At 46.6% G+C, this 64,866-nt stretch overlaps 1 protein-coding gene across 1 annotated transcript; it reads right to left on the bottom strand.

The window, feature by feature from the left end:
* Nucleotides 1-5,022: 5,022 nt before the first annotated feature.
* LOC124243992 (translation initiation factor IF-2-like) lies at nt 5,023-48,228 on the bottom strand. Its single transcript, XM_046670196.1, has 3 exons — nt 48,192-48,228; nt 8,402-9,248; nt 5,023-6,487 (listed from the first exon to the last, which is right to left on the bottom strand). The coding sequence occupies exons 1-3, from the start codon at nt 48,226-48,228 to the stop codon at nt 6,469-6,471; spliced, it is 903 nt and encodes a 300-aa protein (XP_046526152.1). The 3' UTR covers nt 5,023-6,468.
* Nucleotides 48,229-64,866: the final 16,638 nt, after the last annotated feature.

The following is a 64,866-nucleotide window of genomic DNA, read 5'->3' as shown; positions in this document are numbered from 1 at the left end:
AGAGAGAGAGAGAGAGAGAGAGAGAGAGAGAGAGAGAGAGAGAGAGATTGTATATCATACTGTACTTGGGTCAACTCAGAATCAGTAATCTTTGGACTGAACAAAGTGTCAATTACTTTGTTGAATTTACTTTGCAGAGATAAGAATTTTCATTTTTAGGGAAGGGACATTAATATGTATTAAGCACATACTCCAGGCCAGATGCTTTCGTATACATCATTTCCATCAATTCTCAACAGTTCTGTGAAATGAGCGTTATTTGTCCCGTTTTCTGATTAGAGAGAGTTGCTTAAATTCAAAGACAATATGTGATTGGAGTTTTTATGAAGAAAGCAGGGAAGTGGGGATTTGAGCTCATTTTGCTTTCATGACAAAACCCACACCGTTGTCATGCTTCCACATCAAATGATTTGGGTTCAAATTCTGACTGTGACCCTCATTAGCTATGTGACCCTGGCAAGTTAACTTCTCTGAAGCTCAATTACCTTATATTAAAATAGGGACAATAATGACACAAAATGAGGTTATTAAAAAAGAGTTAGAGTTTATACCTATTGGGGTTTTTTGGTCGCAAACAACAGAAATAGAATTGAGGGCAAACTTTGGGGAAGGATGGAGGAAATTTATTGGAAGAGTATGAATTAACTCGTAGGACCAGATGAAAAGCAAACAGCCAGGCCTTTGGAAGGATAAGCGAACAAGGGCAGCTAGGGGGATCCAGAGGACAGAGAGGCAACCACTCTCCTTCTTCAGGGTATTCATAACTGGACGAATCAGCTCTGGTTATTTTCAGCTCTTGTGTCTCTCTGCTTAAAACTCAAATTCCAGGAAGAGAAGTCAGCCTGGCCTTGGCTGGGCCATGTGCTGCCTACCCCACGGAAGGAAAACAGGCCTGCATGCAGTGGGGGGAAGACTGACATAGACCCACAAAGAAGATGTAGGTGTCTCACCCTGCAAGGGGACCTGCACACTGGGCAGGCAAAAGCCACAGGTGTCTACCACAGTGCTGAGGCAGTGAGCATGCCAGCCCAGGGCCTGGCACAAGCGGGCAGCTCCGTGAACACTTGCTGCTACTGGGTTTTCACATCACCTCCCGTGAGACAGCAGTTCCAGACCAGTAAGTTGCAGTGCAACAATACATCTTGATATCCTACCTCATGCTCTCCCCATGTGTGTCATGTTATGATACACATGGAGGATGATATGGAAGCAGCATCCTGAGGTGCACTGACAAGGTGCTGCTGCAGGAGGAGGCTAGCTGGGGGGGGGCTCTGGCTCTGATCACCCCTGGCCCCGCTGGGCAGCCCTGAGAACTGAGGGCTTCCACGTGTGGTACCCATTAGTGACACAGCTCAAGCTACTGTAATAAAACTTCAGACTGGCTGCCATTGCCCAGTCTTGGCTTGGCCTGTACCCCACTCTGCCTCCCATGTTTTAATGAGGCTTCCCAGCAGGTAGGCAAGGGAATGGAGCCCATAGTGGTGACTGTCAGATACCTTCTGTCCCCACTCCCTCCTTAGGGTTTTCATTGTCAGGAATGCAAGGTTTCAGGAAATAAAAGTAACTTCTGAATTAGATTAGGGACATCTGGCCCAAGGAGCCTAGACTATCTTCGAGGTTTTACGTCTCTGCCTACAGTCTTGTTAAAGCCAACGACGTTGCTGTAATATACTTTCTGAGGGGCAGCTCTGACAGCACAGTAGGCTCTTGTTGATGCGCATATGGTGGGTTTCCGAGCAGGGTGAGACTTTGACAACATTCAAGACCCGTGAACATGTGGGTACCCAGAGGACCCTAAAACCGCTAAATCTGGAAGACATATGGATGCTTATTCCCTTCTGTTTTCTTTTGGTGGGGGAAGCTGTTGTTTTAAAATTGTATTTATTTTTTTCTCATTACAAAATATGTTCCATAGTCCATTCTTTCCCCAAAGGAAAAAGCACAAATAAACAGAAAGCAGATAATCTGAAACCTTGCTCATGCCTCTCTTCACCTAGATAGTAACATGTTAGTATGTATCCTTTCAATTCTCTTTCTTTCTAACCCTGCCGCCAACGTCCCCAGGGCAGTGAGGAAAGCCCGGGTATGTGGAGAGGAACTCTGCTTGTTCTTTCCTGTGGGAACTGGGACAGGAAAGACGGAGGCTCAATTCTTAGAAAGCCTTTCTGTCTCTTTCTCTCTTTCGTGAGATCACTCAAATAACCCCTCCTCCGTGAAACTCTCTCTGATCTCTTAGATGGAAGCCTTCTTGGCCTTACAAGATAGCACTTTCCACTGGGCAAAGAAAGTCCTTTTCTATCCATGTCCTGCTTTCCCAGCTCTATTGTCATCTCCTTGGGGACAGACACGATGTCTAACTGATCTTGGAATGCTCTCAGCGCCCAGACAAGTGCCTTGCCCATCAGAGACACTCACGGTGGATGAATGACACAGGATCAGAGGCTTTACTCCAAAGGGGTTCTGTGCTCTCCAATGGGAGTACAGAGGATTTAGGACCCTGTCTATGCCCTTACCAGGCACTGGACAAAGGAAGATTTGACATGTTCTCCTTCCCTATAAAAGGCTGATCCACTTAGATGTGTTCTCTTAAATCTGAAAATGGTGATATGCATGCCAGCGTTTTCAAGTTTGTTAGTTCCATTCCAAGGCTTTATCAGGACGTTTTCTATCCTTATTCCACTTCCTAAACATGCAGTATCATATGCCCTCCTGCACTCCTCCCTTCCCTCAGTTCCTTTCTCTCGAAGCTTTTCTCTTTCACAATTGGAAATAGAGCTGTGTAGGCGCCAACCCAGTGGAGCAGTGGTTAAGTTTGCATGTTCTGCTTTGGCCCCCTGGGGTTCACTGGTTTGGATCCTGGGTGCAGACATGGCACCACTTGGCACGCCATGCTGTGGCAGGCGTCCCACACATAAAGTAGAGGAAGATGGGCATGGATGTTAGCTCAGGGCCAGTCTTCCTCAACAAAAAGAGGAGGATTGGCAGCAGATGTTAGCTTAGGGCTAATTTTCCTTAAAAAAGAAAAAAGAAAATAGAGCTGTGTAAAATGTCATATTCAAATATAACCCAATTTGGTTGACCTTAGCCTTTGCCTCATGCAATACTGAAGCTGATGTTTTTAGTTTTGAAAGCAATGTGTCTGAGCAGCAGAGGAAGGCAGGATCAAAGAGACAGCTTCTTTCCCTCCTCACTGCAACTGGAGCCAGTCACTCGGGTGCGTTTGTTCTAGTTCTGCAGATGGCAGCATTCCATCCTGTCTGATGGTGGGCACAAGTCCTAAGGTCTATGGTCAAAGAAGCTAAGTCCTGCCGAACAGACAAATAGAGATGTGTTTCTCTCTCTATTACAGCTGTATTTGTATCTATTTTATTTTTTGGTACATTTTTCTTAGGTGTAGATGTGTGTGAAGATATAAGTCCAGAAAAACTCTGTTGGGAAAACTTTTTGTGTTTCCTAGAGACTTACAAGAACTTGGTCTGAGTTGGCTTAGGGAAGAATCTTCTTGCAAGTAAAATCGAGACTCTAGGAAACTCTATTTTGATGATGATTACAATATGGTGACTCTAGATTTTACTTTGCAGTGACTTTGGTGACCGGAGGTTTCTTCCACAGACTCCTATCTTGGTTTTGCTTGCTTGTACTTACACAGAACTTCTGGCTACTACAGAGCATGCATGCCAATGAGTTAGGGGGAAGACGTCTCAATTTTTTGCCATCATATTATAAACAATTGATGCAGAAGTAGATTTGTATTTATTGTTGCACATAACTGGCTTCCCATGTGGCTTGATTCAGGGCTCTCACATGTGACCAGACCCACATTTCCCTCTCTCTGTTTTTCAACTCCACTAATTCAGGTTGGCTCCACTCCCAGGTAGGCTCTACCTCATGGCCCAAGATAGCTGCCAGCAGCTCCCAGAGCTACCTGCATCCCACTTTAAGCCCAGAGAGGAGTTGTGGTCAATCCCAACTAAACCACACTGGGAATGGGGTGGGGTAAATTCTTCAATGGGAAATTAGACTACTGATGGCTGGAGAGGAGGAGGTCCTGTGGCAGCAACCACAAAACCAAGATAAAGCCAAGGGACAAGAAAGTTAGGCAGGAATTGAGAGCAATATTGAGTGGATTAGCTGCTCAGTATGGAAGATGGACTGCCAGCTTGGCCCATCTTGGATTTGTCCCCATTCACAGAATCGGGTATTGTTGAAAAAATGCAAACTGATTTTAATATTAGACAGTACCAAATATAACTCGGAAGACTGATATCCTTTTATAGTTGAAAAAGTTTCTATGTATGGATTTGTTACCCACTTCAAAGTATAACTTATAGATAATGTGTTGTTTTGAGCCATCTGTTCTGCTCCCTTCTTTGTTGGTTCAGGTGAAACGAAACTGAGTTTGTCTGATCATGGATCATTTAAGCAGAGTCTACTTTAATTTCTGTATCCATTTTCAGGGATTTGGGAGAAGGGTGGTTGAATGGAAGAAAATGGAAACACTCATTTTGCTGTTGAAATCCAGGGCACTTGGAAAGAAAGATAGATATTTATCACTTTCATAGGTAAAAATACACTATAATAATTAAAACAATGAGATAATGTTTTTCATCTGTCAAATTGGTAAGATTACAAGAGAAATACCCAGGATTGGTGAGGGTTCAGAGAAATGTCTCCATCATACATTGCTGGTAGGAATGTAACTGGTGTAAACTGCCTGAAGGACAGTTTGGCAATAAATGAGACATTTTAAAAATGTGTTCCCTTTGACCAAGCAATTCTATTTCTAGAAATATTAGGAAATAATTATAAAAATATATAAACATTTACATACATGGATAATCCTTGAAGTTAAACATTATAATGAAAAATTGGAGATAATCTTAATGGCTAAAAATAGAATCTTGGTTAGATAACTTAAGGCATTGGCCTATGGTGCAGCCATTTAAAATCATGTTTTAGAATAATATATAGTGGCATGGGAAAATTCCTAGTCTATTGTTAAGGAGAAAAGTAGATTGCAAAGCAGTTTGATCAAATTTTATTTAAAAAGTACATACAAAAAAGAAGATACATACACACTTACACGGAAAAAATATACATCAAAATTGTAACACTGATATGCTAGAAAGGGTAATGGGTAATTTTTTGTTGTTCTTTTCTCTATTAAAAATTTTTAAATAATGAACATGTATTACTTCTGAAATCAGAAATTTTTTTTTCTTAAATAAGACAGAACACCACAATTCTCCCAATGGCCAAATTATGGATTGACATTGTTCTCCCTACTGTTTGGTACATATCCAGTTATTTCTGGTACCCTCCATCTCTCTGCCTTCCTCCCCAATACACATGCCCATCTCCCCCACCCCTGCCCTCTCCCCGAACTCAGTCCAGTGCTGCTTCTCCTACTCTAGCGGATGGGGCATTCCAACATGAGCTTGTACATTAACTGGGGATGGAATCCTGTCACACACCTTTTGAGGAACTCAGGCTGACCCACTCCTCACCAAGCAGGGCTGATGTTTATCCGCCTCCACCAATCAGCAAGTCCAGGCTTCCTGTGTGACCCATCAGGATAACCCCACACAGCCTGATAGTTCTCTGCTCATGGTAGGTGCCCAATAAATGTTTGCATGTGGAAATAAAGTACTCAGATAAGCAGAGACCTTTTAGAGCTCTCTGGGGATACGGCAGAGCTATGGGAGTGAAGACTAACTGGATTGACTAGGGCTGGGCCAGGCAAAGAGCAACTCAGAAGTGCTGGCTTCAGAATGACCATGCTCAGCCTTCTTAATTGATGTTAAGTTTACTGGCTCACACACCATTTTGCTAGCATGTCCACCCGTGAGGATTTCAAGAGTTCAAAATGAATGAAATCATTGGCCAAGCTTATATTTTCAGGACTATGTTACATCTGTCAGTCGAACAGGATATTTTGCTAAACAGCAAATTGGAAACTTCCTGGCACTGGTGGGCAGCAGCACTGCCCACAGAAGTCCTTTCCCTATGGGCGTGGGGCTCATTCCATGCCCAGGCCCTCCAGGCAGTGGAGGCAGTTTCTGTTGCCCTTTGCTATTGAATTTGCCAGACGTGTCAAAGACATAATCTCATTGACAGAATATAAACAACAAACCAGTAAAAGGAAATACACAGAGCAGAGCTGCTCGCTCCTCATCCAAGTCCTCCTGGACCTCGTGCCTGCTGTGAGCGCTGGGACGAGGCTCCCCCAGTCCCATGCTGTGGGTTTTGCTGTTTTGTATTTCTTCACCTGTTGTTTATACTTTGTTCTCTAGTTGTTACACGTGAAAAGGTTCTATTCACTCTGGGGCAGGGATTTCAGTGGAAAAAATGTAAAACTTGAAAAACTAGGCTCCATTGTTTACCAACCTTGTTACTGCAGCCAATTGGTCAGCCTCTCTGAGCTGTAGTTTTCTTCCTCATCCGTAAACAAGCTGCTCCTAGCCCTTCTCACAAGGTTGTTTTGAGGCTGAAATGATATTATAGGTATAGAAATAAATGTAAAACATGATATACGTGTATGACATTATGTTTTCTATGGAATGCAGTAGTTTCCTAAGAAATAGGAAATAGTATTGCATTGTGGGGTCTTATAGCCTCTACAGGTAGACAGGAGAATTAGACCTCCACTGTGTACACTTGGGCAAATCAGCTTCTCTAAGCCTCATCTTCTCTCCATAAAATGAGCACAAGAATAGCACTTCGTAGAGCTGATACGAGGGTAAAATGAAATAGTACATGCAAAGCGCTTCCAAACAGCACTGAGCACATAGTAAGCCTTTCTGTAAATGTAAGCTGCTGCTACTGCTCTTGTAAATGAATGAGAGAGGCAAATATGTCCAAAAAATTGCATATTGGGGCAGAAAATCAGGATTATGGGGAGGGGCACAGAGTAGAAATGGGAGCGCTATAAGCTAGCAGCTTCTGGTAGCCAATGTGGAAGCCTTCATGGAGGAACTGGACTTTCTAGAACTCTGAATAATAGTTGGAAGATGAGTTGTCTGGCCAGGGAGTGGAGCTATTAGAAAGGGTATCCCAAGTGCCTGATACAATTTGGAAGAAGGTTGAGTGGGTGTAGGGTGACCTGATAATGGGGGGTTGAAAAATGCTGAAAAACGAAGGTAGAGTTGGTCTGAAGTTTGTTAGCCAAATGTAGGCCTAGTTGACTGTATAAAGCTCTAAAATAGAGCAGACTAGGCCCCAAGGGGTGTTTTCAAAGTCTGGAATTTGACCTGTAGTGTGACTGACAGCATAATCGGCCATGCATTGTTGAATGGCATGCTGCAGACTTCAGATAGAGATGGGCAATTTAGCAACTCTGGGGAGGACTAACCAGTGGGGTTTGTTGCTGAAGGCAGGAATTCTGGACAGTTCAACAGGTGAATGAATTATTGAAGCTTTGTCTGATCATGTGGAGGAAGAGAGGAGGAAGAGGAAGGGGTGACTCTTGAAAGAGTAGAAATTATGCGATATTCCAGCTGGGGGGTCAGGTTCTCCACACATAGCAGAATGCTCTGCTTTATAAGAGGAGAGGCCCAAAAAGAATATTGAATTTGTCTTTACAAAAGGTGGGGTTGATGGGGGCCAGCCCTGTGACCTAGTGGTTAAGTTCAGCACACTCTGCTTCGGTGGCCCAGTTCTGTTCTGGGCACAGATCTACATTACTCCACAGTAGCCCTGCTGTGGCAGCAACCCACATACAAAATAGAGGAGGATTGGCACAGATGTTAGCTCAGGATGAATCTTCCTCAGGCAAAAAAAAAAAAAAAGGTGGGTTGATACTGTCTATATAAAGGATTTGATGTCAGAGAGTCTACCTATTTCAACCAAAGTTCTTTAAGTGGGAGGAGCATGCCCAAAATTGAAGAATGTATGCAAATATTGCTAATTCTGTGCAAAGGATCGTAGGATCACAAAATAGAAGGACCGTGAGAGATCAATTATAGTCCAATATCTTCATTGGATTAGATGAGGAAACTGAGGCAGAGTCATGGAGTAACCTACTCAATATTACACACATATCTGGTTCGATTGTCTCCATATTTCCTTCTAGCTCTGTAATCCAAAAATTTGAGGATTCCCTAATCTCTTTGTTTCCGTCTAGAGAGGATCAGCAAGAAAACGCTAGTTTTGTTTCACAGCAACTACTGAGCCCAACGCACACGTCCCCTTTAAACTCATCCTCTCTGCTCCCCTCGGACAGGCTTTGATATGCCCACCGTGCTTTCCCATTGGCCATTTTGTGTGGCTCCTCGCCCCCTTCCAAGACTCCCAACCAATCAGCTGCTCTCTTTCCCGCTCCGGCCCGCCGTGAGGAATGTACCATAGTGACAGTGCGGGGAGGTAGAGGGAGGAAGGGCGTGGCGACGGCTCGATTCTTTACCTTTCGCCTGCAACCATGAGACTCTGGCAGACTCTGAGCCCGCAGGTAGGACGGCGGCGCTGAGGACGGGCGCTGCGCGCCGGCTCTGGAGGCGCGCTTAGGTCTGTCGCCCCCGAGGCTGGGGTCCTGTGGTCGGTCTCCAGGGCCGCAGCTCCGCCCTCCCATGTGCCCGCCCAGCCTCCCGCGGCGACGCGGCTCCGGCAGCTGCCTGTGCTGTGTCCGCGCCGGACGCTGCGGGGCTGCGGGCCCGGAGCGGGACCCGGGGCGGCCCCGGGGACGCCGGCGCCGGGACACGCCAGCATGAGGCGGAGGTGAGGACAGGGCACGGGACCTGCCCGGCCCCAGCCGCCCGGCGGGCGCGCATCCCGCAGGCGTCGCGAGCGCGGGGTGGCCCGGAGCCCAGCTGGCCCCGGCGGCAGCTCTGAGCGGGTCACCGCCGCGACCCGACCTGTGGCTGAAGACCTCCCGGCGAGGACCCGCCGCGCGCGCCCGGCGCCTCCTCCTAGCGGCTCCTTCCAGCCCTTCCCCTCGCGGGGCCAGCGGGCAGCCCCTCCTGGCGCTGCCCGGGCCCGGGCCCCATCCTTGACCTCCAGGGTGGGCGTTCGGTCGGGGGCGGGCGCGCCCGAGTTCCCGCGAGGCTGCCCGCGTCTGCGGCGGCGAAGATCTCGCGCCTCATCCGGGGTTCGAGGCCGGAGGATGGGTGCGCCCGCCCGGCCCCCTCGGGCGGCGTCGGGCCCCTCCGTCGCCCCGTGCGCGCCCGTCCGGCCTCCGCGGGTAGATCCGGTCCTGAGTCCGTGGTCTGGAGTCTGGCGTGGCCGAGTTTGGGTTGCTGAGGTCGCTGTGGGCTCTCACGAGAGAACCCTGAAGTGCTTTTTCCTTTTATATCTATTGCTGCGATGGTGGTGGCCTGGGTGCGGTGACGTCAGTTATCTGCGAGCCGCCCCTTCCTAACTGCCTTACAAGGTGATCGCGCTGTTGGAGGTCTGCGCGGTCCGCTGGAAATTCCCGGTCTCCCACTCGTCTCGAGGGTCCCTGAACACGAGGAGGGTTGCCTGGGTTAGCAGAAGGCCAGACGTGGGGACAGCCCTGGCTCTGCAGGGGCGGCATGCGTGGTAAACGAGTCCTCACGGCGGTTTGTCGGGCCCCTCAGGCAAGGCCTCTGTACCTCATCTCGTTAAAGGACAGCGGTAGGCCGATATCTGGGCTGGTTTTTCTCCAGAGTCTTAATTCAGGGAGAGCGTCTGGAGGAATACAAACCACATTTATATTCTTTTAACGGTGCTGTTTAACGCAGACATTAATTATGGTTTACATGAAGTGGGTCAATGCAGAGGAATGGAGGTGAATTGTCAATAGTGTCTTTTTTTTAAGGCATATTACTTTTTTCTTTTTTAGTGGGATGTGGATGGAGAGAATGGCATTTAAACATCAGAACACCAGTATGTATTTGGACCCCTGTGACAGTTTGCTATGTAGACAGTCGTTTAGGATGACGGCTTATACCCCAGCGGTGGGAGAGAGATGGTTCTATGGTGAGAAAGACATCTTCTTTCGATTTGCTGCTGCCGGCGGGAAGGCCCTGTCCTCTGATTACCTGGCCACACAGAGGCCGGTTCATTGTTGTGGTTGCTTTTGCCTGTGAGCACATCTGTAAAGAGCTGTGAGGAGGATATTGTAAATTCCACATTTGATGGTCACATGCCCTCGGAGCAGCAATTTGGCTCAGGTTGTTTAGCCCTACAGTGAGTTGTTCTTACGCTCCAGGTTTAAAAAATTTTTAAACTTTTTTGATAGTAGCGTGAGGTAATTCCAGAATTATAGGAAAAACATAGGTTGGGTGTTCCTCTTGCAAAGAATCTTTAGGAACTTGGACCTGGTTCTTAGCCAGGACTCCTTTTTGTGTTCACACTGCTAACCTTTGACATGTCTAGAGCTTGACTACCAGATTGCGATCCCTCCCCCCCCCCACCATGGTTCCCATCCGCTGACGGCTTTTTCATGCTATTTCTGGGGGTGGGAGAGAAAATGGGCTTGGAGTGATGTCTATAAAGCAGTTAGTGCAGTGCTTGGCACATAGTGGATCTTTAATAAACATAGGTAAATTTCTTTTCTCTTTGGGTTTGGGAGACCTGTGGGTGATGAAATTGGATGCAGTTTTTTTTAAAAATTTTTCTTGAGGAAGATTTGCCCTGAGCTAACGTCTGCTGCCAGTCTTCTTTTTGCTGAGGAAGACTGGCCCTGAGCTAACATCCGTGCCCATCTTCCTCTACCTTATATGTGGGACGCCTACCACAGCATGACTTGCCAAGCGGTGCCATGTCCGCACCCGGGATCTGAACTGGCGAACCCCGGGCCGCCAAAGCGGAATGTGGGGACTTAACTGCTGCGCCACCGGGCCAGCCCTGGATGCAGTGTTGATTGCACGTCCCTTCTTGACTTGGGAAGATTACTGCTCCTCCATCCTCTTCCCACCTTAACCTGTAGCTCTCATCCTGAAGTTGTTATGATAGATTAAAAATGAAACTCAAGGGGCTGGCCCCATGGCCATTTGGTTAAGTTTGCACGCTCCGCTTTGGTGGCCCAGGGTTTGCTGGTTCGGATCCTGGGCACAGACTTACCACTCATCAAGTCACGCTTGGAGATGTCCCCCATGGAAGAGGCAGAATGACTTGCAACTGGGATATGCAACTATGTACTGGGGCTTTGGGGAGAGAAAAAAAAAGGAAGATTGGCAGCAGATGTGAGCTCAGGGCCAATCTTCCTCACCAAAAAGTGTTGGAAAAAAAAAAGGAAGAAACTCAAACCTCTAGACCTAGAAGTAAACATCCAACAAGGAAAAATTGAGCTCTGCCTGGTTCTTGTGTTGCATTTTTTCAGAAAGAATGGTGTGTACCTTAGAAGAAGTCTTACAGCAGTCAGTACAGAAGAGCAAATGATCAGAATCAACCCTTTCTTGAGCCTGTTGAGTAGTCCCGTGGGTGAGGATTTTGGTTGCTGTTGGTTAACTGTCCAAGTGGAACCAGGAAGCTCTCCTGATTGCTCGTGGCACTGGCATCTGAGAAACAGCCCAGGATGGTGAGGCCTGACCAGCAGGCAGGGGCAGACTCAGATTTGATGGGCTTTGCAGGTAAACTGAGCTTTGCAAGGAGCAGCCATTTCCCTCCTCCTACTTGTAGCAGGCTCCATGTGAACAGATTAAAAGGCTATCAAACCTAATGTTCTTGAAAGAGTAAGAAATGTCACTGGTTTTTTTATGTCCCTTAATATTGGGTGTGACATTTTAATAATAATCACGCTCTGGATTTACTTATTGCTTTTTCTTTGAAGAAGTGAAAGCTTTTTCATCGCCTATTATCTCATTGATTCTTACTTGTGTCTGAGGTCATCAAAGCTTAGTGCAGTGTATTATTTCCATTTTATAGATGGAGGTGATCATTGCTCTAAGTTGCAGGTGTGTTGCTGTCTGAGCTGGACTTGAAATGAGTTTTCCTTCTTATATTACATTTCATTGATACTTTTGTAGGAAAAAACCCCTCTTTTTGGGGAAGCTAAAGGACTTAAAGATACCAGACCATTGTGCTTTTCCATTACTAGATAGCTAATAGTAGCTGACGTTTATGGAGTGCTTATGTGTGGGGGCCTGTGCTGGGTGCTTTGTGTGCATTCCTTCATTGATTCCTCACAACAGTGTACCAGCTAGGACTCATTCTTATCCCTAGTTTTACCGATGACGAGCTAGTGTCTGGTGAGATCTCAGGTCAAGGGAGAGACAGAAAGCAGGGCTGGCACTCAAACCTAGGCTGGTTCCAAAGCATGTGCCCTTCACCCCATGCTTTAGTGGTGACTAAGGAGCAGACCTCGGAGCCCTGACACCTGTGGCTGCTGCTTCCCCGGTCGGAGGGCCTGTGCTTATCCTGGGGCTTTGCTTTTCATCGCAGAAGAGTTTTCACAACCTGGATAGTTCCTGTGCCAGAAGCATTCCTCTAGCCAGGTGGAGGATCATTCCTGTAGGGAAAATAATCAGAGCTGAAAAAACATCTCTATTTGGTGAGTGCAAAGTATTTAATAAGACCAGATGGGGAGGATAGGGACTAGAGAATCGAGATGGTTTGTGGACAGAGGAAATTTGTGATATTCTAACCCAGGGACACCCCAGTATGCAGGCTGTTTACCTTGAGCTGTGGGTTGAAATTGTAAACCTGGAGGCATGGCATTTGGGCTAAAATCTGTGCAGTAAATAAGGTCTCAGTTTCTACTCTAGATGGCAAAGTTGAAAATCTGCTTCCTTTTGGGTCTTCAGCTCCCACAAATAATGCAGCACATTGTGGGAATGGTAGGGTGGTGTTTGGAAACTTACCTAGATTCTTTTTTTTTGAGGAAGATTAGCCCTGACCTAACATCTGCTGTCAATCCTCCTTTTTTTGCTGAGGAAGACTGGCCCTGAGCTAACGTCGTGCCCATCTTCCTCTACTTTATATGTGGGACGCCTACCACAGCATGGCTTGCCAAGTGGTGCCATGTCCACACCCAGGATCCGAACCGGCGAACCCCGGGCTGCCGAAGCAGAGCATGCGAACTTAACCGCTGCGCCACCCGACTGGCCCCCTTACCTAGACTCTTAGTGGACTTCCCTTGCCTGCAGTCGCCCCTCCTGCATCTTTGGTTCTACCTTTCAAAACTCAGCTCTGACCCTGTGGAAGTGGGTGAAGCGGTCGATGGTGTCAGGCACCGAGGTGCTTGGGATACCCCAGTGGACAGAACAGCATCCCTGGCCCTCTGGGGCTCAGCTGTACGTGACTTGCTGTTTCTTGGAGTGGCTTTAGCTCTCTTTATAGATGAGCAGGCTTATAGTCGTCATTATCAAGAAACTGGGGGGTAAGACAGGGAAGCTATGGCCCCAAACCCTGCAGTTCGTTGATTTTTCTGTCGTTGACGAGTCAGTTTCACAGAGGAGAGAAAATTGTCACAACTTAAAAGAAAGTGGTGCTAATCAGATTAGAGGAGGAGAAGTAGGACTGTTGGTTTGTCCCTTGCTGACAGGTGGAACAGGAAGGGCGGGCGCTTCTGCTAGGTAGCAGTTCCTCCGTAGGAGCAGCTGTGTCCGTGCCTCCCTCCGCAGTGCCTGCGCCATGTCTGTCACATAGAAGGAAGGACCAGGCGTGTGTTGGTGTGTGATTGAAAGCCAGGGAAGGAGTCCTTCTGCCTTAGACAGGTCTGCAGAGATCTGTGTCTAGTGAAGGATCGGGTCTGGTTAATTCTGGAAGGAGAGGGACAGCATGGTTAAGTGGTTAACTAGTAGCTTTTATTGACTTTTCCTTAACTGCTTTAAAATAATAACTATGTAAAAGGCAAAATGCAACTTTGATTGGTCCCAGCCTTGTCCTCTTTCCTGCCCTGCCTCTTTTCTGTTGCTGATTGGAGTAGAGAGGAGGCTGAGTCGGGGAGGCCTTCCCTGTGTCAGTGTTGGAGCTCGGGAGGGCCAGAGCAGTCCGCAGGGAAGGCTGCGAGTAGGCAGGACCTACTCCTGGCGCCTGCAGTCCCTGGGTTACAACAACAAACCTTCAGTGCAGGCTGTCCCCAGCCTTTAAAGGTCCCAACCACACTCCTCCCTGCCTTCCCTCCATGTCTCTGCCTCCAAGCACAGCTGCCTTGTTGTGATTGAGATGTGTTGGCTTGTGAGTGGAAAGGAAAGGCAGTGGGGAAGGAGCATCATGATGATAATGACCTTAGCAGTGATGACAGCCACAGACACTTAGAGACAATTGGCTGTGTACTGGGCTCTGTTCTGAATGTCTGCATGTGTGCACTCGGTGCTCACAGCAGCCTGAGAGGGGGTGCTGTCATGATCCTCGCTTTATACACGAGGAGGCTGAGGCACAGAAAGCTCGTGACTTTCTGAGTGTCTCAGTTAGAAGGTGGTAGAGTCAGGGTTCAGACTAGTTGTGCTCTCACAGACCAGTTAGGGCAGCTGACTTGGGCAGACTTACTCCTATCAGGGTTATCTCCATCCTGGACATCACCCCTTCCTCTCTTCTAGCCTCCCCTCCACCGTTTCACATTTTCCCCTCTTCCCTTTTGAGTTATCTGTCTGAAATGCCACCAGAGAGATGCATTTAGGTTAACTGGCATATTCCCTGAGAGTTGGGGTGGAGTCAGGGGAGGTAAGCGTGAAGCATTTGGAGAACACAGGCCCCGGTGGGCTTCTCAGAGGGGCGCTCAGGACCATGCGAGGGTCTTAGTGACCCAGGGGCTGCGCCATGGACTCTGGAGAGAGTGTTGATTACAGCTGTGCTCCCAGAAAAGGTGTGGATCCCTTCACCTTCCCTCCTCTCCTCTTTCTTGGCATGGGGTTCTGATAGGACAGCCCTCATGACCCCAGCTCAGCTGCTCTGTGGATCCTTTTCATTGTATTTATTTAGTTAGTTTAGTTCTTTAAACAAGCTAGTTTAAGGTCCTGACCTCTGTTTGGAAGAGAACCTTTTACCCATTTTGGTCATGACTGGTTGGAGTCATTTATTTCCCTGTAAAAAAGGAAAAGGGAAGTATTTTAACTAGTGACATGGGCATGTGTCAGTTTGTTCCAAAATGGATAGCTTTTCTCAAAACCAGACTTGCAAAGGGAGGGAAAAAAGATCAACTTTTTGCCTTTGGCATTTTAAGCACCTTTAGACCAGTGGGTCCTGTGGACGGTTATATTATGATGGCTGTCACTTATTGAGTGTTCCCATGGGCTAGATGCATGCCAAGTGCTCTGTACGCACACATTTCTAGTCTTGGGGGAGTACCATCACTCCCGTTTACAGCAGAGAAACTGTTCCAGAGAGGCGAAGATTCATAAACCCAGTAAATTGCAGAGGCTGGATGACTCGAAATCCTGTGTGTTTACCTCGCTTTAAGGTGGAATGTTGAGGGAGCTACAGGAAGAAGAAACGGGAAAGAAAAGGACAGTATGGAGCAGGGGAAAGAAATTCCTGAGATGGCAACTTGAATCAGCCTCAGGATGCACTGCACACTGTGGGCCTGAGCCTCAGCCAGCCTCAGGGAGCCAGGAACAGGCAGGTTTTCTGAACCTATGAGCTTTAGGTTTTACTCTGAGACTTTCTTTCAGCACATTTTTGTTGAGCAGCTTATATGTAAGGCAAGTGCCAGATAATGAGATGGTGTCCACCTACAAGACCTACAAGAGGTCCCCGTATTTCTAGGGGAGGCAGACACAAATGCAGAAAACCACGTTGTCAGAAGTGACTTAACTGGCTAGCGAGCCCTGAACATGGAGTAGTAGGAAAATTTATATTAACTGGCAAAGTGTTTCTTTGTGATTCGGTTTGTTAATTTCACGCACATAAGATTGAGAATTTCTAGAATTTACCTACTTCCTGTGCTGTTGTTTCTGGAATATTTGAGTTTTTGCAAACAGAAGGTCACTGTGCAGCTGCTCTCTGAGGACCAGTCCTGCACCTTGGTTGCAGGAAAGGGTGGGGCCACTCCCGTTCGCCAGGCTCCCCTTAGGCTCATCACACTGGATCTGTCAGGCTTGGGCTTGGCGCCCTTGTTCTTGCACAGTCACTGCTTGCCTGGAGGTACAGGTGCTCCGGGGACCAGTGGCCCTTGCTAGAGGAGGTGCTGCCCAGGTGTGCCCTGTCTAGGTTTTCTAGCAGGGGTGAAAGTAGTCCCAGGCATGGAGCTGCTGAACTGACGCTTTGGGAATTACATTAGACCACATTACCTCTAAGGCTCTTTTCTAGCTCTAGGACCACAGTCTTGTGCCTACAGGGACCTTGGAACCTGGTGGTAGCCTCGTAGTGGTGTCTACCAGCCCTCCCACTCCTCCATCTCCCTGAAGTAGCTCTGTGTCATGCGCTGTATTTCAAGCTGATATATTGTAGGGAGATGCCCAGTGGGACTTCTTGCTCGAGATCCTTAGTGAGATGCAGTTTTTGCTAGTATTCTAGTCTCTTGTTTTATAAGACCTTTGGATCACTTTGATCAGGTCCATTCAGATAGAAATTACTTATGTCCCCTGAAAATGAGTTAAGCATCTTTTGACCTCTGCTCCCTGCTATATTAATTGAATTGACTCCATTTGGTGATAACATTTAGGACTCTTTCACATGCTGCAAGTGAAAAATTCTCTCTGTCCATGAACAGTGACCCCAGAGAAGGGTTCATCACCTTCAGTGTATCGCTCACTTTAACAAACTTGATGTGTGGAAATGTGCATTGACTTTCAGAACATAATAGTGTCTCTGTACTTCTTGGCTTTAAATTTAATTCTTCACAGTAAAGGGATTTTGCAAGAGAATTCCTTCTCTTGGAATTTAAAATTTTACTTTCCTACATACAACTTTTTCAGGCAGCCTGATTTTCCACCATTGTGGAATTGACTGCCTGTCACTTTCCCTGCCCTCTCTGTCCCCACCGTACGTGTAGCCTCTGAGCCACAGATATTGCTGGGCTCTGCCTGTCCAGGCTTCCAGGCCTGTCCTCGGGCTTGCTGCTTTGGCAGACAGGACCAGGTGCTGCTGCAGCTATGGGTCAGGGTGTGTCCTGGCCGCACCTGGCCGGCCAGCCTTTGTCATGCGGTTTGTTTGCACCCAGCGGTCATCTGGGCCATCTCCATCTGTGCCCCTCACTCGGCTCCGTGGGCAGTAGCTTTCCTTCATGCTGGTCTCCAGGCTGTCCCTGCAGGCTTTATGAGGTCCGCGTGCTTGGGCATAGGCAGTAGGCAGGAAAGTCCAGGGTGGAGTATGGATCATTCCCTGAGAGTAAAGGAGGTCAAGAGATGTGGCTAAAAACCTTACTTAGATTGAGGCATGGGAAAGATGGGAAGGGAACGAATTTATCGGGAGTCTGCTTTATAAATACGCTCAGTGACATGATCTCTTTTAACCTTTACAGCAGTCTTATGGATTCAGTATATGATGCCCACTTAGGCTGGGAAACATGGGGCTCAGAGAGGTAATGACTTGCCTGAGACCTCTTAGCTGGTAAATGAGGGAGCTCCATTAGATTAAAAACCCGAAGTCTGTGGTGGTGAAGAGCATGAACTCTGGAGCTAGACTGTACTGCACTGTTTATTAGGGTGTGTGACCTTAGGTGTGTTCTTTAACCTCCCTGGGCCTCAGTTTCTTCATCTGTGCAGTGGTGTAATAGTGTTAGTTTGTGTGGTCGTAAGCATCTAGAGTTCTGCCAGGCACTCGGGGAGCACCTGTGTCAGCCAGTACTCTCCTGGACGATGCTTAGGACTCTTGGATGGACTGCTGAGACTTTGGGTTTCCTCTCCTCCAGGGACAGTCTCCATGGGAGCCTGTGTGGGTCCATGCTTATGCTCAAGTGCTCCTGCTTCAACTGCTGCTCTCTCTCCTTACTCTCTGCCTCATCCTTGGCTCTGCGTTGTTTTTCTTATTACCAACTCTTTAGACTTCCTGGAATAATTTGTTCATTAATTTGTCATCTGTTGGGTCCTCCTCCACATATTGGACTGTACTGGGTATTGGGGCAGGGTCTGGGTTCGTAGAAGTAGATGACCTTGTCCCTGCTCAGGAACCCGTCTGCTTCAGGAGATACAATATGAATGTACAAAATGGTTGGGGAAGGGGCGAGAAAAGCAATGAAATACCAGAATGGCACAGACAGTAAATCCAATGTTTGGGGAAAGCAAGGACAATAAACTATGAGCTTTTGAGAATTTACTATATGCCAAGCATGGGTTTAGATGCATTGTCAGCCCTGCAAGTTAGGTGATACTGTTTTATCCTGCTTTACACATGAGGACCCAGAGATGTCAGTGTCTTGTCCAGGGCATGCAGCAGATGACTGAGAGCAGCCTGGGGTTTGGACTCTAGTCTGCACTGACCCCGTGGGCCCCTCTAGACTGTGTCCCAGGGCATCGGTAGGATTGCCTAGGTGAGGTGAAGGCCTGGTGGCATGAGCAAAAGCTTAGGGTTGAGAGTAAGCGCGTTGCATGCAGGGACAGTGAGATGCCCGCCTGGCCCGGTCGGAGTTGAGTTTGGTATTTATGGACTGCTGTGCCAGCTTCCGTCTGGGTGTTGGGAGATGAGTAAGACATGTTCCTTGCCCTCTGGAATCTTACTGTAGCCGAGGAGCCCGACACACAAATAGATGATTTCGGTGTAGTGGCGTAAGATCTGTGCTGAGGGTAAGTATAGGGTGCCCTGGAGCAGAGGAGAGGGAACTGGGGAGTGTCCCAGAGTCCTGGGAGGTGAGTTGCCAGTGAGCTGAGAGTCGAAGGCAGCATGAGTTTTCTGAAAGGCAGAGAACAGCGCGAACAAAGGCGTGGCCTTGTGGGCTTTTCTTCTCAAAGCAAGTTTATTCACCTGGGGATGGGTGGCAGGCTACAGTGTGAAGTTCATAGGCAACAGGGAGTTCATCACGGGTGTCTGAACACAGCAAGAGCACAGAAGTAGTGTTTTATGGTGATTACTCTGGTGGAGGCAGGAGAAATGAAAGTCTAGCAAGACCGGCTATGGGAGGAGTCAGTGAACTTTTTCTCTAAAGCGCCAGAAAGTAAATATTTTAGGTTTCAATGGGCCATGTGGTCTCTGATGCAGCCAGATCAGCTCTGCTGTTGTAGTGTGAAAGCAGCCATAGACAATTGCAAATGAATGGGTGTGGCTCTGTTCCAATAAAGCTTTTATTTATGGCCTCCCAAATTTGAATTTCATATAATTCTAACATGTCATGAAGGAGTCTTCTTTTGATTTCTCCCCCAGCCATTAAAAAATGTAAAAACCATTTTTAGCTTGCAGGTTGCATTTTGGCCTCTTTGTGGTTTGCCCACCACTGAGCGGCTGGTGGTAATTCAGGTGTGGCGTGACAAGGAATTGGAACACGATGTTGGTGATGGAAAGAGAGGGGAGGGACTTGATGCCAGAGATTTGCAAACAAGGACGCTGATTAGATAGAGGAGATAAGGAGAGGGAAGAGCTCCAGATAATGCTCACTTCCAAGTTTGGTGTCTTCCCAGCCCTCTTTTGGTGAAACTGGTCTCGTTTTCCATTGCCAAGGCTGTCTTAATTCTGGAGAAAAATCCAGAGAACATGACTTGATTCTAGAGAAAAGGCCAGAGGCAGCCCTGCAGTCCGTGCTCCCAGACTTCTGTCAGCATGGCTGACTGTCGACTGTCTCCCTGGAATGTCGCTGTGCCGGTCACCAGGCTGCCTCGGCCTGTGGGGGTGTGAGGCAGGAGATGGCTCCTGCTGTAACTTGGACAGCACGCCCACCATTTGTTGGGGCACAGATGAAGTTCATTTTTTGGATAACTCTTTATTTTGATAAAATTTCAAATTTACAGCTGAGTTGCAAGAGCAGTACTGCGAGCTCCCTTGTACCTGTTGTGTAGATTTATTAATTAGATTTTATTAATTGTTTATATTTCCCCCATTTGCTTTGTCATTCTACCCCCACTCGTATATATGCATTTTTTCTGACTTGTTTGAAAGTTGGAGACATTGTGCCCCCTTTACTCCTGAATGCTTCAGTGTAGATTTATCAAGAGTAAGGATATCCTCTTCTACCACCGCAGTGTAGTGATCAACATGAAGAAACTTAACATTGGTGCAGTACCATTTTCTAATTGTTGTTTTTGAAGCGAGCACCCTCCGATACCTCTTACTTGGAGATTACCTGACGTGTAGATAATGCTGCTGCTCTTCCCTTGGCCAGAGCTATGGACAACATCTCTGGGACCTGCACTCCCAGCAGCAGCAGTTCTCCAGCACCCATGCTGGGGCTGCTCAGTGGGATGTGGAGGACCAACAGTGCCCAAAAGGAGAAGCAGTCCCAGGGCCGAAGGCTCATTCCTTGTCTTGAGCTTCTAAGCTGGCAGCGGGCGGGTGCTGGGTTTTCCCTCGCAGAGCTCCTGCCCGTCCCTGCTGCCGGCATGAGAGGTCAGCTCCTCAGTGGAACAGCAGCGCCAGCCCCAGGAGCTCAGTTACAGTTACAAACATGTTCTTACTTTTAGCTTTTCTCTCCTCCACTGCATCTCAGCCGATGCAAAATGATTCTTCTATAATTGATTCTTTCCAGGCTTGATTGGAAAATAAAATGGAATTAAATTGGAGTAATTGGTTTGGAAATTGATTGGAAATAAAATCAATCAATAAATAAAATGGGAGGAAAAGGTGTCCTACCATTTCTGACTTACTGCTAGAAGGAATTTTCTTTTTGCGACTTTAAAAGACTGAAACTAGAAATAGGGAAGAGTCTCATGCATATTCTGTAATTCCTTATGAGTAGCTGTAGCTTGCTTAGTTCCATGGGAACGGTGGGAAGAGGAATCTGGAATTTTTCTCCTGATGAGGAGTATGGGGAAGGCTCTTTTCTTTGTGTAAAGTGGGCAACTCACTGCCGTTTGCTAAGTTCCCTGTGACTCGACTAAATGGCTGGTCTTTGCCTTAAGCCTACGTAGATGGGATTGGGACCCTTCACTGTGTTCAGTCATTGCTGACCCTTTAAGAGCCCGTTTTTGTGATCCAGGATGTCTGAAATCCAAGAGTCCAGAGTCCCGCATGTCTTAGACCTGTAAGGCCCTGTGCTGGGCATGGGAGGGGTGGGTGGGTCGCAGAGGGGGGTGAAGATGCCAGGTGCCTCTGCCTTCCCTGGTCTCAGTCCAGATGAGAAAACCATGATTCAGCTGCTGCTGTGCAGGGGCTCAAGGGAGCTACTTAATGTTTCTGTGTCACAGTTTTGCCGGTTTTAAAGTAGAGAGGTGTTGGCTATCAACCAGCTTAAAGGGACATACTGGAGATAAAATTTAAGTATAAAATTTGCAGATGTGCTTGGAAACAAAATACAAGCACCGTTTACTTACGATGTTTTCATAGGTGCACCCGTAACACAGATAGATGTTCCTGCTCAGCACGAGTGTGGGAGGACCGATGGACAGATGCAGAAGCTGCCCTGAGAGGATCTGCTTGGCTTTTTGTAGTTTATGGGTCCACAGAGGCAAGCCAGATGGAATCAGTCAACGTAAACTTCAAGGTGCCAGGGACATACACAAAGAGTAGAGGTCACAAGCTCTGTTCTCAGAGTTCACAGTTCACTTTAGGAGTCAAGATAAATAGGACGAGCAGCCAGTGGATACCTGACAGATACAGAGAATCAAGTGTAAACCATGCATGTGTGTTCTGCTGTTCCAAACGCAGTGGTTACTACTCGCCTTGCTCCCTCTGCTAAGCTTCTCTGGCTGCCTTACTGCTCCTCGTGCACTCCAGGCATGCCCTGCCTCGGGACTTTCGCACAGATGGTTTTGTGTCCCTGAAACACTCTTCCCTAAGGTAGTGCGTGGTTAACACCCTGAGCTCCTGAATTGACTTCGCTTAAATGCTACGTTCTCCATGAAAGGTATTCGCTCCGCCTGGTGTAAAATTTTACTTTGTCCCCTTCCCCCGTACTCCTTGTTCTTTTTATCCTGCCTGCCTTTTTCCTTCTTTCCAAAGTGCTTACCACCCTCCAGCTGCTCTCCTTAGGTTTATTGGGAGGTGTAGTGGCCTGGGCCCTGGGGCCAGACTGCTTGAGCGCAACTCCCCGCTCACTGCTTGTGTGCCCTTGGGTAGATGATTGAACCCCGTTAGTCTCAGTTTCATTATTTGTTAGAATCATACCTATTTCAGAATTTTTATGAGGGTTAAATGAATTAATATTTATAAAATTCTTAGCATAACACCTGACATGGAACAAGCACTGTATGAGTGTTTGATAAATAAAGCTTTTACTATCTGTGTCCTCCTGCTAAAATGGAAGCGTTGTGAGGTCGGAAAGCTTTATCTGTTTTGTTCTCTGATGTAGTCCAAGCATTTAGAACGGGGCCTGGCACTAAGCAGGCAGTAAATCCGTGGGGAGGGGATGAGGGTGCTGTGCGTGAGCTGGTCTGCAGAGGGGAGTGGGGGGTGTGGGCAGTGCTGTGGACAGCAGAGCCCCACCTGGGTCCCCCTCCCAGCCCCCCGCTCAGTGGCTCTGTCACCTTGGATCATGTCTTGTCTCCCTTGTGGAGTTGTGAGCAGAGTTAGATGAAACAATACACAAAAAGGGCCCGGCTGGGGGCAGACGGTCAGGAATCTTAGTTCTCTTCCTTCCTCAGCGCCCCTGGAAGAAGTGAGTCAGTGAAGGAAGCGGGTTGGTGGGAAGGAGCAGAGGAAATCCTGAGTCTAGGTGTAGAGAGAGGGATGTGACAGTCCCAGGCGAGCTTGACTGAGGAGTTAGTTAGAAGGAGCTGTTCATTGTCAAACTTTGGTGCTAAAATGAGGGGTTTTGATTTTTTTCTCTAACTTTATTTTGATGTAATTTCAGAAAAGTGCGAGAATAGGACCCTTCAGCTGAGACCACTAGTTGTTTTCACGTTACCCCATGTACTTTCTTATGTTTTTTTCCTTCTCTCTCTGAATTAGAGACGTTGCACCCTAATGTTGACCCCTAAATACTTCAGTGTTTATTTCTGAGGTACAGGGACATGCTCTTAGATTTCGACAGGGGCCTTAGCTTCTCAAATGGGGAAGTGGTGCCACATGAGCAGTACTTGGGAAGATGGGCTGGAGGCCCAAGGGCCCGCCAGCGGGCAAGGTAGAGTAATTTCCACTGGAGGGTGGTGGGGACGAATTGGTGACCAGAAGTGGAAAAAGGCTATAGAGCCACAAGATGTTTAGTGGTGTCTTGGGTATGTGCTGCTTGGGGCAGGGTGAACACAGGGCCAGTGGGCAAGAGGCCTTGTATGTGAGGGCGCTGCTTTCAGGGGAGGAGAGCAGTGTGCATACGCTGAAAAAGCCAGTTAAGCTTTATTCAATACTTGGGAAAATGAAACATCACTGCCCCCTATATTCATGTTACAATCTACAGAAGATAAGGTCCACCACTTCCTGGCTGATGTGGGCAGATCTGTCTCCTGCTCCTAGAGGAGCAGCCCTGACATGCCCATATTGTCAGAGGCTTGGAGATACACCCTGTCACTGAAGGCCTCAGCTGATAGCCGGGGAGTACTCCAGGCTTTGTCCTGAAGGTAGTAAGCAGAGAGGAGCATTCAGGTCATCTGATGGAGATCTAGCGTCATCACTGACAAAGACAGGTGGTGTTGAGGAGGGAGGATGGTGGGAAGCCAAGGACTAAACCCAGCCTTGGAGGGTGTCTCCAGGGAACCGGGGCAAGGGAGAGACCAGAGAAGGGAGTGTAGCACTAGCACTGTAAAAAGCAGCACAGTTAAGAAAGAAGACCCAAACTGAGCCGGGAGAGACCTGGGGAGGGAGTGCGTGAGCTCCCAGCAGTTCCAGCACCCTCTGGGGTGGGGGCACTTGCTGGGCTCTGTGTTTTCCAGAGCTGGAGCTCAACTAGCTTTAAAGGAACACGCTGTGAGTAATGCCACCCAGACTGCCAAGCCAGATCAGACTTTTGACGGATTTAAAATTAACTTCTCAGTGCCCAAGTGTTTTTGTGGAAGAAATGCCTCAGGGAGAATTTATCAAAGAAGATGTCTTACATTTGAGCTTATGCTAAGTATTAAAGACTCCCCCCACCTTTTTTAAAGATAATGTGTTACCTGGAAGATCGTGCTGTTCTCTCTAGCTTTCAGAATCCCCAGCTATAGGAAAACCTTGTTAGAGGAAAGTCTTGATTCCCTCTGGAGTAGCAGACTCTTTGGAGTGAGGTAACTACAGGATTGTACTTCATCACCACAAACATTCATCAAGTACCTTTTGTGGACCAAGCACTGGGAATAGAGTAGTGAACCATGGCCTCCAAGAGCCCACTCAGACCTCGTTGTTCAATTTTCAGGAGTTTTGTGAATTGGTTGTTAAATACAGCCATTATTAAAAATTTACTCTATAAACTTATTATGTTAAAAACAAGGGTAATAAATACTCAAAACTCATTACTTCCTCATTATTTGAGCATTAACTATGCTTTTATGTCTCTTGTATCCATGTGGTAGAAATACTATGGAATGGTGAATATGGAGTGTCTCTTCCCAGCTCTGTCTGTGTTCAGAGGTGTCAATTTGGTAGCTTGAAATTGGCCATGGTGGGAGTATTTGTGTCATGGTGGGAGTATTTGTGCCGTGGTGGGAGTATTTGTGCCATGGTGGGAGTATTTATACCACGGAAACCAACAAACACTACAAATCAGGGCTTGATTTATTGTTTTGTTCATTGTTTAAGAAAGTGATGGAGAAAATGTTAACATTTGCAGTTTAAACTTAAAGTGCTTTGTGTCTGTAATCGTTACATTATGAATAGCACTAAAAAATTGAGGAAATATTCTAGTATTTGAAAACTAGGGTCCAGTTCAGCAAAGGAGTTGCTGATATCATGTTGATATATATCTTCCTTGTTACAGTTTTGTTTTACCCCTTAAAATAAATGAAAATATTAACCAGCATTCACTTATTTATCAATTGAATCCATAGATTGGCCACAGATATGAGTTAGACAAAAAACTATGACAGTGTTCTGTGACAATTGGATATATGAAATTTACATTAAAGCGTATTATATATTTTATTACTACAGACGTTATTGTATATTTATTACTGTGCATATTTACTTTATTGTATATTTTACTCCTTTATATGCTATGAATCTTTTATATCAGTAAAATTTATAATAAATCTATGTATATATAAATGCAGAAACATGTTTTTGGAGAATAGGTTGTTAAGCATTTACCAGCACATCACCATAGTGAGTTAAATAAATACTGCCTTCACGGTGTTCTCAGTTTAATGGGGAGATAGATAAATAATCATAGAGACACCTAATGTATGGAGGGCATAGAGGAAGGACCAGTGCAGGGTCCAGTGAAAGTGTGTGACAAGGTACTTAACCTGGGCTGGAGGGGGAGTCTGGGAAGGCCCCCAGGGGAGATGGTGCTTTAAGCACAGACTGGCGTGAGGGACAATCGAGAGTTCCTGTGACGGGAGGATGATGATGAGAGGGAAGGAGATGGGTGTTCTCAAAGGAAAGGTGGGCGTGGACAGATTGTGTAGGTGCTTGCTGTAGGTCATACGAGGGTCGTAATAACCGTCTAAAGATTCTGCTTTTAGTCAGGTTGCTTATTCACTTGCCAGAGACGCTTAAAGACAGGTCCCCATTTGGCCAACTAGATGTGGCTTCAGAAAAGAGGTGTTAATAATATTTTTGTGAAGTAAACGCTTAAATTTGACAAATATGAATTATCCACTTACTGTGTATAGGACTTTGTGGTAATGGTTTTCAAGGAGACATAAGTTGTTAACATTGTCCTTGCCCACTAGGAAGGTATTTTGTGTTGGGGGAACCAGATGTACGTATGGTGAACAGTCTGTAAGGTGGCTTTGAACAAAATGCTATGGAGGAAGCAAATAATTCTGATTGTGGGGCGGAGAAGGCCATATGGACAAGGCAGGATAGTAGTTTGCAGTAATTCACTTGGGAGACCCCAAAAAAGTATCCCACTTTTGACCAGAGGCCCTTATTGTCTTTGTTTCCTGATTTATCCCTATCATCTGCTGCCCTGAGGTCTCTGATTATTTCATGATTGCTAATTCTGTTGGGGACCAGCCCATACTTCCCTCCTGTTCCTCATGGCACCTGACCAGGAGCTCACATTGTGTGCTGTCAGAAATATCTGTTGTTTTTTTATACCCACCAGCAGAGCATCACAGAATCCAGATTTAGAAGAGACTTTAGACAGAGAGTATCAGCCTGGCGTTTCAGAGTGTGCTGGGCTGGGAGGAGTGCTGAAGGGGCCCCGGTCTGCTCTGGCCTGGGACTGTCCCACAGAAGTCACAGGGTGCAGTGGGGAATTCCTGTGGTGAAATCTTTGGTAAAAAGACTCCACACTTCTGTTCTCTTGATTTTACCAACATTTACTGAGTACCTGCTGTGTGCCAGGCCCTGTGTTCCCTATGAGACTACAATGACACTAAGATAGGGTTACTCCTCTCAGGTTTTCTTAGTATTATTCACATACCATACAGTTCATTCATATGAAGAATACAATTTGCTGGTTTTTAGTGTATTCACAGAGTTGTACAACCATGAGCACAATCAATTTTAGAACATTTTTATCATCCCTAAGAGAAACCCTGTACCCATAACAGTCACTCTCCACTTCTCTCCAGCCCTCCTCTCCCCAGCCCTTGGCAACCTCTAATCTACCTTCTGCCTCTGTAGATTTGTTATTCTGGACATTTCATGTAAATGGAACCATACACTTTGTGTCTGGCTTCTTTCGCTTAGTGTAATGTTTCAAAGTTCATCCATGTTATAGCATGGATCAGAACTTCATTCCTTTTTATGGCCAAATAATATTTCATTTTATGGATATACTACATTTTCTTAAACATTCAATCCCACAACTAGAAGGACCTGCAACTAAAATATACAACTATGTACGGGGGCGGGGGGGGGGGGGGTGGCGTTGGGAAATAAAGCAGGAAAAAAAAATATTCAACAGGTGGTGGACATTTCACTTTTGACTATTTTGAATAATGATGTTATGAATATTCATGTGCAAGTTTTTGTGTGGACATATGTTTTCATTTTTTGTGTGTATCTACATACCTAGGAGTGAAATTGCTGGACAATACGGTAACTCCATGTTTAACATTTTGAGGAACTGCCAGACTATTTTCCAATGTGGCTGCACTGTTTTACATTCCCACCAGCAATGTGTGAGGGTTCCGATTTGCCCATATCTCACCAGCACTTGTTACTGTCTGTCTTTTTGATTATAGCCATCCTAGTGGATGTGAAGTAGTATCTCATTGTGGTTTTAATTTGCATTTCTCTAATGACTAATGATATTGAGCATCTTTTCATGTGCTTATTAGCCATTTGTTTATTTTCTTTAGAGCAATATCTATTCAAATCCTTTGCCCATTAAGAAATTTGGGTTACTTTTTATTATTGAGTTGTAAGAGTTCTTTATGTATTCTGGGTACAAATTCCTCATCAGATACATCATTTGCAGTTATTTTGTCCCATTCTGTGGGTTGTCTTTTCACTTTCTTGATGGTGTCCTTTATGCTTTGAAGCATAAAAGTTTTAATTTTGACAAGTCAGATTTGCCCTCTGTTCTTGAGTCAACCCAGATTACACGACAGATTTCTGTGCTTTCAGGTGTTTCTGTCATATGTAACGAGTGTCTAGAGTTAAATAGTCTATAACCAGTCTCATGGCCTTTAATACTCAAGAATTTCTTATGTTGGTGACTTTGTTTTAGCTTTTCGAAACTTAAAATCCTGTGAAAGCAGAGACTAAGGCATATAGGCTTTTTATAGCATTTTATTCGTCGTGTCCCTGGTAACAACCAACCCTAAGCTGATGAACACTTGGACTGGGGGCCAGGCTTCTGGGACTAGCTAGAGGTTGGACACAAGTGCACTGAGGGTGCATTTAAGCACAAGCCAGGAAAATGAAGCAGTCGTTTCCCATTGTAGTCTGAACTCCCCCGTGTTGTCTAATGAGATTTTCAGCTCTATTTACTCTGATGTGAGGCATGGGATTTAATCTCAAGAAGCGTATCTGGGTGGTGTAGATCAGTTACCGGAATGAAGAACTCTCTCCTACCCTGATCCCTACAAAATATTTTAGTAGTTCACCTTCTCGCTGTGCTGTGCAGACAAGACCAAAAAGAAGTGCGACGTAGTACTTACATGACAGCGTTCTGTGGGCTGTCTCATGTGCGGCCTCCTCTGAGCCACCTCCCGCCTCTGGGATAGTAAGCGCTGTTTCCTCACTGAGGAGCAAGCTCAGGACGTGCACAACAGGGGCTGTTTCTTCTCCAGCATCAGGTGCCCACTCGTATTTGGGAATGCAGGTGTCTCTTTTGGGGGACATACTTGGGATTATTTGCAAATGTGTTTCAGAGCCTCATTTGTTCTGTATCCGTTTTTGGTCTCTTCATCAGGCGTTTCCATTTCTAAGTTGGGGTACATGAATGTGTTTTTTTCTTTGCACGTAATCTGAACAAGTATTAATCATGTAGCTGGGGGCTGGGGTGTGTGGAACAGAAATGTAAGAGGGAGAGGAAACTTCGGTAAGAAAAAGTGGAGATGAGAAGTTCTGTCTTTTCAAATGCAAGAGGGTTGTGACAATTTATGAAATAGTGAATCCAGTAGGGTACAAGACAATTTAAACTTCCCAGGCTTGTTCACTGAGGGTTACCCTTGAGGCATCACAATGCTTGGGCAGCTTTTTAGCGAGTATAATCTTGAAATGAGGCATGGTCCTGTGTTCCCACTTTGAATGAAGTTGCCTGGAATGGGTGAAAGTGAGGGACAATGGCATCTTGGATTGTTCTGATGGTTCGCTTCTGCAGAACTCAGAACCTTTCCATATGTTTCGTGATCATGGGGCCAACCCCAGACTTGACAGTTCTTTCAGAGAAGTCACTCTTGGAATGTTTTTGGACCCTAGGAAGCCTTGGCCTCTTTGCCTGCTGTATTCTTGGTGGGGACAGATAACTTGAAGGTGGATGTGATATGGTTACGTGGGGGCCTCTAAAGGCAGAGTGCCTGCTTCAGTTCCATCTTCAGCCTAGAACTATGTGACCTTGAGTACCTTCCTCAATTTCTGTTTCTTCACCTGTAAAATGTGGATAATAATACCTATCTCATGAGATTATTGTGAGGAGTCAATGAAACCTTGTGTGATGTTCAAAGAACAGCATACAAAATAGTGCTCACTCCATGCTGAGCACACAGTCAGTGTTAGCTGCTGTTGTTGTTGCTGCTGTGGACCAACCAAAACAGTAATTTGAACCCTGCTCTTATAAATGAAGTGGGTAATCGGGTTGGGTAGCAGTATTTTTGCTAAAACATGAAGTGTGAAAAGAAATAGCAACACTAGTAATTCCCCTTTATCAAGCACCTCCTCTGCATTAGGCCTGTGGTGCAGGCTCTTGTATTGCCTGATGTAATTCTCACAACAGTCGTGCAGGGTGGTTTTATCATGCCGCTGAGGTCCGACAGATGCTCAGTGTAGAGCAAGTCCTGGTTGCACAGCCCAGGAGCTGGGCCTTCTTTTGACTACCGCCTTGCTTTCGTGTCTCTGATCACCTTGGCAGCCAGAGTATTGCCCTGAGCCTATAATTTCAGCTACTCACATGAGCCCTGGGCCCGAGGGAGGTGAGAGCTCCAGGACAGAAACCTTTGTCTGGCTGAGTCTTTTCTGTTGTGATGATTGAACAGTGAGGAGGAGGACCCCAGGGGGCTTGTCTTTTAAAAAGGCCCATGCTCACCTGTTTCTAAGCCAGGTGCCTATTGGTCTTCTTCCACAGGCAGAAAGATGCCTACCCTGGGGTCGGGGATGAGGGTATGAGGGCGGCTCTGCCCCCACTCCACTGTCACAGTACAGGCTCTGCAGGATGCGTGCAGGGTCTGGGTGACCTTGTCTGTGTACTGGCCTTTCTTAGGAAGGGCGTGTTCTCAGTTACATATTCTCTAGAAGCAAGTCCCTTATCAGATAGATGACTTGCAGAAGTCACCCATTCTGTGGAGTCTTTCCACTTTTTTCATGGTGTCTTTTGAAGCCAGCACTCTTTTGCCACCCCTTGCTCTCCTCCCTCTGCCCTGCCCTGTTTCTCCTATAGTGAGGCTTTGCTAGTGTTGGGATGCTGCAGGCTGTAAGATAGGAGGGTGGCAGCAGCCCCTCCCTGCCACATGCACACACTTCTCATCCTGTTAAGGTAACTCAGCCCACAGAAGAGTTAAGATTAGAGACCAGCAGTTAAGTAGGCATGGAGTCAGGGTGAAGCCCTGCCTGAAAGAATTGGGGACTGCAGAGAAAGGCCTAGGGTCCAGTGCAGCCTGATGTAGCGGCCAGGTGAGCCTGGGCCCAGCGCAGGCGGACTGCCTGGCGCTACAGGGGCTGGGCCATGGGGCGGCGTGTGGGCTGCTGAGTGCTGAGCACGGTTGGTTGCTTTGGGTCTGGAAGTGCCAAAGACTGCATACACTGACGGGTCGGGTTACAGTTGCTGTGGGAACTGTGACCTTTGAATCTCCTGGCTTATGCATGGAATTTCAGTTGCATAGTACTACAACAACTTGGATTTTTTTCCCCTTCTCACCCTCCATCTTGGCTTTTAATTTTTTATCCCAGGGAATGAGATGCACAGCTCTCAGCCTCTCCTTCTCTTCTTGGGGCAGATATCTCACTCACTTACCTTCTCCTGCTTCCCCAGGGAGTGCCAAGCAGGAGGCCAGCCCAGGCCCTGGCCTGGGAATCTTCCTCATCTCCTAGCAAGGCCCTGAGGTGGGGGTGAGCCGGCATGGAGCTCCCTCTGGGGTGGACTGCTCTGCGTTTTAGGGTGGGCCCGGCTGTCCTGTGTGGTTATTTCTCCCAAACAGACCTTGCTTATTTCTACTTCTGCACTTGTGTTTACACGTTCTTCGTCCTGCAGCATCCTCCCCAGGTGGCTAAGCTAAATTCTCACCAGACTTCGGTTTCCACTGGGAGTCCCACCCTCTCTGGGAAACCTGTTGTCACCACCATAGCCTAAAATCATTCTCACTTCCAGTGAACTGTATGAGACTTGACCATTTCATTTGGTAGTTAATCAGATACTGCCTCAGGATATCTTTCTTACTATCTCAAGAGCGTTTGTCATTTGGGGTGGAGGGGTGGTCTGGTTTATTTTTTCTATAAACCAGATTATAAAATTCTTGAGGGTCAAGATTTTAAGTCACTGCGTTGCTCGTTAAGTGGTCCCTGGTTTATATTTGATTTGCTGAATTAGCATGTGTTTTTTCAGTGTCTCCTGTGAGCAAGGCTTTGGGCCGGGTGCCGTGAAGCACATAGGAAAAAGCAAAGTCCTTAAATCCAGATTCCTTAAGATGCCTAGCCTGGCTTTGCACAGTATGGCCTCGCCTGTCCTGCCGTCGTCTTCTTCCTCGCCCGGTGAACTCTAAGCCCACTGGCCGTGGTTCCTGGAAGGCCCAAGGCTGTTCTCACCTGCCGGCCTGCACACGCGTGCTTCCTTCTGCCCCTAGAGAAAGCTCCTGCCTTCACTGGCACCGTCCTTCCAGTCTCAGGCAAGATACCACTGCATACCAGGGTCTTTCCTGACCACTGCAGCGATGGACATGACCTTCTGTTAGTTTTTATTACCTTCTGCTATTCTTTTTCCCCACAGACCTTTTCCCAATACCAAAGTATGAACTTACTTGTCTGTTTATGTTTTGACATTTTTATACCGATGGTTGTGTCCACCACTGTATTTACATTTCTGGGGCAAAGGAGACATAGCGTTTTGTTCACATTCTCTGCTCAGACCCAACACGATGCCTGGTTTAATAGACTCATAGTAAATGCTAAATGATTGCATGTTCTTGTAGAAGTTTATGTACTTTTTTCCAAGGGACAGGAAAGAAACATAAAATGACTAGCAATTTATCCTGTAGATTATACTGCTTTGGTTGATTTGCAGTAGGCAGACCTTACAGAACCACTCAGTGTCCCTCTCTTGAGATAAAAATGGAAACCTCTTTGATCTAGGCAGAATACATGTGCTTTTTTTCCCCCCTTTTCTTCCTCCCTTCTTCCTCCCATCTTCTCTCTCTCCTTTATTCCTTTTTTGGCTTGTCTTAGAAATGATTTAAGGCAAGTTGGGCTCCTGATCTGTGCTGTACTGTGAGGAGGGTGAGGCAGGACTATTATTCTGTTCTGTGGAATTCTAGACACTTATTTTGGGACACTCACTTTTTCCTAACTCTCAGAATCGTTCTTGTGGAGCAGCCCGTGGTACTAGCCAGAGCAGCTCGGAGGAGTGCTGTTGGTCTCCTCTCCTCTGCCTGCCCTCGCGCCGACTGCTATAGGTGCGTGTGCTTATCCCAGTCTTTTGGAGTGGACTCAGTATCTCAGCTCTCCCATGTACTGGATGCTGTCTATGACTTGCCTGTGAAAATGTTTAACTAAAGAATCTGAAGGGCCTGGTGAAGTAATGTCTCCAAAACACTTCGAGCTTGTCAGAGAAGAGGCGCTCTGTAAACTCAGTGTAATTATTAATCAGACTTTCCTTTGGTTCCCTTCTCTGCCCTGAGTTTGCCTTCTGCTGCTTGAGCTGCAGGGGCTAACATACGAAAGTAACTGGACCATCTTTCTAGCCCGTCCTGGCTCAGCACACAGGCTGGAGCTGAACGCGGCTGTCTCGGCAACTGTCCTTGGTGAGAGGAGCCCTCTGACACACAGTCTTCGGTTCCTCTGGGCGTCTCTTGCCTCTGCCTGCCTTCAGTCCTGCACGGCATTTTCAGCTGCCTTGACGCCCACTTTCTCAGCCTGGCAAGAAGAAAGGGGGCGGGTTCTCCTCCATTAGCTCCACTCATGTTGTTGAGTACGAGGTGGGAGTGGATGCCAAGTTCTAAATCTGTCCTTCAGTCCATCCTTGAGAGAGCGGTCAGCCAGCCGTGGAGCCCACACTGTGAGGGTCTCCATTCTCCAGCCGGTCCCCACTGGTCCGATCTCCCTTTGGAGGCAGGTAAAGAAGCCTCTGCAGTCGGCTGGCGCCATTTTATTACAGTGGCAGACTGTCTTGTTTGTTTGTAAGCTTTACTTTTCAATTCTTGAAAAGCATCATATTTCAACAGTAATGTTGTACCTATGTTTTTTAAGATCCAAATTCAGAAGTAGAATTTGCTAATTTTCTCCTCACTGCCTCTTCCGGTGTCCCTCCTCCCCCGCAAGAAGTCCTTATCCCTAAGCCTGTAATGTTCCTGGCACACAGTAGGTGCTTTCATAGTCCTTCACTTGGGGGTGGTGGGAAGAGATACCATGTTCAACTGTCTTTCCAAGCCATGTAATTTAGCAGGATTCACACAAATGTAGAAAAATGTTTTATTTGTTGTGTCTTCCTTGTTCCTATTTATCTTATCCTCTGTTTCATCATCCTACCCCACTTTGAGGCAGTGCTTCCCAAACTGTGTTCCATGGACTGTTAAAAAGTGTTCTGAAGAAAATTAAAACATGATGTTAATAAAATGGTTGAATTTGAGTAATTTTTTTTGTAGAGGAGAGAATTTTGTTTATAAAGCTTTTAAAATTGATCACTTTCTGCAATAGTTAATTTATCCATGAGACCTTTTTATTTGTGATTAATAAAATACAAATTTAACCACAATGTTGAATTCATAGTTTCGGATCACTAGGCAGTTTTGTTTTTTTTGTCTCCCATGCTAATCAAAGTGTACCTAATACCTCTGGAGCTGCTTCGGTATTCTTTTCATAAACTTTGGTTTAAAACTGTTTGGTGGCCAGATCTACTGGAGGCCCGCTGAACTAGAGCTGGAGCAGTCTTCCTTTAAGACTGCCTTGTGGGTGTGAGTCGTTTTGATGATTGTCAAGTCATCTGCTCTGTGCTGGACGCTGTCCTGGGCACTTCTCAGTGGTTACTTATTTGGGCCTCACCTCAAAATCCTTGCCTCCCTCTGAGGTAAATAGTGTTAGGTCTCTGTTTTTCGGGGAGGAAAATGTAGACCTGGGAAGCCGTGACTGACCGAGGTTGCAGTAAGTGGTGGATCCCAGGCCCAAGTCTGCCTCTGTAGAACTCTGGAGCCTGTGCTCTTGCCAGTGGCTCCTGGCATCTGGACGGTTCATCTTTTTGAGAAGCTACGTCCCTTCAGTATTGCGGGGCTAAACTTTGTGCCAAGGTCCCTATCCTATCCTCACTTTTCCCCCAGCATTCCCACAAAGGCCAGCTTCAGTACTGTGGTTTGCTTCTATATTCCTCCTTTGCTCATGCTAATTCTCTCCTGTTCCTTCCTTTCCCCTTCTCTCTGCCCGTCTTCATCTTACCATCCTTCAGGATCTCCTCAAATCTACCTATTCTTCTATGAAACTTTCCTGGATCTATTTACCTATTTTTATAAGCATTGCTTTTCATTATAATAGTTGAATGTTTATTGTAATTAAATTAGTTAAATATTTATTGAGTTGAATCGCTTAGAAGTTTGTCATCTAATCTTTACCTCTCTTTTGAACTCCTTTTGTCAGTAGGAGTCTATGCCAGTGATGCCTGCCATGCTGTGGGCAGTGAGTGTGTGTGTATGTGTGTGTGTGTACTGCCCACTGACCAGGCTTGTGAATCCATCGAGTTGAGTCATCAAACCTTACAGCTTGAGTTAATGACATCTCGAGCGTACATGTCCTGCTTCTTTTGCAGTGTATGTAGGTGCTGTCATGATCAACAGAGTACAAATTTATTAGAAAATGTTGAAATCATTGTAGCTTTTTTATTGTTAGGCATTTTTTTTAATCAACAGGTTGTAAGGAACAGCCTCTATCACATAACAGTCAAAAAAAATGGTTGATGGTAAAAAGGAGTCATCATGCCAGGAAAAACTAGGAACTGCTAGCTGTGCCACACATTTGGCATTTATGTACTTGTTTGTATTTCTAGTTTTCTATGTGTTATCTTGACTGCGTAGCTAGATTGTAAGCTCCATGAGCTGAGACCTTTGTCTTACCTGCCCTTTGTGTCCCTGGAGTGTTTACACATAGTCACGCCCAGGAAGTATTTACAAATTGGATTTAGTCCTTAGATCCAATTTTCCCTGTTCTACTCCGGTATTTTACTTTCTTGAGCTCCCTCTTGCTTTTCTTCCTTTGTCTAATCTTTACAAATAATCTCTAACTTCCAATAATTTCCCATCAGTTAATTGTAACTACTTGTCGAGCTCCAACTGCACTTTCAGCAAGCATGAGGCTAGGATGTGGGCAGGTGGACAATCGTTTAAATAATCGTTCCTTGAGCATTTGTGTCGGGCGTTGTGGAAAGTACTTTAGAAATGCCTTCTCTCATTCACTCCTTAGAAATACCCGCTAAAGTAGTTGCTGCTTTCCCTCCATTTTGCAGGTGAGTTAACTAGGAATTGGACATCTGAGTGTGTGGGACCAGGACTCAGTCTCAGTCTGACTCTAAGCCTCCGCTTGGAAGCCTTCTGGTTCTGCACGTCCTGAGGATCCAGCTGGTTCTTCCCCTAAGGAATTTTCCGTTGGGGAGGCAGAAACAGTAGCAGACAATACTGCTTGGGTATGAATAAGTATGGAGTTGTTTGGAACTGCGAAGGAACTCAGAGGCGGAGGTCAGGAAAGACTAGAGGCGATGAGGGGGCTTCGTGAAGGAGACAGTCTTCGCTGGGGTCTGAAATATGGCTAGGCAGAGGAGGGAGAAAGAATTGAGGGCAGGGAATGGCGTGAACCAAAGCCTGAGTGAGAAGGATGTGCTCCTGGCAGTGGGGACAGGGATGGGGACGGGGTTGGGGATGGGGTGCTAAATGGGGCAGGATATCTCAGGGAAAGTGGGAGGCGGGATTGGGTAGGTAGAGCCAGAGGGATTTGAAGTCACACGGGAGACATGATGAAGGGGTAATAAACAGTTCTGGGTTTTGAGCAAGATGTGACAGGATGAACTTCCTGATGAGCCATGAGGTTGGCAACAGATGGCAGACTCCTCCGGGCAGGGTGGTAGCCTTCAGACCTTTCCGTCTAGTTCTTGTTTTTTAATTCTTCTCTCCCTGTGTGCCCTTGGGACCTAGTGTCACCTCTTTTGGTCCCAAGAACAACCATCTGTGCAGAGGTCCCATGTCAGTTGATCAAACCACCCTGGAGTGTGGTGAAGTGAAAAAGTACAAAATGTGGAGGTCAGGAACCTGATTTGACTCCTGGCTGTGTAGCTCACTAACTGGACAAATTTTCTAACCTTTCATTCTTTTTTCCCCCTCCCTGTAATTTCCACATAATAGTGATGACTCATAGGGTTGTTTCAGGATTAAGATGATAGCAGCTATAAATACAGAGGCTGTTTAGTGATTCCAGGCCTGGGATCAAGTGCCAGCTGTATCACTTATTGTGTGACTTTGGATGAGTTACTTAACCTCTCTGGGTCTCCTTTTTCTTATCTATAAAATCAGGCTGATAATTGTACCTACCTCACCATTATTAGAATTATATGAGGAAGGATAGATAGGTAGGTAGATGGCTTTTAAACAGTGCCTGGTGCATGGTGATGCGTGATGAGTAAGTTGTAGCTGCTGTGTTAGTAATGGCATAGTCATCACTGTCATTGTGGGACTCGGTGTGGAGTAGGTGCTTTATTTAAGGCCGAAGACCGGAGAGTGAAACCTCCCTGATGTGTGGTAAGAAGCTGCCTCTGATCACTGTGTGGAGGTGCTGTGCCGTCAGTGCTTCTCTTAAGCACTGAAATTATAATCATGTGCCAATTTTAGGATCTTTTAGAGATTCCAGGTATTACTGAAATCCTTTAAAAAGTCAGTCATTGTTTTTGACATAAAAGGACTCTTGCAATCACATCTTTGTTAGGCACAGAAATATTTCCCTTCCTTTTTAAATAGCAAGGGGGAGGGAGGGAGAGGAGAGAGGAGAATGCCGGGGTTCCTTCAGCCACACGGCGCCTGCCTGTCAGGACCTCCTGCCTGTCAGGACCTCCTGCTGCAGTGGGCGCTGGGCGGAGGCCCTTCCTGGGCGGGCGGCTCAGCCCTGCGGCTCTGTCCTGGGTGGAGGGGCGCTGAGGCCCAGCGTGAGCCTAGCGTCTGCTTTGTGCCCCTCTAGCTCCAGCGTTCTTGTTCTGGAATGTTTCCCTCCCCTTGTCACAGACCTAGACCAGCAGTGCCAAGGCCAGTGTCTTCCAGCTGCTTTTCCTAAAAACCCCCACCCTTGTTCTTGAAGCAACAGTTGTATCTGAGTCTTGGATTTATCTATGTGGAGCAGTTCTTTCCTTTTTAAAAAAAAAAAAAACAAAACTCAAATCTTTGGACCTTGCCCTTTGTAGATGAAGTGAGAGTTGCTTTCTGAGGACTGGTTCCTACCAGAAACCAGCTGCTTTTAAATTGCTGCCCATCTTTAAAGGAACAGTTTATTTGTGGACTGTTTCCTACCACAGAACCTTGCTGTCTGTAGGAGTCCAGTGTAGACGATGACAGTGTAGAGATCGGTGGCGCCTGGGAGAGGTGCGTGAGTTTGGTTTTAAGACTTTAATCTCATGTAGAGTCAAAGTCCTGTGGAGCTAATCCCTTTGACCCCCCCCACCCCCTCCCATTGTGGCTAGTGATGTGTGTGGACGGGCGTCGTGTCCAGGGGTGTGAACAAAACCTGGATACCCACATTAGCCTTGTGGGCAGATGATCCGACAAAGATAAGGACTCTGTGTGGGGGCCTCTGGCATTCAGTGGTGTCCTACAAGGAAGAACATCTTCAGGTAGCAGTTACTTTGTAAATAGCTGAAAGACTGGGCTGTGTATATTTGGCCTCAACTGTGCCAGGAAAAATGCTATCAGAAAGATGTGATGGGAGGGAGGGCTGGTGCGGAAGAACAGTCACGTGATGACGGCAGCAAGGCGGCCTCCCTCCAGCTTTACGTTTCCTGGACTTCACACTGGAGCTGGGGAGAGAGGCTGGTTTTTGGGTAATGACTGCTTCCTTTCTTCATTCTCCTTGAACGCAGAATTCTGCCTCCAGTAGTAATACCGTTTTTAATACTTCGTTTATAAAGTGTTGTAGATTGGGGTCAGAAAGCAGACAGACCTCCATCTGCCTTGGGGAAGGACTAGGAGGAAGTCCCTCTGTTAGGACCTTGGTTGTTATTGCCATTGCAATTAAAAATCTGTGAGGGATTCAGATTTTGCCATGTATTATAAATGCGGTAAGGGTGGGGACCATGTCCTTAAAATATGTCCCTAGGCCCTTGTGCGTGTTTGACCTGGTTGTCCAGTGGGTGAAGAGGCAACTTGTCTGAAGCCAGGAGCATCTTGCCTTGAAAGGCTGATGCTCAGTCTGTGGCATTTTATTGGAGTGTGGGTTAGGATGGGAGATGGCAGGAGACTTTTGTGGCTCCCTCAGTGAATGTGGCTGTGACTTCAGTGGAGCTTGACTTGCCAAGTTTGTGGTCACTCCTGAGGCGTATGGGGCACTGTGAGTGTCAGAGGGGGCTCAGGTGAGTGAAGAGGCTTCCTCAGTGCCAAGGGGTATCAGAAGTACTCTTCCAGTCCCAGCCCACTTCACAGATGGTGCTTGGCCATGGCAGTGTAAGGAGTCGGGGAAGGAGCCCTTTGCATGTTAACAGCTGTCTCGCCTTACTGCTTGGAGGATAGTTAGGAATTTTCAGATCTTTCCCCCCATATTTATGTAAAACATAGGGGAGCAAAATAATTGCCATGAAGAAATGGAGATGGCTGTGGTTTTGTCTCATGCATAGCTGTCACTAACAGAGCCTTCCTTTAAATATTCTGTGTCTGGAAAGTTGTAGGTAAAGTTAAGCCATTGATTGGAGTATAGAGGTATTTGCCAGCCTTCCTGCCCTTGAACAGGTAATAAAATAAATAAATATAATAAGTAAATAAAGCTGGTAATAATAAATAAAGTCAGTATTTGATTTGTATACCCTTTGTATCCAATCTACTTTGTTATTTCTTTCTTCAAAATGTCTTTGGAGATTGCTTATCCCCAGCACCTAAAACTGCACCTGCCATAATTGATGCTCAGTGTTTGTTAAATGACTTGCCCTTTTGCAATTCCACTTCCCCATGCCACAGTTCTGATTTGATTTCCCTTCATCTCATGTCCAAGTGATTGCCCAGGCCTCCTGGCCATTGCCTGGCTGTTGTTCCATCTTCCTTGATACCACCCTTCTGTCTGCGGCTGGGCCATTCTGCTTTGAAGGCTGGGCTTCTCCTGCCCGTGTCCCCAGTGAGCTCTCCTGCCCAGCCCCACTCTTCACCCTCCTCCCAGTCTCATGCACATGCTCTGCTAAGTCCTGCCTCCAGCCTCGTCTATGCCTTCTCTGTACCCAAAGGGTCCTTTCTTCTCTGCTTACCCAAACCCTAACTATCCTACCCTGATAGCCTGCCCATATGGTTTAGGAAATGTTTGCTTGTTTGCTGTAGTGCCCACATTGGCATTTTCCTTGATTGGGCTCTCCGCGTCCTGAGGGTGGGAGGTGTCTTTTCTGCGTGCCTCTTTCAGCAGTCCTCATACACTGGTCACATTGTAAGCAGTCAGCAAACTCTTGATTGACAGACTTACCATTCTCTTATAGTCATTGGCCCAGAAAACAATCAGTAAGAAGCACTTACCTACCTTTGTCCCATTTTGAGTTCTTTTTTCCATAGTTCTTATTGTTTGTCTTTGGCTAAATGTTGAGGACATAGGTTGTATGGATTTGGCTGGGAAAAGAAACCCCACACAGCATGTTTTGGTTTTTGTAAAATTTTTTTTGGTGAGGAAGATTGTCCCTGAGCTAACATCTCTGCCAATCTTCCTCTGTTTTACCTGGAATGCCACCACAGCATGGCTTGATGAGCAGTGTGTAGGTCTGCACCCAGGATCCAAACCTGTGAACCCTGGGCCACTGACGTGGAGTGCTCAAACTTCACCACTGAGCCACTGGGCCAGCCCTCCCAACAGTGTGTTTTTAAAGGTGAGTCTTACTGTAATGCAAAGTGCCCTTTGGCTGTTTGGAAGCTGAGGTGGTAAAGGAGAGGAGGAGCTCTAGGTGGGTGATGTGGTGGAGGGGGGCAGCAGGTGTGGCCGGGGCTGGGGGGCTTCCTTTGAACAAGAGCTGTGCTAGAATGCTGATTGCAGGTGTGGCCCAAGAGTGGGTTTGGGGTGCAGACCCTCCCGCCTCTCTTGCTTTCTCTTATCTCCTCTTCTCCCACCTCTGCCCCCAAGTCTGAGCTACCTCCTGCCATTTTGGAGATACTCTTGCCTCCTCAAGTAACACAAATTGTTGGGAGAAAACTGTAGCAGTTGGTGTATGTGCTAAGAATGTGTGTTTCTGCTTTATCAGGAGCTCCGTTGAGCTGCTGTGGGCCTGTTCAGGATTGATAAGGAGCTCCAGGAGCAGAGTCCGTGGGCGTGAGACCATGTGCCCATCCACCCAGGGAAGGACCGTGGGGCTGACAGTGTAGGAGCAAAGTTGGGGGTGAGAGGGTGGGGCTGGAGGCTGGCTGCCTTTGCAGTCAGACCGTGAGTGTGGGCGACAACCTCTGTGGGGGGACTACCCTCCGCAGGGGCTGAGGCTCCTGCACGATGAGAGTGGCCTTGGGATTGTTTCCTCTGTTCTTCTGCCTCTAGTAGGGCCCAACAGGAAGGGAGTTTGTGTGTTTGTTCTTTTGTTAGTTTGTTCTTCATTTATCTTTTCAGTTCCTTGGGCCAAAAATTTTGGGATTATCCTTTTATTCTCACACCTCATATTTTATCCATTAGCAAATCCTGTCAACTCCACTTTCCTGTTTTGATCCAGAATCTCACCCCAGCCTACACTGGTACTTCTCTAGGCCAAGCCACTGCCGTCTATCTCCTGGATGCTCACAGTAACCTCCAAACTGGTTTCCCCGCTCCCACCTTTGTGCCCCTAGATGTATTGTCAACGCAGCATCCAAAGTGGTCCTGGTAGAGCCTGGCTTGCAGTCTCGTCATTCTTCCTTGTTCAGACCCCTTCACTGGTTCCCTGAAGACCTCACATTGGCCCACAAGGTCCCGCACAGGCCAAGTGTCCTCGATGTCGCTGACCCAGCCTCCCATTTTGCATATGCTGTTGCCTTGCATCCACGGTTTCCCCCACGTGACCCCATGGCTGCTCCTTCGGTTCCTTGCTGTGCTTTCCCTGCCCACACAGGCTTCCCAGATGTCCTGCCTGACACGCCACCTCCTCCCAACCCGCCCAGCGCTGCCTCTGCTCTTCCGCACTGGTTCTCCTCCACAGCTTAGCTCTCTTTCCAGTAGGTTCGGGTTCGCTGGCCTGTCTGTCTCCCTGCTAGAATGAAGGCTCCGCAAGGACAGGGCTGGTTTGTTGCGCTCACTCTTCTGCCTCCACGCCTGGCACACAGAGAACAAACAGTGAACGTTAGCTTCCTTCATTTCTTCTGTGTCTGTTCTGTTCGGGGAACCAGGTCCCGGGGGCCACAAGCACACACATGGGAGTAAGACATGAATTAGTGCCTCCCATCCAACTCACTACCTAGTGAGGAGCAAATAATGAAATAGCAGTGTAGTGGGGGCGGTACTGAAGGAGACAGGAATAACTTCATGGGAATGAGGAGGGAACTGAGCATGCTGGGAGGGGCTGGGGTTCCGGCACAGACTATCCCCACCCTGCAGGTGAGGCCGACTTACCTGAGCTATTCTGCTCTCACTGCACATCTTCTCTCCATCTTTTTCCATGAGGCTAAGAGAGAATCATCAATTTCCTTTTGTTAATCAGGCAATCAACAAATATTAACTGCTTTTTTGTATACGAACGATACTTCTAGGCACGGGAATACTGCTAATCTTGAAGGCAGGGAAGGCATCGTGAATTTTTTCATCTTCATGCCAAATGAGTCCAGTTCGTTTAACCTTTCCTTATAAGGTCTGTCTTACATCCAGTTAATCTTTTTTTTTTTCTTCTGTACCCATTCCAGGTTTTTTTCCCCTTTTATTTTTGTTTTTCTGTCCTAGAAGGATTCCATCCCTACCAGGGGAGGAATTTATTTTCTGAACCTACCTAATACTTAACTAGCAAAAACAGTTCTGCCCCCTTCTCCCAACTGTAGGCAGTCATCGTAAATCGCCCGTGGTGCCAGCTGCAGTTAGCACCATCCCTTCGTATAAAACAGGCCCTGGGTCAGGGCCCCCGCCACCTCAGTGCCCTTCCTGTGGCCAGTGCTGCCCTGCCAGCTACAGTGTGGCAGTGCTGGGGTCCACGCTACCACAGACAGTTCAACTCAACCTCTCGAGGATCATCTTTGGCTTTTGAGGTAGAGCAGCGCACCTGTGCCAGCTAGCAGGCGAAGAGGACACCTGAGCCACACTGGAGCCCACCTCTCTTTCCTTCCTTCCATCACTGCCTCCAGCCATTTGTCACCATCGTCATCACTACAGAGAGTGCTCATTCAACATTCTCTCTGACTTCTAGGCTTATGCATTTTGAGGAACCAGAGCACAGTTAGCACCATGGCCTGAGGACCTAAAGGAACCCTTGGAAGGTGCGCCTCGGTTGGTGAGTTAGTGAACCAAGGTTTAGAGGTTTGCTGAGCTTTGTTTGGGTCGGGCTTGTCCGCAGGAGGTCCTAGTAGAAGCTAGGCTGCCCTGAAAGTGCTGGCGATTGGTTGTGATGGGATTCTTTTAATTGGTGAGGAAAGTCAATACATCCAGGGCCCACTGAAAGGGTAAAATCCTGAGATTTCAGTTATGGGTAATGTGCACTATGTGGATCCTTATGGATGAGTCTTCCTTCCTCTTAACTCCCTCAGAAAAGCTCCACTCTTTCATTAGTGGCGGGGCTTCTACTTAGGAAACTCCAGCCAAAGCTGTTCTGTCAGCAGGCATCAGTCGATAGGCTGCCGTGGTGGAGTCTGTCCTGTCTCCATTTGAGACTGTGACCATTTTATCTCCTTCAGAGCTGCCCTTAGTAAATAAAGTCTTCTGTTAAGGTTAGTGCATCAATTAGGATCAATCTCAGTTGGAAATTTCAAAATTTTGTTAAACATGAAAGAAGATTTTCTCCTTTATGTAAAAGAAGGCTAGAGTTGGGAAACCCAGAGCCAGTATGACCAGCCCCAGAGACATCAGGACTTTGGCTCCTTCTATTTAGAAAAATAGAAGTTCTGGTGCTGTTAGCTGCAGCGTGTGGTCCGCTCCATGGATTGACAGGTGAGAATTTAAGTTGACTTAATCCACTACCCTGGCACATGATTTCTATCCTTTAGGTTACCTCATCGTCAAATATGGCTGTTGGAGCTCCAGCCATCATGTATTTCTGTTTCCAGGGAAAACAAAAAAGGAGGAAATTGAGAGAAAGGCAAAAAATTCTTGCCCATGTGAGACAACTCCTTTAAAGGAGTCTTTCCGGAAGGCTCACACACTTCTGCTTATGTCTTATTGGCCAGCACTTAGAACATGTTGTCATAGCTAGCTTCAAGGAAAGCTGGGAAATGTGGTTTTGTAACTGAGTACATTGCAGGCCCTAATAAAATTGGGTTCTCTTACTAAGGAAGAAGTCTTTGTTATAGTTTGTAAGTGTGTCTGACTTCTTTGCTATAGTTATTGTGTCTAAGAAATACTTTCTGCTTCATGCGAGTCTGCTTCCTGCCCTGTCCCCTGTGGACATTGAGAGGAGCTGAACACATACACACAGTGATTCTTTCTCCAGGTACTGACTGACTGTCCTTGCCTCTCTCCTTTGAGCCAAGTGATAGGCTATTGCAGGAGTCCCTAGGAAGCCCCGTGGGTGAGGGAGTATATTTCGTGGTGCCATCTCAGTCAACAACAGTGGCAGTGCAGGCCTGGGCGTACTGAGAGGTTGCTGTTTTGATGTCTCTGGCTCTTTCTCCCTACCCCTCTCTGAATGCTGTCTTGTTTAGAAGTTGTAATCCTGATGTGCGACCCTTTCAGCTTCATTGCTTAGCTCCCCGTCTCAGGGCCCCGGAGGAGTGGGAGCTAGGTGCACGCAGCACCTCTGAACCTGGTGATTGAGCCAGTGCAGACTCAAGTGAGAGAAACTGGCGTGTGTGTTTATGTCCTCTCTCTGCAGCTGCACCTAAGAGATCAGGAATTATGGAGGACACACTCTCAAGAGTCCTGCTCATTTTCTCCCCTTTTGCAAACACGTTCACAAACACTGCTTAATGGTCCAAGATTTTGGTTTATGACTAAAAATCTGAAGTTCTTAAATTCTCTGGACCCAAAGTCCTTAGGAAACCCGGATCCTATAATCAGTGCAGTGAGTGAGTTAGAGATCTCTCAGGTCCTTTCCAGTTCAAGTCCTCAGCAACTGTGTGGTGTCTGCTTGGGCCTTTTCAGGCATGAAATCTATTTCCACCTCCCTCCTTTGGCTGGAAGTTGTCCAGGAAATTGTCACTGACATGTTGAGATGCATAGCAAATGGAGCTGTCAAGAGAAATGTAGAGTTCATCTTAGAAAATGTTGCTCCCAGCAGTGGCTTGAGGAAGTGTTAATTGGTAAGAATGAATGAGTCTATTATGGGATGGTGGTAGGTGGAAATGAGCAAGTGAATGCAGATGACTGTCTGGGCTCCTGATGGTACTTGATGCTCAGCTGGGAGCCTTCTTAGGTGCAGTCTGCTTCCCCTGCTGCCCCGGGTGGGTCAGCTGCTGCTGCTCCTCTGTGTTCTGACGCTGGATCCTGTGCTGAGCAGGAGGATGGGGAGGTTCTCTGTGGAGAGGGGCGGGTGGGCATGGGCTTTGCTAGAACAAGGGGCAGAGAGGGTGTGGAGCAGGGCAGGCACACTGTGGCTTAGGTTGGCTTAGGGTTAGGATGGAACAGGGCTGCAATACCACTCCCAGTCTGATCCTTCAGTTCTTTACAGTGCCTGCCTCTCTTTTATACTCCAAACTAGGGGATTTTGAGGAGTAGGACAGGAGAGAGGTGAAGATATAGCTCATAGCTACCATTCATTGAGAGCTTACTGTGTGCTAGGCATTCTTGGTGGCTAAATGAACTGTCATTTAATCCTTAACAAGAATCCTATGATGTGGGTAGTGAGTATCAGAGAGGTTGACTGACTTGGTTAAAGGTACACAGCTAGTGAGTAGCAAGACCAGGCTTTGAATCCAGTTCTGTTTGAGTCAAAGCCTGTGCCCTTAATCACATCAGATTTCTGCTTCTCCCTCTGTGGTTCATTCAACAAGTGTTGAGTGCCCACTGTGTTCTAGGCGAGGTTCTGGGAGATGATAATAGTGAGCCAGACAGATGGAAGTCCTTACCCTCGTGGAGCTTGTGTTATAGCGAGGGGTAATTTCCCACCTTCTTTCACAATCAGTTTCCTATATTACATCTTTGTAACCTCAGATTTTATATAAATATCACACTTCTCTCCTAGAATGTTCCTTAAATGACTTCTTTTTCTCAAACACTAGAATGAGAGATTTCTTATTTGTTGGATATTAAGATATTGATCCCTGCTCCCCATTTCCCACCTCCCCCAGCATCATAATGGGGCAGGTGCCTTATCGGAGACCTGGGGGGTTCAGGAGTTCCCCCATATCTGGGATTTGGCTTTGCCTGTCAAATCACTTCCCTTCTGCCCAGAGAAGGGTACTTCTGGCCTGCATGGAGTTGCTTTGCGCCCTGCTGCCCCCAGAGTTGTTTTGAGGTAGGGGAGGGTGAAGGTCAGGAAATCAGTGATAATGTCAGTTCTTGCTGTGAGCTGTCCTTAGTGTTGGTTTCAGAGAGGTTCTGTGTTCAATTTATTGTAGCTGGTCAGTTGCTTATTTTTTTTCCCCTGGAGTCTGGCTCAAGCCCTGTGGATTTTGAGAAGGTTGGCTGTCTGCCTTCAGATCAGATGCAGGTGCCTGGAGATAGATGCCCTCCTTTCACTTCGGAGCAAAGAGGAGGGAAGATGTCAGGAGTCTGCTGTCCACTAAGAATACTGCACTAGTGGGGCATAGAGTGAACACGTTCATCTCATGTTCATGAGACCTGTTGAATGAAGGATTTGAACTTGAGGTTGCCGTCAATGTACTGACATTACGGACAGAAGCAGAGTCCTCGTCATCGTTCTCATCGTCTCTAGCCTTTATTGAGTGTCTGCTGTGTGCTGGGCACTGTAGGAGCCATGTTACAGCCTTCCCCTGAAACAGATGTTTTCTTCTTCTTCTTTGGTGTTATCTTCTTTTTGCCAGAAAAGGAAACTGAGATAGGTTAAGAAACGCCCCCCCACTCCCCACCCCCCACCCAGGTCACGTGGATGGGGAATGGACAGAGTTGGAGTTAAACCGAGGTCTTTCTGGAACTTCACACACAGGCAACAGTGCCGTGCTTGGCAGGTGCATCCTGTGGTGTCAGGTGCTCTCCCGGGGTCACGCTCCTCAGCCCCTGGTGCGGCACCAGCCTGCGCGTAGACCTCCCTCCACAGCCCTCACCCTAACGACAAGTCATGGAAGCTTCGAGTTTTTTGCAGTGTGTGATTGATTGCTGTGGAGCCTCTTTTTTATGTTTGGTTTTTCCCTCTTTCTGTTCCCACACCTTCTTCCCTCTCCCCAGAAGATACCCAGGTTGGCTTAGTTCTGCCTCCTCAACTCCAGAATTGTACAAATTCTAAAAGGCCAGCGAGTGGAGTATGGTAGGAGATTTGAGGAGGCGGCGTGTGCTGCCTTTGCATGTCAGCGCTAGGCCCTCCCTCCAGAGGTTTGTAATCTGGATGCCGGCATTTCCTTGGTGGAGCCCCAAGGAAATGAAAACACAGGATTGTTGACAGGGTCTGGAGAGAGGTGAGGGACACTGGGGAGGCTGGGGCTGCCCATCCCTGTTTCAGTCAGAACAGTGTACCCAGCTACTAACAAAAAGTTGAATTGCTTGGCTAGTCCAGTCCTGCCTGGTTACAGAGAGGAATCTGGATCCTGCCCAGGCAAGTGTTGTGTCCGAGGTTGTGTGGTCCGGTGGGCCATGGCATTAGTGCTGGAATCTTGTTCCTGTCCTTCCAGGCAGCTCCCCTTGGGTCTCTGCATGTCAGACCACACCAAAGGAGTTCTAAGTGATTTGACTCTTGCAGAGCACCTTTAGGAAATGTTAAAATATTGATTCTCTAGAGGCAAATTAGTAGATTGCTCTCGTACTATCCTATAACAGAAAAATGTTTGACTTTTTGGCAACCTTCCATAGTCATTTCATTCCTCAAAAGTTGTGCATTTGGTGTTTGACCTTGAGCATGTCAGTGGTTTCTTCCTTGTGCTCTGAGTTTTTCCTTTCGTGAAGGCGGTAGTGAACACTAGATCCGTATAGTGGAGCACTGACACAAAAGGGAGAGTATCAGGAAGGGCCTTTTTATTTCTCAGACCCTTTAGGGGTAAGGGATCGTGTTTTCACAGTACTTTACAGCTTATGAAGCCTTTTCACACGCATTGCCAAATTTGATCCACAGCAGTAATGCAGATAGAGCTCGGACTGTAATTTCCGTTTTCTCAATGTGAAAATGGATTTAGAAAGGTTAGGTAGCTTATTAATGACAGAACCCTCGTTCAGATCCCTGTCCCTGATTCTGAGCACAGTGCTCCCTGCCATGTCACCTGCCTTTCAGAGACACCATATGTCCATGCTGCGGGGTCCTCAAGGCCACCTTTCCTTGCGTCTGGGTATTCATTTCTGTTGCTGAGGACTTACTGGGAAAGGGCAGTGCCACTTTGTCTGAGACAGTGGAGGAAGTGACCCAGCCAGGAAGCCGGGCCACATCACCAGATGGCCCAACTGGAGAGACCACTGTATTATTGGCCCTTCTCCTGGGAGAACTGTGTTGGAAGCCAACACAGGGTGGAGCTGACAGTGGGATTGCCTTTCCTGTTCATTATGGGGTGGTAGGTATTTAAAAATGTCCATGAAACATTCTTTGGCTAGTGTCTGGGTATGCACCAAAGTTCATGGCTTTAAACCTCTGAGTATCACTAAGTAGCTGCATAGTTGGCGCTGCCTTCTCCAAGATGTTTATCATGGATGTTACCCATTTTTAGATCAACAAACTAAAGTTATTCCCTACCTCGAACTTATTCTCAGGCCAGTCAATAAGAAACTCAAGGCTTTTCAAAGAGAATGAAGTCTCATATTTCCTGGCAATCACGTCGTGATACACTTTAGGAGTATTTTTATCTTTTTTTATCTTTTTTTAAATAGACAGCTATACCCTGAATGACCTGTGTGTTCGTGCTCCTCGTTTGCCTAAGTTTTTCCCCCTCCGTCTAAAATACTGTTTTCTTTCTTCACAACACTCTGCCCCAGACTTCTCCAGTTCTGCTCAGTTCTCTGCAGGCTGTGTTTCTGATGTGCTTTACCTTATCTAGACCACCCCAGCCCAGGGATACCTTTGAAATACTTCAGCTCCTTGTTGATCAGCGGCATGGGCACTGCTCTCAAGTGGGTTAGAAATATAGCATCTCAGGCCTCATACTCACTGAGTGGGGCTCTGCTTTGCCCCAGCCCTCAGGGGGTTTGTGTGCACAGAGGAGCGTTGGCTAAGTGGGTTTGAGGTTGTACTTATTTACCGCCTTTTGTTATTAGTAAACTGTTTCACTTCTCTTCCTCTCCTTTCCAAATTCATCTTTTTTTTGGATCTCTTTGCAGTACCTGATGCAACCTTGGCACAGAGCAGGCCCTACTCAATATCTGTAGATTGACTGGAATCACTGTTTACTAAAAAATTTGTCAGAGCATATAGAGAATTGTACGAGAGATATGACATGCATGCTTATAAAAATTTACTACTAAAGGGGCAAGAAAAAGAAAAAGAGGACACAATAAATTTGAACCCACCAAGTGGGGCAACATCCGTGGAAGGAGCGTAGGCACTGGAACCAGCCAAACCCTCAGGAGATAAATTCTCCCAGCTCCATCCCTTACTGTGCGTGACTTTGGGGGAGTTGATTGTCCTCTCTGAACATTAATTTAATTGCCTGATCTCTAAAATGGGGGTAACGTTATACTTATGATATTAGTCCGAAGATAAAATGAGGTACTGTAGGCAAAGTCTGTGACAAACATCTGGCACATAGGTGCTCTGAATGCATTCATGGACTCAGCGATAGCTAGAGTTTTTTAAGTCACTTTAATTGGATTCTTCTTAACCTTTGAGATATCTTCTATTTCATAAAAGGGATAAAATAGAGACAACTTTTAAGAGTCATGTTACATCTACCTCCCTTGTATTGTTTCATGGTTTCCAGGATGGGGCATAAGCTTCTGAGGAACGAGGTGCCTGTCTCATGTATCATGTTTTCCCGGGAACACAGCTATTTGGCTGAGGTGTGAGGACTTGGGAAGAGCAGGAGCTTGACAGAGGGAGGCTGACAATGGCACACTGTGCCCATCCCACCCCTTGCCAGTATTCATGCTGCTGCAAACACAGGCACAAAACAAACTACAAAAAGGTGGAATCTGACCTAAATAACTGTCCTGGGCGCTCTCAGAATACGGTGAGAAAGTCAGCAAGATTGTGACAACACAGTGGAAACGTCCTCCCCCGAGCTCTTGCACTTCCTCCTGTTTTAGGGAGCTGCTTGCCGAGAATTGGTGCAGGTGTGGGGGGAGTCACGACTGCTGTTGGTGTTTATTCCCACGCTGGAGCTGGACAGGGATGGCGAGAGGGGACTTGCCAGACTGCAAAATGATTTCTTCAGTGCCGGGTGATGGGAGGGGAGATGGGGTGGTACCAGCGTCTTGGGGCCTGTTAAGCTATTGTGCATTTACTTGTCAGAGCAGAGGCTTGAAACCTGGAGACCTTAGAGTTGATGTCCTAGATCGACAACGACAAATTGTGTCCTACTTTTTGCTGTTGAATGCATGCTGTCTGCCAGAAGGCATGGTATGTGTGAATGAATTCACAAGTGTATTTCAAGTTCTTTGAAGATGAAAATCATTAAGTTCACCAGCTGGACCATCATTTCCTTTACTGTGATTTACAATAAAGTAGACGATGTGCCTTGTTTTCTACATTGCATCTGTTTCACCTGCTATTTCTTTTTTTTTTTCCTGCTGCTTCTCCCCGGAGACCCCCAGTACATAGTTGTATATTTGAGTTGTAGGTCCTTCTGGCTCTGCCATGTGGGACGCCGCCTCGGCCTGGGTTGATGAGCAGTGCCATGTCCTTGCCCAAGATCCAAACCGGCAAAACCCTGGGCTGCCAAAGCGGAGAGGGCAAACTTAACGACTTGGCCACGGGGCCAGCCCTTCATCTGCTCTTTCTGAACCTTGTTGTAAGTCACGTTAAAAACTTTTAACTCTTCGGGGGATTGAGATTTCTTCCCATACTTATAATTTTATAGTGACAAGTCAATGGAAAAACAGAATTAACAGAATTCACTTTTCAGTTCATGTTGACAATTCTGTAACAACTGCATGTGTATAAATGGAGGTTTAATGAGAGGAGGGCCATATCTTGGAGTTTAGCGGGAGGGAGATATTGGAGTGTTTTCCTCTTTCCTTAAAGGGTCTCTTTCCTTTGAGTTCCCTGCTTTGTAAAGGAGAAGCCTGCCCCTCTCTTTGGGGTGGTGGTTCTGCTGGCGGGCAGCCCTGTCTCTTCAGGGTGGGGGCTGTCCTGGCTGGGTCAGCCTTGCCTGCAGGGATGCAGGCTGTGGATCAGTGTCTGCAGGAGCTGAGGGCTGGTCTGTGAGAACAGAGAGGAGAAGCTGTGCCAATCCAGCCATGTGGCACAGCAGCTTTGCTCGGATCTTAGATGGACAACAAACAATTTATGTATAGTATTTCTCTTCTGAAGTCACACTCCTACTTTCTTTGTGACTTAAAAAATTTCGTCCCTCCCACTTTTACTACGAGCTCCTTGGTCCCTACTCTTTGAAGTCTGAAGTGTGGAGAGGCACTATCAGGACCCTCACGACCCTCCCTTGCCGCTTTGGGTCGGGATCCTGTGCTTAGCAGAGCAGTCTGCTGGAGAGCAGAGGGAGGCGGCTTCCTGGAGAAGAGGCCAAGAAGGACTGGAGCCTAAAAAGAGGCAGCTTGTAAGAACCTGCTTACTGCTCTCTCAGGTCAGATATGGTCCTCCTGTGATAACTGAGCTCCAAGTACGTGTGTTTTTGGAACAAAGAGGAGAAAATAAATCAACCTTCGTTCAAAGGAAGAAATAAACATCACCCCAAAATAGAGGATTTTACTGTATGTTCCAGAGAAGAAAAACTTTCCCACATAGCCGGGTGTTTTGGATGTGTGTCCCCTGGTCGTTCTGGGGCTGGCTGGAAAGGCATTCTTGGGTGGGTGGGCAGCACACAGTGGAGTTGGGGCATGGTGATGCTGCTGGCTGTCTTGTGTGGAGAGGGAGGCCTGCCGCTCTCACAGAGCCCCTCTCTCCCTAGGCAATGGTGTCCACAGCACCCTGACATCTGAGTCTCAAAGAGTGGCTTCTCTGGTAGAAGAAGGCGGTTTGTCACGGGACTCTGGCTGTTGTTTGATTTGGGGAAACGCGGGAGTGCAAGTGACTGAGGATCTTCCTAGTTGGTGCCCTTGTTGTGGCTCTTCATTTTCCTGTAACGGGTGATGGTCCTGCCCACAGGATCCAGTGTGTGTGGGAGGCACTCAGAGGGGCCACAGCAGATGGTGGCACTGCGAGCTGCAGGGTGAGCTGGCCAGGGTGAGCCTCGCTGTGGGCCGGAACCCAAGGGGTCCTCTCAGTTTAGGTTTTCATTTGCCTCCGCAGGTGAGTCAGGGAACACAGGCTCTCAGATGCCCTCAGGCTGTCAGCTGGCAGTCTTCTCGCTCCACCGCAGGCCAAGCGGAGCCAGGGAAGATGGACCTAAAGGAATAGATTAAGTCTGAAGTTAATATTAGATCATATGCTTATTGGCTTAATCTTAATGTTAATTTTACATCTAGTCATACTGTTAAAAAAAAAACTAAAGGCGCACTCCTTATGAGCAACACCTTCATATTTAATGGCATTTTATAGTATATTTATCAATTACAGTAAGTTTTAAGAGCTCAGAGTGATATCATCAGAAGGAAATAGTACAGTGATTTCTCGGCAACTGTTCCACCTCCCACTAGTATGGGGTGCCCCATCCTCAGATGGCTGTTGGAGGACCTAGCAGCCTATACGTCTCTCAACATGTTCAGTTGTACCCTATTTTCACGTAAACGCAGTTTCTCCTGTAGCTGTCTGTGAACTGGGGTGGTGCCCACCTCTGGAGACCCGGTCACTTGGGCCTGTAGTCAGAGGCAAGTTCTTGTCTTCCTTGCTGACTGGCTGTGCCCAGCAGTCTGGCTGGTGGGTTCGCAGGACAGCTGGCCCGCGCTGTCGCATGCGAACTTGCATGGAATGCTGCCCTCGTGCCGTTGGCAAAGTGGAGGCGGGTGGCCCTGCTCTTGCTGCCTCCGGCTGTATTGTCCGGGACTTACTGTGATAATGCGCTCAAACAGGCGAGGGGCCATGCTGGCCTGGCTCTGCAGCTGTAAACAATGTTTGCTCTGTGAGTTTTCTCCTTCACCCCTGCTCTCCTGGAGCCCTGTGCCCTCCACACCGCCACCCCCTCTCTCCTGGCATATTCTAACCTTGGCTAAACAGCTTCATTCATAAGATGGTCAGTGTTTTGTGGGAGGAAAATGGACTGAAAATAACCAAGTCTCAAGAACCTCCAGCTCTGATGCACAAGTGAACACGGTTTTGTTTCTGGGTAGAGGTGTAACTGATGTCTGGATAACCAAGGTATCTTCCTTTTCTTCCTCAAGTGCTTCACTGCTTCGGAAGCCTGTTTGAAAACACTCACACATGCATGGTCAGGTAACAAAAACAACTTTCCTAAAACGATTTCGCTGGCAGAGAGGATTGGGAAGATTCCCATTCAGTGCCTCACAGAACAAAGCCTTCCACTGTGCGTCTTGGCAGGAGGGGAAGGTGGAAAACGGTGGGGCACAGGTATAGGGGCCTGGGTGGTCTGTGACTTACACGTAGGGAATATTTGAGTTTCTATATTTTCTCCATAGAAACGTGTTTTTCCCCCTGCTTCTCATTTTCTTCTATAGTTTAACACAAAAATAGCGTGAAAGAAAACCCTTCCTCACACCTGCATTGCCTCTGACAGTTGCACTGGTTGGTTTCATGGGAGGAAACCTGCTGCAGCTTCTCTGTGTTGATTGGTGGTTGATGATGTCATGGCATAAGACTCAGACAGCTTGTTTTCTCTATGGGTCAGGCCCCAAAAAGCAGACACAGTGCTCTTGCTCTTTTGTCTCCTCCAGTTCATGCTGTCGGACAAGATCGAAAGAGGTGGGAGCAGAGCCATGGCTGCAGGTTGCATTGATTTATTCATAAAGTTCAGTCTCGGGACCCTAGAGTAGGGGGCTTCTCATATATGGAAAAAGCCTTTGTTTTTCATGAGAGCACATAGTCCCATGCGGTGAAGAGACTTTTTTCACTCAAGAGATTTTGGTTTTCTGCTTTAATCTTCTCTGTTAGGAGAAAGGTAGAGGCATTTTCAAAGAAACCGCATTCTACTGGCCCAAGAAAGGTTAGAAAGAGGGGTTAAGTTCAGGAAAATAAATAATAATTAGAAAAATTTCCATTGTTTCCTTGCAGAGTTTGGGAACTCTTGCTGTCAGCATGCTTCCATCATATAATGAGAACTCTAATATGTGAATTAAGGGAGTAGCACAACCACAAGAGTGTTGCCTCTGATCTAAAGAGCCCAAGGAGCAGAAGTGACTTTTGAGTTTACTCTTGCATGGACTTGATGAGATTTGCTTTTACCTTGGCCCTTACTGGGGCTGTGTGGTGCAGAGACAACACTTGGGTCGTGGGTGAGCCAATAGGACAGGCCTGGCCTGGCCTGAGTCTCTTAGGGAAATACCCATCACAGTTGAACTCCTTAGGACTGTCTTGGTTGACGTTGTGGGTGGGCTCAACTTGTACGGCCCAGCAGAATTGCTCGATGCTTCTCATCTGTAGCTGCTCAGATTATGTGGAAGCCTAATGCAGAGGCTAGGCTTCTTCCAGGGGTTTCTGCAGCAGATAGCACCAATGCATGAAGCTCTCTGTTTTGTCAAGGATCATTGGGTGACTGTCTTTAGACATGGTGAGGTCTCTAAGCATCTGAAAGCCTTTCTCCTTACATTTTACATACAAGCATGGCCAAAGGCCCAAAACGTTACCTCAGAACACATTTTTTCAACCCACTTTTCTTTCTTCAGACTCATAGTCATACCTGAATTAGCACTGACCTTAATGACCATTTCCAAAAAGCTTGACCGGAAAAGTCAAACCACTCTGGTAAGAGGAGGAGGTGAGGTATGTCTGACAGGAGGCATCATTGGCAGAAGAGAGGACTGGACAGGCGTCTCTCCCAACCCAGAGAACTAGCCTTTATGAGGCCAGGCTATATTTACCCTTCTTGGAGCACCCAGGACTTTGATTTGTTGGGCAAAAGGAAACTCTAAAAGCTGGCCTGGCAGCCACAGTCGCTGGTGTATGGTCTTCCTTTACCCATTGGGAGTGTGCTGAATTCTGTGCTCCCTGCCAGCATACAATCACTGGGCTATCTTTAGGTGCTTGTGGTGTAACCCCAGGAGAGACAGAGCATTACAGCTGGTTTACATTTTCCTAAACAAAGCATACACACTCGGAGATTAGGCACACCATTTCCCTGAGCTCTGTAGGATATTACTCAATTCTTTTGTTTGGCACATCTCCTTTTGTTATTGTTATTTTAAGGTTGGGGAGAGTAGAGATTTGCTGAATAGATGGTTGACATTTATGTAGGAATGAAGGCCCATCTGAAGATGGACGAACCTCTCATTATTCAGCCAAATGTGTGCTGTATTCCCAGACTTGCCGTCTGTTTCCTTTCTTCTCAGCCCTGGTGGCACGTTAGAAGCATGATTGGAGTAGAGTGGCACACACCTACCCCATGCCACCACAGAGATTCTGATTTGATTGATCTGGGGTAAGGCCTGATCATTGGTGTATTTTTCAGGTTCCCTGATGATTCTAGTGAACAAATAGCTAATCTCAGAGTATAGTGAAATGTAATTTGTTTTCCTTTTTCTCCCTTTTTCACACATCCCAAAAGTGGCACATAGGACGCACATGATAATTCTTTCTCATCATCGAAGGAAGTATATGTTCCATAAATTGAAAATTGCCTAAATTTATGAGCAATAACATCTGTTGCTCTCTTGTGCCACTTGAAGCTCAACTTGTCTCTGCTTTCCCTCCTTCAACTTCCATCTTTGCAGGGAACCCCTTGTCTGCTGGGAAGAGCCCAGCTGTAGCTGCTAACGGCCTTCGTAATCCATTGGGCCTCTCTTCAAGCCCCAGGCACCTTTCTCTGGAAAAACTGAGATGGGACAATGCCTGCAGTGCTCAGACTTTGGCCTGCTGTCACCATTATCCGCTGGTTGAAAGGCTTCATCTCCACTCTTGAGGATGACCATGGTTTTCAGCTTGGCTGACAGTAGACATTAGTGCTTGTGTTCACTTCTCTAATGATGGAATCTCTCTGGGCAGGAGTCTTCTGAGTCTCTTAGGGTGATAGCAGGCCAGAGAAAAATGGTGTCGAATAGCTCTGAGCTGCATTTTCCCCCACAGTAACCAAAATCAAGACTTGGTATAGGTCTGAGAGAGCAAAGAGCATTGTGGAGTACAGTCAGTGCTGAGTGATCACCTGCTGGGCCTGTGATAAAGTAGATGGAATAAGTGTTCTAACTGGTCCTTTTGTCCTCTGGCCTGTGGGCACAACTGGATGTCTTGTACATTTTTCGTGGCCAGGTAAGGGAAGAGTGGATTAACTCATCGTTCTGCCAGTGTTCTGACATCATGGGAGTTTGCATGGCTTTTGGCTTGTTTTGTGTAATTTATTGCGCCCTGATTAAATAGCTCTCTGTGAACGTTTGAAATTAGTCCATAGATATAGAAAATGTTCTTTAAGCATTTGATTATTCTCTACTTAATTTCTGCCGCCTCCTCAGCCTAGTCTCCCTTTCTGATTCCCTGAGGCTGCCGTTGCTTTTGTATTTATACAGCCTTGGGTTTATGTTCTCTGTGCCTCTCTCCTTGTGATAAAGATTTTTTATTCTTTTACTCCCGCGTATGTTACATCCTTTCATACATTCGTATAGTCCGTCACTGGACTTGAATATGGAGCTAGTCCTTCCTTGTTCCCTTTGATCTTTGGGTTTGGTTTGGCTTTTCTAAAGTTGTGTTGTATGGATTTAACAGCCTTCATCAGGATCAATTCTCTTCTTTTATAGGCTGACTCACAAATGCTTTTCACCAATAAGAAGTCTTATTTTTAAAGTTGTGTCCAACTGGCCCAGAAAGGGCAAATATGAAAATGGCAGCTGATTGATACATTGCAAAAATCAGACCTTGATCCTCAAAAGTCCACATATTGTATAAGATGGTAGAGAGGTGATGTCTGGAAGAGAGAGTGGACATCAGCGGACACCAAGCACATCAGCTCCTAATGAAAAGTGCCCACTCGGAAAGACTGCAGAGGACGTGTCTTAGGGGAGAGCAAGGACGGGGGAAACCTCTGGGAGGTGAGGCTGAGTATATAGGGGAGTTAGCTGGGTATGGAGTGATAGTTACAGAAGGCACAATGGTCAGATTTGAGAATTGAAGGTGAGAGAAGGAACAGGGAAGTTCAGAATTTTATGGGAATAATAATATAATCACTTACGCTCAGGGGTCTTACACATTTGGTGTTGACTATTGAGAATAAAGATAAGGAGTTACGTAAATTTTGTGTCAGTTCTCTTTGAGAAGAGTGGGCACTAGCCCTAGTGGTAATCTTGATCATTTATTACTCCTTACAGTTGCTGAATCTTTTATACTTTTATTCAAAGCCAACCATAGCAAGCTGAGTGATCATCAGTATTAATAATCCCTTATTGATTAATACATATAGGATTCAATGGGACTATTTTTTGATATTACAAAAAAATAAGGTGGTTAATTTTAGATTATCTTTGGCTAATCATTAAATATGACATTTTGCTGTCATTAAATAGGTTATGCAGATCAGCTTAACAAGAGCAAGTCAGTCACCACAGTCCCAACGTTATAGTTTTCATATTTTTTATAACTTGTGATAAAATTAATATTACCTAGTTCCTTTGTCTTGAAAATATAACACGTGTATACCTTTATTTAAAAGGCAAAGGTGAAAATATTTAAAAGATTTAGCAGATTATTCATAATTTGCTTATTTCATTTTGCTAACAAAGGAAGAAAATGTGCTCTTTGTTTGAAAAAACACCCCAGACCATGGCACTTCCGTTCGCAGGCTTTTGTCCTCAGCCTCAGAGTTGTAAGTGGCCCAGGGGCCTTCTGCAGGCTCTGAAGGCGTGTGCTGGCCTGGAGCAGCACAGGACTGCTGCTGGTGACCGGACTTCTAGGGCTGCCTGTTAGTGCTTTCGGTAGATATGGTACGTACTCCTGGGTCTGTTTAAATGAGCTCAGATCAATAGTGTGTGGGATAGAGTTGATGGTTCCAGATGTCTTTTGAATGGGTGCCTAATGTTTCCGTGGTGCCTTGGGTGAGGCAACTGTTTCTGGCAGTAGACAGGCAGTAGTGGGTGGGACTATTTGCTGTAGAAGAGGGCAGTCGTTCTCATTTAGTATAAAGATAGGAGCCTAGTTTCCCCAGTCACTCTCCAACCAGGAAGGGCTTTTCATTTCCAAGTGTGGAAAGAGGCATTTGTTTGACTCCTTTGGAAGTGATTGTCTGATGCCACCTTTCAGAGTTGCAGACACAGAGTCAGGTCTCTTCTTCACTAGGTACAGTGTGGAGTCAGATGCTTTCGCCAGCCTGAATTCACCGTCCATAGCCCAGACCAGGCCCCATGGGCTTTGTGTCCTACCTCACGGTGTGTGTTCTTTTTGAGGGATGGCAGGGATGAGTGGCCATCACTCGCTCCTACAGCACCTTTGTGTGGGGTGGGAAAATGCACCCCTCCTGTGTGGATGCTCCTCCTCACCAGGTGTATGGTTTGCTTAGTGAGGTTGTGGGCCGAATGTCATCCTCTGCTCCCCCACCCTTAACTGGGGAGCTTGCACTACTGTACATGGTGGCCAGTGGTGGGGACCAGGAGCCTGGTATTTGTTCAGGGTCATGAGCGCTAATGCCTATGTGGATGTGTGTTCATCCTTCATTGCTTGTTACCCAAATGGTTTTTACTACAAGTGCTTAATGTCCTTGAGATTTCAGCTAGAGCCAGGAGCACTGGCAGGAGAGTAGTAAACTTACCTTACAAATGAAAAGTGCTCAGACCTCCACTTTAAGTTACCTGCTCAAAAAAGCTTCCGTGACCAACTTGTCTTAGGGCCCCTCTTATTATTCTAAGTTCCTGTAACCTGTGCATTTCCTTTCTGGCACTCAAATTTTGTAGATGTGTGCTTGTTTTTTGTCTGTATCCACCACTAGACAGTAAGTTCTCTAAGGGCAGGCACTGTGTTTTCCTTGACCAATGTAAATTTAATGTCAAGTATAGGGCCTGACATATATACCACACACTCAATAAATACTTGGATGAATGAAGTAAAAGGTAGCAAGACACGTTGGTCTTCTGCCGAGAAAATAGTGACTTTGGGGATGCCCAGGTATACATCTCATTCTTGTGGGGGTGCCCAGGTGCAGAGGAGTGTCTGTGGCTCCTCTCTGCCCTTCCCCCTCATGTCCCTTTCTTCCCATTTAGAGACCCGGTACTTGGTTTCATTCTGGTGACACTGAACTTGGTGAGTCTATCCCTTCAGAAGGGAAAACTCACTCTGGACTAAGGAGCTTGCTTCCAAGGAATTCATAGCCTGCCAGGCAGAGAGCATGTGTCCTATTTGCTATTTTTAAAACGCACTGCCCTGGCTCTGGTCAGAGGCCGCACCCATTGGGCTCCCAGCTGCCTGCCAGATCTTGTGCTGGGCAGCGCTGTGTAGGAGTCTTCCTTGGTAAGTGAAGTATAGCGTAGATTTTGTTCATGTGTGCTGCTGGGTGCCTCCCAGATTACTGTTTTCTCAGGACACGGTTCTCATGTGACATAAAAGCGATGTCCTCTTGGTTTATTTTTCGACTTTTTTTTAGTGGTGGTATAACATATGTTCTTAAAGGGCATATATCTTAAGTGTACCACTCAAATTTGTGTATATATAAACATCTGTTTGTATTGACAGGGTTCAGTTGGGAGTTGAGTCACTATGAAATTTTGGGAATAAGGGCGTCAAATTACAGGAATTAGACCTAACACAATTGTGGGAGGAGATGGGGGAGTGACGTTCCAGATGGGAGCATTGGCGGTCAGAGAGGAGTCGCTACCCAGTCTGCCTGAAGCATTGGCATTGGTGGACAAGTCAGAGCTTACAGGGAAGTCTGAGAAGCCAGGCACATCCATTGCTGAAGTGCGACCACCACAGGGGAACTCCTGGAGAGTTCTGTGGGAAGCTGTTGCCTCTGAGTAGCTACTGTCCAGTTGGGTCCACAGCCAAGTGTCTGGTGGTGGACCTGAGGCTCTTGGTCAGGAGGGTCAGCAATGAGAAAGAAGAGCTGGAGGCAGTGTAGAGGAGAGCAAGGACAGGCTGGAACCTTCCAGGCACCTCTGTCTCTGTCCCTCACCACAATGGACTGCTAAGACCTTTAGAGAGTGATGGCCACTGCTTCAATTCCATCTTCCAAATCTCAAACAAGTTCCTCTTTTGGCCAATTCTAAGTCAGAACTCTTAACTGGGGATTCTGGAAAACATAATCAAGCAGACACAGCACTGTCTGACATTCTGTGTAGCCACCATCCAAATCAGGATCCCAAAGCCTCTCTCTTGCCCCTTCCTAGACAGTAACACCATCCCTACCCCTAACCATTATTCTCCCTGACTTCTGCACCATGGATGTGAATTGTGTTCTTGATCTTTATGTAAACAGAGTCATGCAATATGTTCTTTTTTTGTCGGCCTCCTTTTACCCGCTGTTGATCTGTAAGTTTCATCCATGCTGCTGCATGTTGCAGCAGCTCGTTCCTTTTCACTGCTGCCTGGTGTTCCATTGCATGACCGTAACTGCACCTTCTTTCTCGTTTTGCTATCTGTGGTCATCTTGGTTGTTTCCAGTTTTGAAGTCTTGTCTTTTGGTCAACACAGACATTCATTTCTTTTGGATGTGTCCCCAAGAATAGAATTGTTGAGTTTTAAGGTAGACATATGGTTAGCTTCGAGAACTACTGCTGAAGAGTTTTCCAAAGTGGTTGTACCAGCTTACACTCTCAGTGTCTAAGAGTTCCCGTTGTTCCATATCCTTATCTACTCTTGGTATTGTCAGTCTTTAATTTTAGTCACCCTAATGGGTGTGTAGTAGTATCTCATTGTGGTTTTGATTGACATTTTCCTGATGACTGATGATATTGGGCACCTGTTCAGATGCTTTTTGGCAATTTGGATGTCTTTTGTGAAGTACCTGGTCAACTCTTTTGCCCGTTTTTCATTGGGTGTCTGCTTTTTTGGTGTGTACAAATCCTTTACATATTCTGGATATGAGACTATTCTCAGTTACAAGTAGCCCTTTGATTTTAAGGAGGCATGTTCCTTCTGAAGCAGGGAACAGATGGTGGTTCAGGCATGTTTGAAGAGGGAAGCCTTTGAAAAAAATGTGGTTATTTATTGCTCCTTTCTCAGAGAGCTAATACAGTTTAGGATTGGAAGTTAGCAACCCAATTTATACATGATTTTAAAAACAAAATATTGGATCCACAGATATTTCTATTACTTTTTAAATTCTATTGCTTTTTAAATTTTTTTTTATCTTGAGCACTTAAGTATATTTATGTAAGCCAGGAATTTAATTCATTCCGTAAAGATTTGAATGTTTGTAGTGGATCTGACACTCTGCTAAATGCTGGGGATAGAAACCTGACTGAGAGAAACGCTGTCTTCCAGGAGTGGAGTCTAGTGGGAGGGGTTTAGGAACAGAGGAAAGATCTGTACCTAGGAAGAAGGGAAGAGCAAAGTTGTTCAGAGTAGGGCTCAGAGAAGTTGTGATACTGAAGCCCTGATGGATGTCAAGGTCCATACTCATCATCTGCCTTAGTTCAGAGAAGACTGAAGGAGGTTGAGTGTGTGCGTGGGTAGGGAAATGTATTGTACAGGATGTACAGGCAGAGCATGGCATGTTCCGGGAGCAGCAAGCAGATGTGAATGGCTGAAGCATGGGGTGCATGTTGGGAGGGACAGAGTGATGAGGATGGAGGTGAAGCAATGTCAGCATGGGCTGGCAGCCAGAGAGTTCAGTCTGTTGGCGAAATGACGTCTTTCAATGTGTGTACCAGGGAAGTGGCATGATTAGATTTGTTTAGAAAGATCACTTTGGAAGAAATATGGTATATGAATTGAATTTCAAACTTGAGGCAGCATCTACAACCTTGTGCACCTATGTTCATAGCAGCATTATTCCCACTAACCGAAAGGTGGAAACAACCCAAGTGTCCACTAATGGACGAATATATGCATGCAATGGAGTATTATTCAGTCATAAAAAAGGAATGGAGTTCTGGTACATGTTACAGTGTCGATAAACATTGACAATATTATGCCAAGTGAAATAAACTGGACACACAAGGACAAATACTATATGATTCCACTTATATGAGATACCTAGAATAGGCAAATTCATACAGACAGAAAGTAGAATAGAGATTACCAGGGGATGGAGGGGAGGGGGATACGGGGAGTTATTGTTTAACAGATTCAGAGTTTCTGTTGGGTGTGATGAAAAAGTTGTGGAAGTAGATAGTGGTGATCATCATGCAACATTGTGAATGCCACTGAATTGTACGGTTAAAATGGCAAATTTTATGTTATATGTATCTTACCACAAAAAATAAAAATAAAAATCCCACCTTGAAGCAGGATCTACATTTAAGACTTGAGTGTTGCTGGAGTCCAGGTAGAGAGAATGCAGTTCGAGGCAGTGAAGATGGAAAGGAGGGGATCTATGGCGAGAGCTTTGGAAGAGCACGTGGGAGCATATCTGCACTCTCCAGAACGCAGCATAGTGCAGTGCTCCACCGCCCTATTTTTGGCAAGGAAAAGAGTGTGGGGAGTCAGGCCGATGTGGAGGCCAACACCTGGAATTCTGGCTTGGGTGGATGGCAGTTTCACTAGGGTTGCAATTCAGGGGGAGGAACAAGTTTGGAAGAGGAGGTGAAGAGTTCTGTTTTGACTAACCTGACTTGGAGGTGCCCTATTCTGTGGAGATGTCCAGGAGAGAGTTACAAAAATGGTGCAGAATGGAAGAGGGCCAAGGACAGAACCCTAGGAGCCCTCCTCTTTATCAGTGCGGCAGAAGTCGAGGAAGATGCAGGGAGAAGCCAGAGAGGAGAGCTCAGGTGTATAACCCTCTGTCCTTTAAATTGGCTTTTGGGTTGCTCTTAGTGGGGTCACCTTCTCTCTTGGGGTGTTCCCTCTCCAAGTAAGGCTGTGCCTGGGAGGACGGATGTCGTGGAGTGCTGAGGTGGCTGTGGTAAGGTGGACTCCAGGAGCGCGTTCGGTCTCAGCAGGGCAGTTGTGGGAAAGTTGCACCTCCTCTGATTCTCGGAGTCTTCTGTCCTCCTGGCTTCTTCTGGTTACATCCTACATTTGACGAAAAATGGACAGCTTTTCGCCAACATCAGTCTCAGGATAAAAGACATCTGTAAAACCCTCCAATCCCATGGGTAGCATCAATTAAGATGTCTGTGTGTTTATGGGAATTTTTTGTTTTTTTTCTTCTTCTCCCCAAAACCCCCCAGTACGTAGTTGTATACCCCAGTTGTGAGTGCCTCTAGTTGTGGCATGTGGGACGCTGCCTCAGCATGGCCTGATGAGCAATGCCAGGTCCGCGCCCAGGATCCGCACCAGCGAAACCCTGGGCCGCCGAAGTGGAGCTCACGGACTTAACCACTCGGCCACAGGGCAGGCCCTGTGTGTTTATGTTTTAAAGGTAAAGGCATTTTTTCATAAGTTTCATAAGTTTGTGAACGAATCACCAACATTCTTTTGTGTGATCAGTGATTTGGAAAATTATTGGGTTTGGAATTCGTGACCTGGTGCCTTCCCCTGTGCTTCTGAAAGTGCACACCTGTCAGAGGGGCAATGCTGGGTTCAAGACTTCCTGAAATGTGTTTGATTCCTTGGTTGTGGTATAAACTCCGTCCTGAGACGCTGTTAGGGGAGGGCTGGGAAGTGTAAACAGACTAAGGCATTCCTCGTTTTCGTTTGGGAAGCACTATTCTCAGCATTAGTTACTTTTTTAAAAAGATTGTCTAAGAGTCCAGGTCACCAAGCCAAGCCCAGCTGAGTGCTTCTCATCCCGAGGAACTATGGCTGTGACTTCTTTCTGTGGCCTGGTCCGAGTTCCCGAAATGTTGCTGAATTGGCAGCAACAGCAAGTGGGTACTAACTTCTGTCTTCCCATCCATCAGCCTCTTAAACCTGACTAACCCATAATCGTCTTCAGTTTGGGGAGTTACTAAAGCCCCCCTCTAGAGCAATGGGAATGTTCTAAAATGAGTTTGTGGTGATGGTTGCATAACTTGGTAAATTTACTAAACATCATTGAGTTATACGCTTAGAACAGATGAATCTTATTCTATGTAAGTTTGACTCTGGTCCTGAGCGTTGCACCGTCCCCTGCCAGATGCCACTCTTCTTGGGCAGCCAGAAGCCCTGCTCAAAGTCCTCGTGGTTCTTGGTTCATCCTGCAGGGTCGTGATGTCAGGAATTTGGCACAGCTTGTGGCTTCCACCTGGCTCCTCTCTAGTTCTCTGCCCAGGGCGTCCAGCACCTGACCTGGTTGGAATATCTACCAGGCAGAAGCCGCGCCCATTTCTGTTTCTGCGAGAGGGTCTAAGGTGATAAGCTCAGGTTTTCCAGGGCCCAGAGGCCAATTACCCAGTTTGTGGTTTATTTGGATTCCGTGACTCTTTCTTTTTCCCCTTGCTGCTTGGCCATTTTATTGCTCTGTTAACACCCAGTTTCATGATAGACAGAATTTCCGTGAAACTAAAATCTGAGTGCAGTTCCATTTGTAAGTTCAGTGGCAGAAGAGGGGAAGTAACGATTCCAGTTGTCTACATATTCTCTAACTTTTTTGTCCTCTTTTGCTTTCTTCCCCAAATTATCTAGATGATTGGAAATGAGGTAAAAAAATGTCCCTGCCTTCACCCCAAATGCCACTCCATCTGGTTGGATTGCAATAATATGAAACAAGTTTGTTTCACTATCTGATTATTATTAATTTTCCCTTGAGGAGCCATTAGCTTCATGATGGCAAAGATCTGGTCCACCTTCACTGTGGTATGTCAGCGCTTGTCACACACCAGACTGCTGAAAAACAAACTTGCTGTTATTAACAGGGATTGAGGCTTTAATGTCAACGTGTAGGTTCAGTTGCCCCACAGGAGGTAGGCAGTCAGAGCACAAAGAGGCCGCCTTTCCTGCTGTCGTCCCAGCGTGATAGTTATTGAATTCCCGCTAGCCTCATGTTGCGGTTAGAGGTGCTCTGGGCTTCTGGCCAGACGTCTTCTGAAATATAAGGTGGCTTAGTTAAGGTCCTTTAACAAAGTCTTTATGTCTATAATGTCCAGTATCTGGATGAAATATGTATTTAAGTTGAACAGAATACGTTCACTTTTCCTTGTTTTAAAGTGAGTGATATTTCTAAAGGTGGTATACTCAATCTGGACCCAAAAGGGGAACCTGAGAAGGTGAGGTGCACCCGGATCAGCTTGGTCATGCTTGGTACTGAGTGGTCCTGAGTCCTGGCTACAGGCACAGAAGTCTGCTGGTTCACGAGTGAGCAGATGGCAGCCTTTGGTTGCCTTCCTCCTAAGGATGGCTTCCCTGGAGTTAGACCTGCCTAAGGCACAAGTGGTGAGAGGGTCAGGCTGTAAATAACACTTTATAATATCCCCTAGAGAGCACTTGGGTTCTCTTAGATTTTAGATTTCAACCCATGCAGCAAGCCGAGGAGTTGACCTTCTGTGTACCAGAGCCAGCAGGCTGATTAGCAGTAGTCGTGCACC

Source organism: Equus quagga, chromosome 1 (genome assembly GCF_021613505.1).
Source record: "Equus quagga isolate Etosha38 chromosome 1, UCLA_HA_Equagga_1.0, whole genome shotgun sequence".
In the NCBI taxonomy this organism is placed as follows: domain Eukaryota; kingdom Metazoa; phylum Chordata; class Mammalia; order Perissodactyla; family Equidae; genus Equus; species Equus quagga.
This window is presented reverse-complemented; position numbering and strand designations above follow the sequence as displayed.

What these genes read in the sequence shown, in the direction of transcription:
- LOC124243992 (XM_046670196.1), bottom strand. Translation starts at nt 48,228, where the DNA reads ATGCCGCTGATCAACAAGGAGCTGAAGTATTTCAAAG. An exon ending in GGAGCTGAAGTATTTCAAAG is followed by an intron (nt 9,249 to 48,191) that starts GTATCCCTGGGC and finishes TTCTCTCGTGAG; the next exon opens with AGCCCACAGCGACCTCAGCA.